The 59,065-nt window shown below is 45.8% G+C and overlaps 1 long non-coding RNA gene across 2 annotated transcripts; it reads right to left on the bottom strand.

The window, feature by feature from the left end:
* Positions 1-19,482: 19,482 nt before the first annotated feature.
* On the bottom strand, positions 19,483-39,726 carry LOC141582226 (uncharacterized). 2 transcript variants are annotated; one of them, XR_012515033.1, is made up of 3 exons: positions 39,298-39,726; positions 29,598-29,659; positions 19,483-20,888 (listed from the first exon to the last, which is right to left on the bottom strand). It is a non-coding gene; the product is annotated as an uncharacterized LOC141582226 (long non-coding RNA). The 2 variants fall into 2 exon arrangements; XR_012515034.1 differs by lacking the exon at positions 39,298-39,726 and adding an exon at positions 31,335-31,981.
* Positions 39,727-59,065: the final 19,339 nt, after the last annotated feature.

Genomic DNA, 59,065 nt, shown 5'->3' with positions numbered 1-59,065 from the left:
TATTTCCTCAATGGGCATTATTAAGATGTCACAGTTTTCTTCACAATATCTCTAACTTTGTCTGAGGGCTGAGGGGGTCGGGGGGGAGCTATTTTGAGGAACATAATATGATGGGGATATATTCCTTAATATTTATGCCATAAGCCAGAGTGTGGTGGGCTTAATGAAAGTCACCTCCTTTCTAACTTTATTAAAAAAGAAGAAAATTCGGTCGGGCACCGTGGCTCAAGCCTGTAATCCCAGCACTTTGGGAGGCCGAGGCGGGTGGATCACGAGGTCAAGAGATCGAGCCCATCCTGGTCAACATGGTGAAACCCCGTCTCTACTAAAAAAAAAAAAGAAAAAAAATTAGCTGGGCATGGTGACACGTGCCTGTAATCCCAGCTACTCAGGAAGCTGAGGCAGGAGAATTGCCTGAACCCAGGAGGTGGAGGTTGCGGTGAGCCGAGATCGCGCCATTGCACTCCAGCCTGGGTAACAAGAGTGAAACTCCGTCTCAAAAAAAAAAAAAAAAAAAAAAAAAAAAAAAAAAAAAAAGAAGAAGAAAATTCATTGTACAACACAAAACCGAATTTCCTCAGTATCTTTTTCTACACTTTTTTTCTCAAAAACATGTTAAGCACAGCAGCTATTACTTCCAACACATTTTAAAAATCTTTCAGTATTCCAGTTCTCCTAGTTCTCTTCTTCCATCACCTCCTCTCTTATCTCTAAACTCCTTCTCTCTTTTACTTAAAATATTTTTCTTTTGCAGCTATTTCAGTGTCCTTTCTCATGGGAATTAATCACCTCATTCTCAGCTTCTAGTTTTCTTCCTATTATTTCAATCATGCCCAGACGCTGAACAGAGCAAAGACTTCTATTTATAAAGAGAAACAGGAGAAAAAGGCTGTATATTTATATTTATATATTTTTCTGAGCACAATGTAGCTGAATTAACAAAGATAAGCATAAAAGATAAAATGCAACCATAGTAGGTCATTTGGAAATAAGTATATTGCTCATGGCATTGAAAAATGGTAGTTTTTTAGAAAAATAATTTCACAATATATGAAAAGATCTGTTCAAAATCTTTCTGATTCAGTAATCCCATTTTAGAAATATACCCCTAAGACGAAAATAAATGTCAAAATCTATCAAGAGGTTTGAAACAGTGTACGTTGACATAAGGTAACAGAGGGTATAATAAACATTACATCTGATTTATAGCCAAGATCATGATGGAAGCTGTACACATAGGATGCAGCCACAGGACTTAAAGAAAAACAAAGTACTGCAAAACTGAGGCAAACCAGATTCCACAAATAACAGAGGGAATGTGCCATGGCCTAGTTCTTCCCAACAGGAGTAACCCATCCAAAAGAACTATTTATAGATTTGTTTTGATAAGTCTTGGTAGCTCCCAATTCCCAACAAGGTGTACAAAGTAATACGGTGGCAATCAGTGAGCTATCATCTTGGAAACTATAATATAAAAGGACTTTGGGTAGGAGTGCAAATTAGTCCAACCATTGTGGAAGACAGTGTGGTGCTTCCTCAAGGACCTAGAAATAGAAATTCCATTTGACCCTGCAATCCCGTGGCTGGGTATATACCCAAAGGATTATAAATCATTCTGTTATAAAGACGCATGGACACTTACATTCATAGCGGCACTGTTTACAATAGCAAAGACCTGGAACCAACCCAAATGCCAGTCGATGATAGACCAGACAGGGAAAATGTGGCACATATACACCATGGAATACTATGCAGCCATAAAAATCAATGAGTTCGAGTCCTTTGTAGGGACACAGATGAACCTGGAAACCAACACTCTCAGCAAACTGACACAAGAACAGAAAATCAAACACCCCATGTTCTCACTCATAGGCGGGTGTTGAACAATGAGAACACATGGACACAGGGAGGGGAGCATCACACACTGGGGTCTGTTGGGGGGACTCGGGGTGACTGGGGGGGTGGGGAGGTTGGGGAGGGATAACATGGGGAGAAATGCCAGATGTAGGTGACGGGGGATGGAGGCAGCAAACCACATTGCCATGTGTGTACCTATGCAACAATCCTGCATGATCTGCACATTTACCCCAGAATCTAAAGTACAATTTAAAAAGAAAAAAAAGAAAAGAAAAAAGGAGAACTTTTAAAAGTAAGATTGACTATTAATGGTTCTCAGCCATTTTTTCTCTCTTAAACTTTTGATGGATATCATCTGCTCCAATCAGGCATCAAAGCTCACTGTCACTAGAGAAGTTTCTCTCAGTTAGTTAGTTGGATGTGGCAAGGATGGGCAAAGGTATACAGCAGGTGGAAGATAAAACTAAGGAGAGCAAATTAGTTTCCCTGAGCTTCCAAGAAGACCAACACATTCCAACATTTTTAAAACCTGCTGCCTCCAGATTCTGATGACCAGCATTGATACGCACCTTCAGGTCACTTAACCCCAACCTGCTTCAGCCTTAGAGAATCTGCCTGCACTCCTGCGCTAGAACCAATAGTTAAACATGTGTCCATGTGTCTTCAATACAATTTGTGGAGGAGAAACAGCCTCTTAGCTGACAAAGGACAAAGTAAAAGAAGTGTGTACTTCCAGTCAGTGCTTCCCAAAGTTTTTCATATCATGATAACTGTTGGGCAATCTGGTATAAAGTGGAGGGGATCCGAAGGCCCCGGGGAGGATTCTGCAGGATGAAATTGATGGTCCAAGGATTTCAGCAGTCTCAGGAAACATCTCAATGAACTAAGTGCCCAGGGAATCAAATCAATATCTCATGTAGATAGATCAATGTGCCACAGTGTAATGAGAGTTAAGAATGTCTGTTTAGGGGACAGGGGACAAAGATCTACCGCAGACCCAGTGGTTTATTTTAAGTCCTTTACTCTGATTCTATGTTTGTTAAACATTCTAGTGTTTGAATTAAACACCCCAACACAGGCTGTGGGAGGAGCAGATAGATTCTCTGGTCTTCCTTGTTCTCATGGAATGCTCTGAGGCATGACTTCATTCCAACCTCTACAGAGAAGATGTGCCAGGTAAGTGGTACACCTGGTTTTGTGCCCTTGCTGCGTTTTTTTCATGTCTTGATATGATCAAGCCCAGCATGACAACGCACCACATCTTCGCTTGTCTTGTTTCCCCTCTTTTTTTTGCCTTTGTTGACTTGAATATTCACATTCCAAATAAAGTGTCAGCAATTTGGTTCCTGCCTTGGGCTCTGATTTCTAGAAAACTCAGATCAAAACAGTCAGTACATTCTCTCTCACCTTTTGTCTTTTTTTACCCTAAGCTAATTTGAGTTTCTGTCACTTGCAGTACAGAATTCTAACCACTACAAGTCCAATATAAGTGTTTGCCCTATTTTATTTGCTTATACACCCTATAAATTTTCTGAGGCACTTATCCCAATTTTTAATATCTTTCTTCCTGTATTAAATCATAAGCTTCATGGAATCAAAGATTATATATTTTTTGTATGTCACTCAAGAGTCAGCCTCTACAATAGAATTCAGCATAAAGTAGGCAATTGATAAATATTCACATTTTAATGAGTAAATAAATAAACTAATTCTATTTTTCAGTTATCTAATTATCTTGGTATTGAGAAAGTGGTATTGTATATAGGTCAACCAAGTGTTCTGAACCTTGAAAGATACATTCAACATATAAAACTTTTAAAAATTGATCTTTAGGCTTATAAATGAGTCTTCTGTGAGTCTAGATAATGAAAATTAATTCAATGGGGTGAATTCAGTCCTGGAACCAGTACAATTGAGTTATTAAACTTAACACAAATAATCTTCAGAAGTTACTAGCTCTGAGATTTGGAATATGTCGTTGAAATTCTCTGATTTGATGTTTTCATTTACCAAATGATAATAATAAGAGTGTTTTATTCTGCCCATCTTATTGGCAGTTTTGAGAATCAGCACTTCAAATGGTATGAATGCTCTTTGTACCTGTGAAGTGCTGGGTGGATGCTATGATGTCACGAGAATGATTACAAAAGGCAAACACCATATAAGGAAGTTCAAGCCTGAAAGACACAGCAATAAAAAAGTGACTTGTAATATTTTTGAAAACTGTTTTTCCATGTTGTTTATAACTTTTTTTATTTTATTACTAAGAAGAACTGTAGCCATTCTTCATCTTACCAGCTACTACCTAGATATAGTGGTAGGATGGGGTGGGGAAGGTGATGACTTCTTTAATATAGGATACACTGAAGTATTTTTCTCTAAAAAAACAACAGTTCTCTTATAATAAATTTTGTTTCTGATACTGATTTTTAAACAGTAATTTCTTCATAGATATGTAAGAGAATCAACTGTAATGCTACTATATAATCTCATTTTGTTTACTTAGCTATTTATCATGTATATCTCTCTACATCAAAAAACATTTACTTCATGTATAACTACATACTACTCCATTCTGTAAACATACAATAATTAATCTAGCTAACTCCCTGACATTGACAGTGTCATATATATATATATATATATATATTAATTACATTGAAAAAATATTTTATGTATACACACACACACACACACACACACACACACACACACACACGAAGAAGTAAAGGAACTGTAGGGTGCCTGTATGTGTATATATATATATATGTGTGTGTGTGTGTGTGTGTGTGTGTGTGTATACATAAAATATTTTTTCAATGTAATTAATACCCCAACAATGAATATTGTTTTACAACCATCTTTGACGGTAAATTTTGGGCATTTTGATTTGGGGTTGAATGTAGGTCACACAGGGTAGCTCAGACTTTAAGTTAGGGATTGAGGGAAGGAAGAAGCCACGTGCTTCATGATGTAACACACTTTATGAGTCATCAAAACTCATTTATTGTTTAATCAATAGTACATGTTGAATTTTTAAAACATCTTCCCAGGGTTATTTTTGTTTCCTTTTAACAATGTGGTAGATTACATTAACATCTCCTCATAATAATTCTTTCAACCCTACCTAGTTGTGATATGTATTAATGACCTGCTGAATTCTCTTTGGTAATGTCTTATTTAAGACTTTACACAGATACTCATAATGAGGATTTGTCTGTAGCTGTTCATTTTTTCTTTGAAAAGCTTTGATATCGATGCCCTATTGGTTTCTTATTATGTTATGAGGTTTCTTTCTGTATGCTTAAAAACAATTTGAATGCTACTAAATTTTATCTTCTCCCTTGAAGATTTTTAAAAAGTTAGTGTGAGACCTGCGAGCAGTGGCTCACGACTGTAATCCCAGCACATCAGGAGGCTGAGGTGGACAGATCACTTGAGGTCAGGCGTTTGAGAGCAGCCTGGGCAACACTGTGAAAACCTGTCTCCACTAAAAATACAAAATTAGCTGGGTGCAGTGGTGGGCGCCTATAATCCCAGCTGCTTGGGAGACTGAGGCAGAAAAATCGCTTGAACCCAGGAGGTGGAGGTTGCAGTGAGCCGAGATCGTGCCACTGCACTCCAGCCTGGGTGACAGAGTGAGACTCCCGTCTCAAATAAAAAGAAAAAAGAAAGTGGGAAACCATCTGCCCTGATATGTTTAGAGGTGTGGCTCCCTAACAGCGTTTCAATTTTTTTTCACGACTATTATTACTTTTTTTAATGAGATACAATTTATTAAGCATAAAAATATGTTGTTTCAAATTCCGAATAATTTAGTAGCTCTTCATTATTTCATATTTATCTGGAAATGGGACAGATATATGTCCTCATCCTGTCACAAAAGGTAGAATTCCAGCATTTGGTACGACGTTCCAAGACAGGGTCAAAGTGACATTCCTGTTCCCCTTGAGACCATTTCCATCATCAAAGAAAAAATATTTTGTTTTCAGGCCAGGCGCGGTGGCTCAAGCCTGTAATCCCAGCACTTCGAGAGGCCGAGGCGGGTGGATCACGAGGTCAAGAGATCGAGACCATCTTGATCAACATGGTGAAATCCCGTCTCCACTAAAAATACAAAAGAAGATTAGCTGGGCATGGTGGTGCGTGCCTGTAATCCCAGCTACTCAGGAGGCTGAGGCAGGAGAATTGCCTGAACCCAGGAGGCGGAGGTTGCGGTGAGCCGAGATCGCGCCATTGCACTCCAGCCTGGGTAACAAGAGCGAAAACTCCATCTCAAAAAAAACAAAAACAAAAACAAAAACAAAAACAAACAAACAAAAAACACAGCTTTATCAAGGTACATTGACAAAAATTGTATATATTTAAGGTGTGCAACTTGGTGTTTTAATATACATGTACATTGTGAAATAATCACCATAAAACAGTAATCAAATTAAACTAATTAACACAGTACATTACCTTACATAGTCTTCATTTGTGTTCTTCTAATTTTTGTGGTTAGAACACGTAAGAGCTACCCTTTTATCAAATTTCAAGTATGCAATACAGTTTGTTAACTAGTCACCAGGCATGCTGTACATTAGATCTCCATCCTGAGCTTCAGGTTTAAAAACTTTCCAGCTACTAGAGATTTCTGTTCCATGGTTACTTCAACTCAATCCCATCTAAAATCAAAAACCTCTTCCTCCACAGAACTAGCTCCCTTCCTCATGTCCTATTTCTGTCATAGATTTCAACATTCTCTCACTTCCCCTTCTTTACCGCCAGTCAGTGAGAACAGCATCTATCATTACCTCCCTACTGTAGGCTCTCACAGTTTCCCTCTGTCACACTTCTCCCTACTTTCCTCTACCATTGTCACTCCTAGGAAAGTGTTCTCACCAACAGGGAGGCTGAAGATCTCTCTTAGGAGATCAGAGAGCCGAGTCTGGCTGTGGTCTCTGATACCTCAGAGCTCCCCTAAATAGAGCTGCCCTCTTCCTGTGCAAAAAGAGAAAGAGAGGCTTTGCTAAACAGATCTTCGCTCCTCCTCATTCTGCAAGCAAACTGCAGCTGAATAGACACCCAAAGGGAAAGCAATATTTTCAGTGCTGGTGGGACAGGGCTAAACCGCCACTGGCATGTTCTGAACTGACTTATCAACCATAAATCCCTTGCAGCAGTTGTTATTAAACCTCTATTATATAATATGCTTGACATAAAGCATAGTGGGAGGAGCAATAGTCAGACGAGTCCTTCACTCTGAAGAAATTGCAGAAATCTGGTATGAGACACATATGTGTGCTCGCTTCAGCAGTACATGTATTAAAATTGGAACGAGACACATATGTACAGTCCTCTTTGAAAAATACATTTACTCTAGCCTCCCCAAAAGGTACATTTTAAATAGAAATCATTATAGATGGTAAGTTTTATTGAAGTTTGCCATAGATTGAATGTTTGTGTTTCCCCTGAATTATTTATATGTTGAAATTCTATTCCCCAAAGTGACAACATCAGGGAATGGGGCCTTTGGAAGGTGTTTAGCTCATGAGGATGGAGCCCCCATGAATGCGGTTAGTAACTTTATAAAGAGATCCCAAAGAGTTCCCTTCTCCTGTCCACCGGGTAAGGACACAGCAAGAAAATGGTTGTCTGTGAACCAGAAAGCAGACCCTCACCAGACACGGTATCTGCTAGCACCTTGATCTTGGACTTCTCAGTCTCGGGAACTGTGAGATATCAATGTTTGTTGTATATAGGCCATCCACGCTCTGGGAGTCTGTTACAGCAGCCTGAACTGACTAAGAAGAGGTTCTACAAAATTACTAAGAATAGCTCTCGTAGGACTTGCTACATGCCCACAGTGAGCTGAGCAACTTTACAAGTATTAGCATATTAATATTTAATCCTCAGAAATACCCTCTAAGGATGATAATGTTCTCTCTCTTTTATAAAGTCAGAAGCAGGAAACCTGCTCAAAGTCTCTCAACCCAAGATGATGGGGCTGGGATTCACACTCGGGCCTGTCCCCCAACTGATAACCACTGCCCTCTCTAGCCTCCCCCAAAGGTACATCTTAAATTGGGCAGTTTAAGTAAAAGTTCAATCTATGGCAGAGAGCAATAGGGTATTACCACTTTGGATGGGCAGGAGAAAAGCCACGGGCCTATGAGACATCACTGTGTGTTTAGAGAAAAACACTAGAATGGCTTGAAAGAGACACTGGAACGTTGGACCTTGACTGTAAAGAGCATTGAAAGCTTCAGGAAGGAGTTATTTTGTTAGTGCCAGGAAGCCACTGAGGTTGCGCGATCTTATTTTCTGCTGATCCTGTTGGTGGGTGTATGAAGGAGAATCTGAAGAGTAGACAAACTGATGAGGGGGTTGGGAACATGGAAGAGAGAGTTCCCACGCTCCATACTTTTCCCATGCCTCGGCCGGAGTCCACAAGCCCCAATCACAGTCTTCATACACCAACCCATGGTAACCCACGTTTCATCTGTGGGAACGAGGCACTGGCACAACACACGCTTGGAAAAGTCCCTGACTTACTGGGCAGTCAGGCATTGGACTCAAACATCAGTGCAGTTTTAGGACAGGGCAGCAAGCAGCGGGCACCACAGTCCCCTTTCCATAACCAAGAAGAGTCAGAAGTCCCAGAGAGTTCATGTTTACATCCTGTATTTAATCAATGCAATTGACGTATCAGGTATATGATAAATCTTTGGAAGAAATTTCCTCTCCAACAAGTTCACGTACATCCATAATGAGTGAAGGGGAGACACCAGGTGTCTTTTCTGTAATGCCAGCACCCGACAAGACCATTTTCCTACCTCATTTTTCTTTTTCTTTTTTTTTTTTTTTTTACACAGATGTCACTGCAGAGCTTTGTTCTGCTTCAGGAGGATGATTCAGAGAGCATTATGGTTTTCAAGTCAGACAAGGATCAAATCAACCAGAAATTCTGAAAACAGCAGCCAGGCTGTCATTGCCCATCCAATGCTTTCTGTGTGCAACTGATTGTTCACTTGTTATTCAGAAGCAGACTGCCAGTCTCACCCGTAGCTGGGCTCTGACAGCCAGGACCCAAGGGTCCTCTCTTGTGCAACTGTCCTCCCCCAGCACCTGTCATTGTGGAAGACCCATATGACCATGAGATCTAGCAACTCACAGCTGCTCCACTGAAATCACCATGCAAGGAACAATTGCGTTTTGACAGAGAAGGAACAAGGGGAATTTTAGACTTGCTAGCGGGTCCAAAAGGAAGAAGTTTTCATGGGCTCTGTATACCGAAGCTGGAAGGAAGCTTAGGGGCTAACTTCGTCAAGGATTACCACCTTTGTAGTGGAAAAACAACACGAACCCAAAAGCATCATGATAGACCGTAAGTCCTACTGATACTGTGAGGAGGGGACAAGAAAGATGTATTGGGGACATCTGAGTCTGTGGAATCTCCCCAAGATGGACCCTTTGAATTGCCAGGTGGATCTGAAGGTACTATTATCACCATGGCTACCAGGCTGCAATGCTACCATCAAGGACCCTTCCCTCTCTAGATGAAGAAACTGAAGGCCAGAGCGATGAGCTGACTGTCCCAAGTTCACACTGTTTTGTGGGAGCAGAGCCAGCACCCACTCTTGTAACATCACGTACTCCTTTCCAGCATTTAGGATACTTTCTAACCAATCAGCTGGATTGTAAGCTCCACACAGGCACTGTCACATCTGCCGCCACCACACCATTCCCAGCGCCTGACAGAGGTCCTGGAATACAGCAGAACGCCTGGTAGATATTTGTTGACTGACCCTCATAGGCACCTCATGGGAAAAGAATAGTAGCCAGCATTAACAAAAACTTGACATGTGCTGGGAAGCGTTCAAGGCACTTTATCTGTGTTAATTTATCTAACCCTCAGAATAATCCTGAGACTGTTTTTATCATCTTTGCCATCTTATAGATGAAGACAGTGCAGATCAGGAAACTGAAGTCAATTGCTCAGGTTCACAGAGAAGGCAGCAGACCCGGGACTCTAGCCCAGGCAGAATATTCCGGGTCACACTCTCTTAATCACCACAAAATACTGCCTCCTCATTCATCTCTTCTGTGTCCCCAGCCCTAGAAGAGTGCTAACGCACTCAGCACTCGATAAATATTCAGAGGATAAATGACAGGCCAACAGACAAGAACCCACGTCTGCTGCTCTTTCAGTGTCTGGCAGCCCTGCCAGCAGCATCGCGTGGGTGGCTGTTGTCCCAGCTCTAAGTAAGGTAGCCTAGACTCCTCTGACTGAGAGGAAGGGGTAATTTGGTTCTTCCTGATTGAGGCTAAGCCTTCCTTCATTAGCCCAGTCTTTCAGAGCAAGCCCAGCCTGTTAGTAAGGAGTGCCCTCTGCTGACACAGACACATTCCTGCTGTCTCGGTCCCTGGTGTAAATGGAGAGAGACCATCAGTGTCGCAGTGTGAGCTGTGAGAAGAATTCAACCAGTCCCCGCCTGCGTCCTCTGGCTAGGAGGGCTTCACCTCCGATTTCTGCAGTCAGATCAATTTTAAGTTCAAACCAGATGGAGATTTGTGGTCACTGACTGATGAGCACCCTTTAGCCCCATGTCCAGTTGCCCATCTACTCTCCAGCTGAGATTCCCCCTCTCCCTCTTCCTATTCCTCCCCGCTCTAAGATCCATATTGAAAGGTCCCATAGACATTTTGTTACGTCATTATCCATGCAGGACCTTTGTTTTCCTGACGACTGAGTTTCTGAGATCCTTCTTCCCAACCCCTTTTCTCCCCAGCTTCTATTCCAGGCTCACTTACTGTATCAGTGAACATCTTTTGTGTTTCTTGCTCTCAGGGCGTCCACTCAGTCTGAGACGGCTCCCTGTTCTCACCCACCCCAGTGGAGCTGCAGCCAGGGTGCAGTAATGATAGTGGTTCCTTCAGAGCTAAACTTCCAGAACTGGACCCAAGGAGGAAGAAGGATGTGAGAAAGGCACCAAGTGGGTGAGGACTGATAGGGTCTGGCACTGCTGAGGTTTGCAGGACGAGAATAAGGAAAAGTGATATTGATGTCATTCATCACGATTACTTTCTGTTTAATAATTTTTAAAATGCTATAAAAAGGAATTAATGAGGCCGGGCGTGGTGGCTCAAGCCTGTAATCCCAGCACTTTGGGAGGCCGAGGAGGGTGGATCACGAGGTCGAGAGATCGAGACCATCCTGGTCAACATGGTGAAACCCCGTCTCTACTAAAAATACAAAAAAATAGCTGGGCATGGTGGCACGTGCCTGTAATCCCAGCTACTCAGGAGGCTGAGGCAGGAGAATTGCCTGAACCCAGGAGGCAGAGTTTGTGGTGAGCCAAGATCATGCCATTGCACTCCAGCCTGGGTAACAAGAGTGAAACTCTGTCTCAAAAAAAAAAAAAAAAAAGGAATTAATGGTGAAAGGAGAGAAGGATTGAAAAATACAGTGGCCAGGCATAGTGGCTCACATCTGTAATCCCAGCACTTTGGGCGACCGAGGAGGGTGGATTACCTGTGGTCAGGAGTTTAAGACCAGCTTGACCAACATGGTGAAACCCCTTCTATACTAAATACAAAAAATTAACCGGGTGTGGTGGTGCATGCTTGTAAATCCCAATGTAATCTCAGCTACTTGGGAAGCTGAGGCATGGGAATCACTTGAACCTGGGAGGCGGAGATTGCAGTGAGCCAAGATGGCACCATTGCACTCCAGCCTGGGCAACAAGAGTGAAACTCTGTCTCAAAAAAAGGAAAAAGAAAAGTGTGGACAAGTGTCTCCCCAACAGCCCTAGTCCAGATACAGCATGCCTAGTCCATGACCTGTAGACAGGAGACCATGTTTCCACACGTAGACTGGTCCAGCTTCGATCATCCGTGTGAGAGAACTGAGGGAAAGAAAAGGGAATGGCCTCATGATGCAGAAGCTGAAAAAGAGGTCAGTGGAAGGAAATCTGATGTGTTCTCTAAATCTCTCTACTGATTTCACCCCATTCTTCTCCATCCACAACCAGGGTGGAGTAGAGACCCAGACACCTGTTCCCTCTGCTCCCTCTGCCCATCACAATACCACCTGCCTAACTTCCACTTTAATGGAAGTCAATGGGACAGATCAGAGGCTAGATCCTGGACCACTCTTCTCTGAGACTTTTCAAGACCCGAAACTCATGCTTTTCATACCTCATTTCCAAAAAGGGAACAGATGAAGTTTGTATGAGGAGCTGTCTCTTCTCTTTTAACCTCCCTTTCCTCTCTGATCCCTAATACTGATCACAAACGCTAGTTGTACTTATCACCATTCTTAGTTTCTTGATATTATTGCTCCATCACTAGACTATAGGCAAATCATGGACAGAAGCTTCCTCTTGTTCTCTCCTGCATCACCTGTAACTAGTACAAGACCTGCCTCGTTGTAGCTATTCAATCATCGTTGATGGAGAGATGAAATGTTTGCTCAAAAAAAAAAAAAAAAAAAAAAAAAAAAAGAAAGAAAGAAAAAGAAAAGAAAAGAAAAAAAAGAAATGTTTGCTAAAAGATAAGTTAACCCTGGCTGGGCTTGGTGGATCATGCTTGTAATCCCAGCACTTTGGGGGGCCAAGGTGGGAGGATCACAAGGTCAGAAGTTCCAGGTCAGCCTGGCCAGTATGGTGAAACCTCTTCTGTACTAAAATAAATAAATAAATAAATAAATAAATAAATAAATAAATAAATAAATAAAAATTAAAATAACTTAGTTAACCCTTTGGCTGGGCTCCATGCTGCTCTGGGAGCCCATTCAAGCAGATATTCAAAAGCACCTGAAGCTAAAGGTCACAACCCTGAGAGATAATCGGCTTAGGGTTGCCCACTCAGCTTTGCCAAAGAGCAGTTACAGGCATCTCCTATGAATGGACCTGCTCAGTTTTCATCCAGCCACAGGAGCTAAGCTTGTGCATCACTTGCTTAAGATGAGTAACATTCTTTGTCCCTCCTGGAGACTGTGGAAGGGGGCTGTGGCAGCCATGAAGGTGCACTACTCAGATCTCCCTTCAAGGAAGACCCTGCTCCAGGAGTACACTGAGTCATCAGCCTCCAGCTGCACCAGGATCTGCAGCAACATTTGAACCAAAGCTAAAGTCTCCCTAGGTGGCGTCAGCCACTGAGCACAGCCGGACAGCCGCGGTACTTTCTGCTCCACATGGCCATTCTCCTAACATAGACTCCACTGGCAACCTGCCCTGGAGCTTCCCACTGGGCTGGAGAGACTTCCTCAGTGCTGCACCAGGGTCAGAGTTTCTTCCTTCCCCTCTCATTTACAGGCATCAGCTGCATCACTATCTGAAGACTTTCCCTGCCTCCTTTTGTTCCCTCTCTCCCATCTTTCAAAATCTCTTGACCTTACAATTTCATCTTTAGTATCTGCTTCCCAGAGGACCTGAACTGACACAAGCCCTCTTTCCATTGTGGCTTTAACACTGTTGCACTCACACCATGGCTTGTGTGCTGAACATGGCTTGTGTGCTGAACCTATGAGCCACATAGAAACATCTTCTACTTAAGGATAATGACAGAGAGAAATCATCCTGTCAGCTGCAGTGATATTCATGTCTCTTCCCAATAGACCATCCAGTGAGTTGGAATACAATTTTTTTAAAGTGAAATAGTCTTAAGACACTACACCACACTCTGAGGTGTCAGAGACCAGAGTCTAGCAACCCTGAATCTAGCAATCGCCATATGTGCTTGTCCTCACCCTTACATGGCACAAAACTCACTTCTCTTTGTAGCTCTGGGCAGCCTTCCCTCTGAAACCAAATGATAACTTTGTGGCAGGTTGATTAAACCTGCTGAATGACGTAGCTAAACTTATGAATGAAAATAGTATCTGGCTAACCACTTCTACCCTAGTCTCTTAAAGCTTCACATGATAGACCTATAAAGTTCCAGGAAAAGACAAATCTAATAGTGACCCTCAAAATGAGGACTTAAAAAAAAAAAAACAACTATTGTGAGAGGCAAAAGGAATTTGCATGAACTTTAAGGCCATTAGAATTGAACTGGAAAGGACCGGGTATAGTGGCTCACACCTGTAATCCAAGCACTTTGGAGGCCAAGGTGGGCGATCACCTGAGGACGGGAGTTCAAGACCAGCCTGACCAACATGGTGAAACCCCGTCTTTAAAAAAAAAGAGGAAAAAAAAAAAAGAATTGAACTGGAAAAATAAACAGAAGAGAGGGATACCTTGGGTATGTTGGAAAAAAACAGAGCAGGTGGCTTATCTGAAAGTTAATAGAAAAGGTCATTTTCCTACCTCCACCTCATATTCCCCTCACCCAGTTAAAAAGTGCTGAACCTATACCAAACAGAGACTTGGACATTCACCTCGACTGTGTGGGAGCTGCCTTTGAGAAGCGACAGTGATGCCCACCCACCACCCAAATCATCCATCTTTTCACTGAAAGACCTCTCCTGAAGGCTGATCAGATTTCTCTACACTTAATTTTTGACGGAAAAGATCTAGAATACTGTGGGGAAAGAGTTACCCCCCACCCAAGAATGTGTACCCAGCCACATTGCTCCCTTTATGTGGCATAGAAAGAAAAAACCACACATCCGAAGTGAAAGGCTTTAGAACATGCTCCCGTCATGCATGGACTCATCTTGAAACAAATCACTTGAACATACTCTCCAGTCCTTAAAGAGAGAAAGTAAAGTTAAAAGAAGAGAATGGAGATGTCATGGAATGAAAGACTGATAGATCTTCCCTTGCTTAAATTAGACTCAGAACCAAGAGAAACAATGAAACAATGTGTTATCAAGTAGCCTTGCCAGCCTGAGGTCAAAGTCTGGCCCTGTATAGTTCCCAAGATTGTCTTCCGCTTTCCTGCAGATGCTATTTTGATTGTGCTTCCTCTTCCCCCTGGGGGCGGAGAAAGCAGTTTACAGATAATCTCTTGCCAATTTGATAAAAGACTACATAAAACACTAACTGGGCCTGTTCCAACTTTGATTAGTATGGCCAAACAATGTGTATGGTTGGGATGCTGAGCCAAGATAGTTATTAAACTAAAAATCGTTATTTCCCCCCCTTTCTTCCATTTCTCCAAGCAGAAGTGTACCAAAGAGCATAATGACTATTTTCATTGCTAAAGAATATTATTAATGACTATCTACATCTTCAAAGCCAATCAGTATAGCCTGCATCATTTTTTAATTAAACAAGACTAATAAACCACCAGGTAGAAAATGCATGTCACGAAAACTTTTGCATAAAATCTGCCAACTAAATTTTATTAGTGGTCCTTTGTTAACTATGATTAAAATTCAAGACACATAGTGTGAGATTATGCGAACAGGTAATTTTTGAGGTTTTATGAAAATATACTGAAATGTAACTAGGTTGTTTCTTGGTGTGGAATTCTAAAATGCTACCGTTTCCTTCTTTGTACTTTGTTCTGTATTTATAGGTGTTTTCGCTATTATGCTTGACTAGTTAGTGTATTCATATATATCAACATGTACAATTTTATGTTTACCACATGAGCACAATTAAATTAAATTAAAATTTGTACAGTAAATAGACTGGTAGGAAATACACTGAAATATTAATTTTGCTTATTTTCAGCTGCTGAGACAAGAGTGCTCTGTTTCCCCTACTTTTCATTATTTCTGTAATTCACATTTATTATTTTTCTATTAGGGAAAAAAATTTATTTTAAAAAATATTATTATGGGGCCAGGTGCAGTGACTCATGCTTGTAATCAGCACTTTGGGAGGCCAAGGCAGGCAGATCACCTGAGGTCAGGAGTTTGAGTCCAGCTTGGCCAACATGGCGAAACTCCGTCTCTACGGAAAACACAGAAATTAGCTATGCGTAGTGGCACATGTCTGTAGTCCCAGCTACTCAGGAAGCTGAGGCAGGAGAATTGCTTGAACCTGGAAGGTGGAGGTTATAGTGAGCCAAGTTTACACCACTGCACTCCAGCCTGCTGGGTGACAAAAAATATATATATATATATATATTTTTTTTTTTTTTTTCAAAATTCTGGGGCCAGGGTCATAGGCAGCCTTGCTCTCCCTAGAGTGATGTCTTCCTAAAGCCTGCTATCAACAGTGGAAAGTGACGTGGTTGTATCATTACAGATCTATATCCCCTTCCCAGCCCACCCCCACCTATGCTGAGTGTTAAGGTAGAGGTAAACACAGCACCTGCGAGAGCCCAGAGATCAGTCATTGTCCTACATGGATATTCAAGATTAGCTTCAGGGTAGATGGCGCCCAAACTGAGTGTGAGTGGAGTTATCCAGGCAGAGATGACACTGACCAGAAGTAGAAAGCAAGAACAACAACACAAGACTCAAAACCGGAGACTTGAGAACTGTTGGTCCTGCCTCTCTTGGGAGGGAGACAGTAACGAATAGTCCCAAGAATTCAGAAATAACGGCACCAATGCCAGACTTTGGAATGCTCACGATCATTGCTTTGGGAGTGTTTCTGATTCTTTCACAGCAGGATTTGGAGAAACAGTCTAATGACAGTGCCTGCCAGAGACACTGAGAAAGATCTGCATTGCAACGTGTGGCAGCCAGGGGAATGCAGCCTTTGCTAATTAGACTCCATGTGTAAAATGATAGGAAATTTTCTCCCCTGTAATTGCCAAAAGTGCCGAAGGTTGTGAGAGAAATGGCAATAGTTTGTGTGGGCAGGGAGGGTGGCCTATACCTCCCAGGGAACAGAGTATAGCCAAAGGAAAAAAAAAGACACAGGTCTAGAGGAGTGTGTGTGTGTGTGTGTGTGTGTGTGTGTGTGTGTGATCAACAACGGAGAGCACCATTCTAGGGAGACGTCTAAAAGGGAGAGACATATGTAGGAGAGCTCAGGGGATGGGGGAAAGGAGAGCTTGTGGAAATTAGAGAAGGAGAGGGAAGGGTTTGTTCTGGGCCTTCTACCTGGCCAAGAAGAGACCTTGAAACTAAGAGGAGTGTCTAAGGTGGAATGCACAATACGAACAAGTATCCCCTGATCAAACATTTGAAATGCTTTCAGTTAGATTTTTCTACTAGCCAACCATTTCCTTAAATGTGACTTGGCTCAGGTATAGCCTCAAAAAGCAATATTCTGATCACATTTTGTACAGCTCCCTCCTCCCTTTACCCTAAGGATTTCTACTCTGGGCCAAGAGTGCTTCATGGGGCTGTGTGCAGTGGCTCACACCTATAATCCCTGTACTTCCGTACACAAAGGCTCAAAATAAAGGGATGGAGGAAGATCTACCAAGCAAATGGAGAGCAAAAAAAAGCAGGAGTTGCAATTCTCATCTCTGATAAAATAGACTTTAAAGCAACAAAGATCAAAAGAGACAAAGAAGGACATTACATAATGGTAAAAGGATCACTGCAACAAGAAGAGCTAATGATCCTAAATATATACGCACCCAATACAGGAGCACCCAGATACATAAGGCAAGTTCTTAATGACTTACAAAGAGACTTAGACTCCCACACAATAATAGTGGGAGACTTTAACACCCCATTGTCAATATTAGACAGATCAACCAGACAGAAAATCAGCAAGGATATCCAGGACCTGAATTCAGACCTGGAACAAGCAAACCTAATAGACATTTACAGAACTCTCCACCCCAAATCCACAGAATATACATTCTTCTCAGCACCACATCACACCTACTCTAAAATTGACCACATAATTGGCAATAAATCACTCCTCAGCAAATGCAAAAGAACAGAAATCATAACAAACAGTCTCGCAGACCACAGTGCAATCGAGTTAGAACTCAGAATTGGGAAACTAACTCAGAACCGCACAGCTTCATGGAAACTGAACAACTTGCTCTTGAATGTTGACTGGATAAACAATGAAATAAAGGCAGAAATAAAGATGTTCTTCGAAACCAATGAGAATGAAGACACAACATACCAGAATCTATGGGACACATTTAAAGCAGTCTCTAGAGGAAAATATATAGCAATGAGTGCCCACATGAGAAGAAAGGAGAGATCTAAAATTGACACCCTATCATCAAAATTGAAAGAGCTAGAGGAGCAAGATCAAAAAAACTCAAAACCTAGAAGAAGACAGGAAATAACTAAGATCAGAGTAGAACTGAAGGAAATAGAGACACAAAAAACTCTTCAAAAAATCAATAAATCCAGGAGCTGGTTTTTTGAAAAGATCAACAAAATAGACAGACCACTAGCCAGATTAATAAAAAAGAAAAGAGAGAATATCCAAATTGACGCAATAAAAAACGATAAAGGTGATATCACCACAGATTCCACAGAAATCCAAACCATCATCAGAGATTATTACAAACAACTCTATGCACATAAACTAGTAAACCTGGAAGAAATGGATAAATTCCTGGACACCTGCATCCTCCCAAGCCTAAACCTGGAAGAAGCCGAAACCCTGAATAGACCAATAACATGGTCTGAAGTCGAGGCAGCAATAAAGAGCCTACCACCCAAAAAAAGCCCAGGTCCAGATGGGTTCACAGCTGAATTCTACCAGACATACAAAGAGGAGTTAGTACCATTCCTTCTTAAACTATTCCAGATAATCCAAAAAGAGGGAATCCTTCCCAAATCATTTTATGATACAAACATCATCCTGATACCAAAAACCAGCAGAGACTCAACAAGAAAAGAAAACTTCAGGCCAATATGCATGATAAACATAGATGCAAAAATCTTCAATAAAATACTGGCAAGCTGATTGCAACAGCACATCAAAAAGCTTATCCACCATGATCAAGTAGGCTTCATCCCAGGGATGCAAGGCAGGTTCAACATACCCAAGTCCATAAACATAATTCCCCACATAAACAGAACCAAAGACAAAAACCACATGATTATCTCAGAACAGACATTTTACAAAAGAAGACATACAGGAGGCCAACAAACATATGAAAAAATGCTCATCATCACTGGTCATCAGAGAAATGCAAATCAAAACCACATTGAGATACCATCTCACACCAGTTAGAATGGCGATCATTAAAAAATCTGGAAACAACAGATGCTGGAGAGGATGTGGAGAAATAGGAAAACTTTTACACTGTTGGTGGGAGTGTAAATTAGTTCAACCATTGTGGAAGACAGTGTGGCGATTCCTCAAGGACTTAAAAATAGAAATCCCATTTGACCCAGCAATCTCATTTCTGGGTATATAGCCAAAGGATTATAAATCATTCTACTACAAGGACACGTGCACACGAATGTTCATTGCAGCACTGTTTACAATAGCAAAGACCTGGAACCAACCCAAATGCCCAACGATGATAGACTGGATAGGGAAAATATGGTACATATACACCATGGAATATTACGCAACCATCAAAAACGATGAGTTCACGTCCTTTGTAGGGACATGGATGAACCTGGAAACCATCATTCTCAGCAAACTGACACAAGAGCAGAAAATCAAACACCATATATTCTCACTCATAGGCGGGTGTTGAACAATGAGAACACATGGACACAGGGAGGGGAGCACTACACACTGGGGTCCGTTTGGGGGAAATGGGGGAGGGGCAGGGGGGTGGGGAGGTGGGAAGAGATAGCATGGGGAGAAATGACAGATACAGGTGAGGGGACGGAAGACAGCAAACCACACTGCCATGTGTGTACCTATGCAACAATCTTGCATGTTCTTCACATGTACCCCAAAACCTGAAATGCAATTAAAAAAAAAAAAAAAAGAAGCAGATGAAATACGTGCAGGCTGAGGTCCTATAGCTCTATGAAAATGTCTCAGGAGTACATCATGTGTCTCAGGAGTACATCATTTACCCTCTCTCTCTGGTAAATCACACAAGAAGACACTGATCTACTGGCCCAAAGGGGAAACAGATAAAGAGACCTCTCAGCTCAAACAGGGCCTGGTTCACTGATGGATTTTCCAGTTAGCTTCTACAGGAATTGACTAGGATAAGCCTGTATTTCAACGTTAAAGTGACATCTCTCTTACTGAGCATGGTAAGGGACACTTGTCACACTGAGCAAAGCTTTGTGCAATATGGATTGCTATTTGTCCACCCTGGCAAATGAGCCATGATATATTTTCACTGACTGATAGCCAGTTTTTTGGTCAGGCTAGTAGCAAGACTTGGAGTGGCATATAAATAAGACCCTTGGTGGAGATGAGACAGTTGTATAAAAATTAGCTCTGCTACTAATAGGTTTCTTTGTTACCAATCTGGACACTCTAATAAATGTTTACACTAACAAAGGGAAAAAAAAAAAGTGAACTCATGGGCCAGAGTGATGGCCCTTTGTGTAGAAATATCTCCAGGTTCTCTAGAGAAAACTATAAATGAGAAGAGTCCCAGTTAGAGGGGCTCATTCAGTCATTACAGAAACATTTATTGAGTGCCTACAATATACTGGGCACTGGGTAAGCATTGATAAACACAACAGTGCCTGTCTTCATAGAGCTTACTGTTTAGCTAGAACGACAAACAAATGAGAATTTGCAATTCATTGTGATAAGTGCTCTCATAGTATATATACAGAATACTCTGAGTTTACAAAGAAGGGCTACTAACTCAGGGTGAGTTAAGTACTACTATTACTTTATAATAGTACTTAAGTACTAGTATTACTTTATAGTAATACTTAAAAATTAAAGGAAAAAGCCATTTTATGTGTTCACTGAAATGTTAAGACTCAATATTGTTTACAACGTAAGTCTGGGGAGTGGGGCTGGATGTTTAAGGGGATTTTCACCTCCTACTTTATAGTTTCCTGCTTTGTTGGAAATTTTAGTGATAAGCATGTGTATTGTTTTTGTACACTGAGACGGACAGGTGGAGAAGGGTGGAAGAGAATTCCAGCAGAAGAAACAGCACATGCAACTCGCACTAGAGGCTGCTACGAAGAAACGCCTGAGATTGGGTAATTTATAAAGAAAAGAGGTTTAATTGACTCACAGTTCCACATTGCTGGGGAGCCGTCAGGAAACTCACAATCACAGCAGAAGACAGAGAAGCAGCAGGCACCTTCTTCACGAGGCAGCAAGATGAAATGGCTGCGAGGAGGGGAAATGCCGGACACTTAGACCACCACCAGATCTCGTGAGACTCACTCATTATCACGAGATCACCGCGGGACAACTGCCCCCATGATACAATTGCCTCCACCTGGTCCTGCCCTTGACACGTGGGGGTTATGTGGATTACAATTAAAGGTGATATTTGAGTGGAGACACAGATTCCAACCATATCAGCTACCACAGACTATTTTTATTACTAATTTAGCTTTGAGACTCACAGTTAAGGTGTCAGAGGTTTCTGAAGTTATGCAGTCACCATTCCCTCCCGAAACCACAGGCAGAGCATCCTTAGTAATGCAGACTAGAGGAGACGGGAGGCTCCGAGGAGTCCAGAACAGGGTGAGTGAAAGGAGAGCCAATGGCAGGCTTGTGGGTGAGACGTTGCCTCATGAAGCAATACTCAAGGAAAACAGCAAGGACAGACGGGGTTAACTAGGAGACAGAAGGAGGCCCCTTGCAAGGCAGGACAGGGGTGATAGGGTGAGATGCTACATTAGGGTCAGGGCATGTGGGCAAATTGACCTTTCTCTCATCCTGAGCACCCAAGCAATCTTACCCACCAACTCCTCTCCAGTTACAGCCTTCTCTTCGTTCCCATGGCCACTCTAGTGCAAGTCTTCACCACACCCTACCCTTTTACTGAGGGTAAATGAAGCTGAGAGATAAGAATCACTTAAACCCGAGAAGCAGAGGTTGCCGTGAGCCGAGATCATGCCACTGCACTCCAGCCTGGGCAACAGAGCAAGACCCTGTCTCAAAAAATGAAATAAATAAATTCCCACCAAAAAAAAAAAAATAATAATAATCCCTGTACTTCTGGAGGCCAAGATGGGAGGATTGCTTGAGTACAGGAGGTTGACATCAGCCTGAGCAACATAGCAAGACCCTTTCTCTACAAAAAGATTAGTCATGCATGGTAGCACATGCCTGTAATTGCAGCTACTCTGGAGGCGGAGGTGAGAGGACTGCTTAAGCCCAGGAGGCTGAGGCTGCAGTGAGCCGTGATCACACCACTGCACTCCAGCCTGGATGACAGAGTGAGCCTCTGTCTCAAAAAAAAAAAAAAAAAAAAAAAAAAACTAGTCCTTCATGGGGTCATATGACTGTCAGGCACAGTGAGCTGTGAAGGCCTAGCTCAGTGAACAGGAGGATGTGGAAAGCAAGCCTGATTTACAAGTTACAACCGAGTCAATCTGAGTTGTAATTAAGTGCGCAACTGTTCCTGGGCTGCCTGCCATTAGAGAAGGATGGCTAATATGCTTCAGGTTAAACAAACATTTATTGAGTACCTGCTGAATGCCCCACACTGGGTCTTGTTCAGGCCTCTGATCAATAGGCCATGGACGCATTCAGAGCCCATTAGGTGCTAACTCTAGAGGAATTCCTGGTAAAAAGGAAGGTTAACAAAGTCCCCATCCTTCAAAGGTCCCTTCTGGGAACTTGTATCCTAATCCTAACCTTTCTCTCTGCATTCTTATTACAAAAGGGGTTTCCGGAAAAGTGTCCTAGGGGAAAGGATCACATCTTTTTTTTTTTGAGACAGAGTCTTGCTTTGTCACCAGGCTGGAGTGCAGTGGAGAAATCTCGGCTCACTGCAACCTCCACCTCCCGAATTCTCCTGCCTCAGCCTCCTGAGTCACTGTGACTACAGGTGCACACTACCACGCCCAGCTAATTTTTGCATTTCTAGTAAAGATGGGGTTTCACCATCTTGGCCAGGATGGTCTCAATCTCTTGACCTTGTGATCCGCCTGCCTCGGCCTCCCAAAGTGCTGGAATTACAGGCATGAGCCAGTGTGCCCGGCCAGGATCACATCTTATAACTTTTGCTTACTTAAAAACCAATGAATTAGTGCACAAGAATATAAGATAGATGTTCAGTATGTTATCTATAATTGGGAAGAATTGAAAACAGTTAAATGTCCATTAACAGGGGGCTAATTCAATAGATCATCACACATGCATGTGATATATTTAGTGGAAATGCTGAACCATTTCGAAAAGTTTGTGCTACTTGAGTAAAAAGATCTACCCCACTGCCAAGGAACACAGGCACACTCAAGTTCCCCAAACTCTCTTAAGATAATCTTTCTTGGCCGGGAGCGGTGGCTCAAGCCTGTAATCCCAGCACTTTGGGAGGCCGAGGCGGGTGGATCACGAGGTCAAGAGATCGAGACCATCCTGGTCAACATGGTGAAACCCCGTCTCTACTAAAAAATCCAAAAAAAATTAGCTGGGCATGGTGGCATGTGTCTGTAATCCCAGCTACTCAGGAGGCTGAGGCAGGGGAGAATTGCCTGAACCCAGGAGATGGAGGTTGTGGTGAGCCGAGATGGCACCATTGCACTCCAGCCTGGGTAACAATCGAAACTCCGTCTCAAAAAAAAAAAAAAAAAAAAAAAAAAAAAATCTTTCTTAAGACACCCAGTGACAATAAGGAAATGCAAAATCATGAAGAGGAAGCACTGCTTGCTGTTCTAGGCAGTTCTAAAATCTCTAGTTTAAGGAATGGGCCGGCTGCAGTGGCTCACACCTGTAATCCCAGCACTTTGGGAGGCCAAGGCGGGTGAATTACCTGAAGTCAGGAGTTCAAGACCAGCCTGGACAAAACAGTGAAACTTCATCTCTACTAAAAATACAAAAATTAGTCGGGCTTCGTGGTACACACCTGTAATCCCAGCTACTCGAGAGGCTGAGGCAGGAGAATCAGTGGAATTCGGGAGGCTGAGCTTGCGGTGAGTCAAGATCGTGCCATTGCACTCCAGCACTCCAGCCTGGGAGACAGAGTAAGACTCTGTCTCAAAAAAGGAGGAGGAGGGGGAGGGGGAGGAGGAAGGAGAAGAAGAAGAAATGGTCATGAACACAAGAGAACAAAAAGAAGTAATATGTCAGGAAAAACAAGATAATCTTTTAAAAAAGAGACACAGGAAGACCTACATACAGTGACAAAGAAATATACCTAAGATCCAGTATTTTGCTTAGAAAGAAAAGCAAATGGTAGAACAATAAGCATATAGTCATCTCATTTGCTTAATACAATTATATGGAGAGACTGTCTTTAAATTTCAGTTCCAATGCCAAAGCTGAAAAGAGTAGATAGTAAATCCCCCGCATTCTAAAGAAAAGTACAAAACACAACTTGTTGAACTTCCGATAAGATGACAAAACCTGCCCTGCAGCCCTTGCGCAGTCCCAAGCCCCGCCTTACAGGGGAGGCTATACATTTCAAGGGACGTTTAGGTTATACATGTGAGTAGGGTGTTGTGAGGGAAAGGGGGAGAAGGGAGTTTGTCCCCATCTCAAACCACAACAGAGGGAAATCCTAAAAGAATCACTGCAGAGACCAGAGGAGCCTACAGGAATGGAGGCTGGCTACTTCCTCCCCGACTGCAGAAACTCACAGCTCGCCTTGGGCGCACGGCTGCACAGCTAGGGGAGAGTTCTGGGCAAGTGACAGCTGCCTACTTACTGTGGCTGGAGCCACTCATGACGGAAGGCGGGAAGAGATGGGGACGGCGGGCAAACTGTATTCCTACTATTTGGTAGGGCAAAGATGCCCAAATTTCCTGAGAGTCAAGTGGCTGTTGGGGAAGCAGCCACACTGCCGAGGCGGGTGGATCATGAGGTCAAGAGATCAAGACCATCCTGGTCAACATGGTGAAACCCCGTCTCTACTAAAAATACAAAACATTAGCTGGGCATGGTGGCACGTGCCTGTAATCCCAGCTACTCAGGAGGCTGAGGCAGGAGAATTGCCTAAACCCAGGAGGCGGAGGTTGCAGTGAGCCGGGATCGCGCCATTGCACTCCAGCCTGGGTAATAAGAGGGAAACTCTGTCAGAAAGAAAGAAAGAAAGAAAGAAAGAAAGAAAGAAAGAAAGAAAGAAAGAAAGAAAGAAAGAAAGAAAGAAAGAAAGAAAGAAAGAAAGAAAGAAAGAAAGAGAGAGAGAGAGAGAGAGAGAGAGAGAGAGAGAGAGAGAGAGAGAGAAGAAAGAAAGAAAGAAAGAAAGAAAGAAAGAAAGAAAGAAAGAAAGAAAGAAAGAAAGAAAGAAAGAAAGAAAGAAAGCTGTTTTGATGAGATTCTACCCAAGAAGTCCGCCTGATTGGAGACGGGACACCACCAGTAAGTGGTTACAGATTATACCTGTAGGGGCAGAACTTGTAAGTGGTCAGCCAGCCAGAAACAGCAATTCGAAGACCCAGGTGAGAGACCACTCAAGAACTTGCTGCCATGCTAGAGGGTGTGTGGCTCCACTGAGCCGGGAGAGAACTGCAGAGGGCAGCTCCTAAATCAAAAGAGTTCTATGTATCTTCCTCTGCTCTAAATGGGAGGAGACAGAAGGAGAATGAGTGACCCCACCCCTTTCCCACTGCAGGTTTCTGGGCCACAGGTCAGGCCTAAGATTGGCGGATGAGAGGAGCATTGAACTGGACGTGAGATTCAAGTTTTACATTGAACTGGACTGAGCTATTTTTCCGATGCTTAGAAATGGACAGAAAGCTATTGTGTCTGCTCGAGCCAGTCCTCGGGGACAAGTCAGAGAGATTCTATGTAACATGTCGCATAGCAGGAGCAGAGGTAAGAGAAAAATCAGGCAGTTTCTTCTTTCAAGTTCAGCCCCATCCAATAAACCAGCAGACATATAAAACAGCTATTTTTCCGTCTCTGCAAAAGAGTTCAATAAAGAAACAGGCCAGGCGCGGTGGCTCAAGCCTGTAATCCCAGCACTTTGGGAGGCCGAGGCAGGTGGATCACGAGGTCAAGAGATCGAGACCATCCTGGTCAATATGGTGAAACCCCGTCTCTACTAAAAATACAAAAAGTTAGCTGGGCATGGTGGCGCGTGCCTGTAATCCCAGCTACTCAGGAGGCTGAGGCAGGAGAATCGCCTGAACCCAGGAGGCGGAGGTTGCGGTGAGCCGAGATCGCGCCATTGCACTCCAGCCTGGGTAACAAGAGCAAAAAACTCCGTCTCAAAAAAAAAAAAGAAAGAAACAAAAAAAAAACGAGTGGGTGGATATCTCTGCCACCAGGAGGGATAAATGGACAGAGACCTTTACTTTTCAGGGTTTTTTTTGTGTGTGTGTTTCCTATATTATTTCAATGTTTCGTAACAAGCTTGCATTACTTTTGTAACTAAAGGAATTAATTTTCTTAAAATGTGGATGTTAACCACATGTCAAGCCCGGAATCCTGGAGTCTTTCCCTTAGCTAGTGAGTTTTAGGAGGCAGTTTGCTCAGTGATGTGCTGGTAAACTCACTGCTGCAGAGTGAGACAGTATCCTGATTTGTAGTGTCCGCTGATATTTCCATGGCATAAAGATTCCCACCACAGTTGATTTCAGGCCACCAACAGTTTAATGACTGGCTCACAAAATTCCTGGATATTCAGCAGCTTAACGACTGGCTTGCCCAATTCCTGGATATGTAACCGGCGGCTTTACTGGCTGTAGCACACCAGAAAAGCAACTAGTGGGAGGCCATGGCCAGAGCCCTTTCTCTGGCAATTCATCTCCAGCCTCCGTTAATTACCAGCTGACTGACAGGCCAGCCTCTGCCCAAAAGGAATGAAGGGATCACCCATTTCAACAGCAGGATGTCAGGGCATTCTGACAGGCCAGCCCTGTGACCCCAGCAAGCTGCTCATCTGGGCCAAGTGGAAGGTTCCCGGAGGGTTGGAACGACAGAAACAGGCAGAAAAATCTGTCAGAAGAGGCAGAGGAGAAAAACAAAACCAAACCTCAGACGTCAGTGACCTTCTGCAGCTGCAGAACCCCTCCCGCAGCAAGAAGAAAAACAACGTGGGAAAGTGACCAAGTCAGATGTTCTTCAGCACACCGCAGTCTCATTATGACGGTAATGACCATAACTACAATGGACTGAATGCTCACTCCGGGCGTGTGTTTGTGCTAAAACATTTTACTTCTCACAGCAATCGCATGAGGTAAACACTTCATTTTTCCACTTTACAGCAGAGACCTAACCAGGTTAAATAACTTACTCCCAGAGCATCCAGCTAGTTCCCGGTGAAACTGTGATTTGACCTGATGTTTTATTCTAAGAAAAAGCTAGATTTCTCTTTTTTTTTTTTTTGAGACGGAGTCTTGCTCTGTCGCCAAGGCTGTAGTGCAGTGGCGTGATCTCAGCTCACAGCATCCTCCACCACCTGGGTTCAAGTGATTCCCCTGCCTCAGACTCCTGAGCAGCTGGGAATACAGACGTGTTCCACCATGCTCAGCTAATTTTTTTTGTATTTTAGTAGAGACAGGGTTTCACCATGTTGGGAGGGATGGTCTCAATCCCCTAACCTCATGATCCGCCCACCTCGGCCTCCCAAAGTGCTGGGATCACAAGTGAGCCACCATGCCTGGCCCTTGATTTCTTTTTCTTTTCTTTCTTTCTTTCTTTTTTTTTTTTTTTTTTAATGGAGTTTCACTCTTACTGCCCAGGCTGGAGTGCAATGGCGCAATCACAGCTCACCTCACCCTCTTCCTCCCTGGTTCAAGCAATTCTCCTGCCTCAGCCTCCTGTAGCTAGGATTACAGGCATGTGCCACCATGCCCAGCTAATTTTGTATTTTTATTAGAGACGAGGTTTCTCCATGTTGGTCAGGCTGGTCTTGAACTCCCAACCTCAGATGATCCAAAGCTCAGACGTCAGTGACCTTCTGAAGCTGCAGAACCCCTCCCACAGCAAGAAGAAAAACAACATGGGAAAATGACCAAGTCAAATAGTCTTCACCTCGGTCTCCCGAAGTGCTGGGATTACAGGCATGAGCCACCGCACTCGGCTGAAAGCGAGATTTCTTTACAGTTTCACTAAGTGAGACAAAGTCAGGAAACTGGGATACACCTGTGGATGTTACAGTCTAAGCTGAAAACATTCAGGTTCACTTGTCACCTCGCTAGCTTCATTTAGAAAAGATGTGTTTGTGGCCGGGCGCGGTGGCTCAAGCCTGTAATCCCAGCACTTTGGGAGGCCAAGGTGGGTGGATCACGAGGTCAAAAGATTGAGACCATCCTGGTCAACATGGTGAAACCCCGTCTCTACTAAAAATACAAAAAATTAGCTGGGCATGGTGGCGCGTGCCTGTAATCCCAGCTACTCAGGAGGCTGAGGCAGGAGAATTGCCTGAACCCAGGAGGCGGAGGTTGCGGTGAGCCGAGATTGCGCCATTGCACTCCAGCCTGGGTAACAAGAGTGAAACTCCGTCTCAAAAAAAAAAAAAAAAAAAGAAAGAAAAGAAAAGATGTGTTTGTTATGGCTGTGGCTGTACCTGCTTGAGGGAGAACAGAGAAGAGGTACTTCCTGAATTGGCTGTATGAGCCTTGGAGATAGCATTTTGTCTCCCCTAGTCTAGCCTCTCACTACAGAAATAGATAACTAAGTCAATAATCTGTAAGAATGATAGACCCACATGTAGACAGACCCGTTTTTTTCTATGAGTCCAAATATCTGGAAAGCCTGGGAAATAAGAAACTTTTTTTTTTTTTTGAGACTGAGTTTCGCTCTTGTTACCCAAGCTGGAGTGCAATAGCATGATCTCGGCTCACCGCAACCTCCGCCTCCTGGGTTCAAGCAATTCTCCTGCCTCAGCCTCCCGAGTAGCTGGGACTACAGGCACGCGCCACCATGCCCAGCTAATTTTTGTATTTTTGGTAGAGACGGGGTTTCACCATGTTGACCAGGATGGTCTCGATCTCTTGACCTTGTGATCCACCCGCCTCGACCTCCCAAAGTGCTGGGATTATAGGCGTGAGCCACCGCACCCGGCCTGAGAAACTTCTTTATGTAACAAATGTGCATTACTAGGTGCCAGCCACTATTCTGAAAGGTATCGGGGATAGAAGTCTTTTTATATAGAAAGTTGAGTTCTGGGCCGGGCGCGGTGGCTCAAGCCTGTAATCCCAGCACTTTGGGAGGCCGAGATGGGTGGATCACGAGGTCAAGAGATCGAGACCATTCTGGTCAACATGGTGAAACCCTGTCTCTACTAAAAATACAAAAAAGTAGCTGGGCATGGTGGCACGTGCCTGTAATCCGAGCTACTCAGGAGGCTGAGGCAGGAGAATCGCCTGAACCCAGGAGGTGGAGGTTGCGGTGAGCCGAGATCGCGCCATTGCACTCCAGCCTGGGTAACAAGAGCGAAACTCCGTCTCAAAAAAAAAAAAAAAAAAAAAAAGAAAAGAAAAGAAAAGAAAGTTGAGTTCTTCAGGAACCAGGAAATGGAAAGAAACCAGTGGAGGAAATTAGCAATCCCACGCATATACTGTGTGCTGGATATTGCACAAAGTCTATGGAAACCACTCAGAAGTCAGACTGCTGCAGCAAGAAAGATAAGGTTGACCAGTGCAATGGCTCCCACCTACAATCCCAGAACTTTGAGAAGTCAGGTCAGCATTGCTTGAGCCCAATGGTTCAAGACCAGTTTGGGCAACATAGTGAGACCTCATCTCTCCAAAAATAAACAAAACTAGCCTGGTGTGGTGGTGTGCACCTGTAGTCCCAGCTGCTTGGGAGGCTGAGATGGAAGGATCACTTAAGCCCGGGAAGTTGAGACTACAGTGAGCAAAGATCACACCACTGCTTTCCAGCCCGGGCACAAAGTGAGACCCTGTTTCAAAAAATAAAATAAAAAGAAGAAAGAAAGAAAAAGAAAGGTAAGTTCAGTAGAATCAGACTGACCTGGGCGGAATCTTGGCTCTGTCACTGTGTGAGTCTGGGCTGGTCATCTCCAAATTGTTTTGCTGTAAGTCAGTAAAAGATATGCTTATTATGAAAAAAATAATGTCCTGCTTTATCAAGATTCCACAGGCACCATTGTTCAGGCATGGGAAGAACCTATCTGGCCACTTCAATGCGGTCAGGAAGTAGTGAAACTCCTGGGAGGAAGTACAAGAGTGGCATTTACAGGACTCAGCAATATCAGTGCATGGCACAGGCCTGGGCACCTAGAGATTCCGGAGCCCCTTTGGAGAAGGAGGATAGAAGAGGATATTACTGTCAGGCTTTCTGGGGCTCCATAGAGAGAAACACATTACAGCCCCTGATGCTCCAGCCAGCTGAACAGGTGGGGAGTCTGCCCTAGATACACCCTTAAGCTTTGAGGATAACAAAGCTAGACAAAACCCAGTGCAACCTCCAAACCGCAGGGCCCTGAGCCTCATGGTTTCCAGGGTTTTCATATTTTATCTACCCTTGTCTAACTTCCACAGGGAAGGCCTAAATTTTTTCAGGGCTTTTCCTGCCCTCTTTATCAAGAGCTACTCGCTGGCTCCTCATCCTTGTTCTCAGGAAAGCAGCACTAGGGAATATATGCTCATCAGGGTGGCATGTGGAAGGATGGTGAGATTTCCCATGCTGCCCCCCACTTAGAGGGTAGAAAGCGTCTCTGGCAGCTGGAAATTCTCATAAGACAGAGTTCTAGACAATGAAAGCAAAGGAGATGCCTGCTAAGGGTCTTCTGGAAAATCTTTTTCTTTCCTGACGTAAGTAACAGGAGCATTTGATGCCAGCTCCTTCCTTCTTTCTGCCTGTAATAGTTATGTGACACCTGAGTTGCAGTAGCTATCTTGTGACCTCAGGTGGCAGTCATGAGGACCAGGAGCCAAGATGCTAAAGACGGTGATGAAGCCTGAGTCCTTGATTGTGCTGTTGAGATGACACGGACTGCCTGCCGCTGTCCAAAATGCTTGTGCACAAACACTAAATGCTCTCTTGTCGAAAGCTAATGTTAGCTGAGGATTCTGTTTCTTGCAACTGAAAAAATTTCCAAGAGGTAAAATTGGGTAGGCTAGCGATGGAAACATGAGAGAAAAAAAGGCTTAGAGACAGGGTAACCAGCTCGTCGTCGTTTGCCCAGGACTTTCCTGGGTTTAGTATTGGAAGTCCCACACCACTACTGTGAGCTTTCCCGGTCTCAGGTAAACGAGAATGGTTTGTCACCCTACTTAGTGATACCCGTCAAAGACAAACTTTCTAAGAATGAAGGAAGAAAAGGGCCTGCCCAGGGTGATACAGGTGGTGATCAAGACTGGACCGTAAGCCAGATTCAAGGCTCTTTAGTCATCTTGCAAAGCCATGGAAATGAGTTGCCCTTCCCAGGACACAAAATTACCAAAATTGGCTGGATGCGGTGGCTGACGCCTGTAATCCCAGCACTTTGGGATGCCGAGGCTGGTGGATCGCCTGAGGTCAGGATTTCAAGGCCAGCCTGCCCAACATGGCAAAACCCCATATCTACTAAAAATACAAAAATTAGCCAGGTGTCATGGCAGGTGCCTGTCATCCCAGCTACTTGGGGGACTGAGGCAGGACAATCACTTGAACCCGGAAGGCGAAGTTTGCAGTGAGCCAAGAACACGCCATGGGCGACAAAAGTGAAACGTCATCTCAGGAAAAAAAAAAAATTATCAAAATTACCCCCTTCCAGTTGAAGGCCGGTGACTCCCTGTGGCTCCTCGGAATCTGCTCCATTCTGGCACACAGGACGTGGCTTCTGCGATACTGATCCATTTAGAGAAATGTGGCAAAGCCCATGCCTGTGAAGAGCAAAGCTGGAGGGAGCAAGACCGCCTCCCGGCTTCTGGAATGCTGGGACTGGCTCAGAGCCTTCATTCAGGAGGTGCTGTGTGCATGTGATGAGTGGCTGCCAGGATCTTCACGTGGATATAGGTCAGCAGTTCCAGGAGATGAGGGGACGATGAATCGGTCTTCTCCCTTTCATGGTTTCAGATTCAACATACACTAGGGCTGACTGTGAGTTGAACACTGGGGCTGGTGGTTTCACTCATGTTACTTCACTTAATTTTTTTTTTTTTTTTTTTTGAGACGGAGTTTTGCTCTTGTTACCCAGGCTGGAGTGCAATGGCGGGATCTCGGCTCACCACAACCTCCGCCTCCCGGGTTCAGGCAATTCTCCTGCCTCAGCCTCCTGAGTAGCTGGGATTACAGGCATGCACCACCATGCCCAGCTAATTTTTTGTATTTTTAGTAGAGACGGAGTTTCACCATGTTGACCAGGATGGTCTCGATCTCTTGACCTCATGATCCACCCGCCTCGGCCTCCCAAAGTGCTGGGATTGCAAGCTTGCGCCACCGCGCCTGGCCCGGCACGACTGTATTATGTCCACTTTACAGATGAAGAATTCCCTGAAGACACACAACTTGGTAAGTGCAAACTCAAAGTCCTCTGATCTTTGTGTTATATGTCTACTTTTTTCCTTCTGTATGACTTGCCCTTCTTTTCTGCTCAGTCCCCTTGGACATTCTTCCTCTCTGCACCTTTCTGGCTCCCATCCACCAACCTGCTTCTCCTGCCTTGAGCCTTGGTGACACAGGAGAGCAGAAGCCAGCTGCTGATTGTGGCCGCACCTGTAATATCTGCCTTTTAGCCCTATGAACTAGACTCTGCGTGACCTCACAGAGAGACACTGAAGCTAGGGTTTGTGTGGAGAGAGAAAGTGAGATCCCGCCTAAGCACTGACTTTGATATTTCACACGCTGGCATGAGATGACTCGGAGCTTTCAGATGCCCTTGAAGTACATTCCGCTTCCACAGCCACACCCTCAAAGTATGATGTCATTCATTCATCCGCAGTAATCCGTGGATTGATAAACCACTCTGAGACTCCGTTTCCAAATCTGTCAAGTGAGGTGGGATTGTTTACCGCACATGTCACTATGGGAGGGTGCCTAACAGAAACCAGTCAGTAAGATCACCCTCATTCTCTGGAATAAAGGGACCATATGCTGGGCTTGGTGACACATGCCTACAGTCCCAGCACTTTGGGAGGCTGAGGCAGGAGGATCACCTTAGCCCAGTAGTTCAAGACCAGCCTAGGTAACATAGTGAAATGCAATCTCTTAAAAAAAAAAAAAAAAATTAATTAGCCATGCATGACACCTGTAGTCCCAGCTACTCAGGGGGCGAAGGCAGGATAACGGGGCATGCGCCCAGGAGGTCGAGGCTGCAGCGAGCTGTGATCGTGCCACTGCACTCCAACCTGGGTAACGTGCTGTCTCAGAGATAGATAGATGACAGACAGATAGTATTTTATTCTCTGTAGAGTCTTCCTTCGGGCTTTCCAGGAGCTCTTGCACCTCCGCAGGACATGCAGGGAGCCTTTCGGTGCTCCTGTTTGTGGTCAGGGGGGCCAAAGGGCACCATGCCCGCTGCCTCAGACCTCCCCCTCTCTCTAACCTAGGCTGGAAGGGTCTGGTTTGATACTCTGCAGGGAATTCACCCCTTGGGAATCAATCATCTTTCCCCTTTTATAATCCACTTCCTTCTCAAACTCAAGAGTTCTCTGTCCCCGCTTCCTTTTATTTTATTTTCCCTCCCTATCATATTAGCCACCTGCCTACAGGAAAGAGTGCAAGGGATTGGATTCAGGAGGGAGAGGTGGATGGTATGTGGAAATAAGAGAGAGACATAGTAAAGAAAATCCTGGCCGGGCATGGTGGCTCACGCCTGTAATCCAAGCACTTTGGAGGCCAAGGCAGTCAGATCACCTGAGGTTGAGAGTTCAAGACCAGCCTGACCAACATGGTGAAATCTCATCTTAAAAAAAAAAAAAAAAAAGAAAGAAAAGAAAAGAAAATCCTAGGCTGGGCTCAGTGGCTCACCCCTGTAATCGCAGCACTTTGGGAAGCTGAGGCGGGTGATCTCGTGAGCTCAGGAGTTCGAGACCAGCCTGGCCAACATGGTAAAACCCTGTCTCTACTAAAATTACAAAAATTATCCGAGTGTGGTGGCAGGCACCTGTGGTCCCAGCTACACAGGAGGCTGAGGTTGGAGAATTGCTTGAACCCAGGAGGCAGAGGTTGCAGTGAGCCGAGATTGTGCCACTGCACTCCAGCCTGGGCAACAGAGGGAGACTTTGTCTCAAAAAGAAAAGAAGAAAGAAGGAGGGAGGGAAGGAAGGAACGAAGGAGGGGAGAAAGAAAGAAAGAAAGAAAGAGAAAGAAAGAAAAAAGAGGGAGGAGGGAGGGAGGGAGGGAAGGAGGGAGGGAGAGAGGGAAGGAAAAAAAGGAAGAGAATCCCACCCTGGCTGTTAGAGCAGCTGGTGCCTTCTGCCAGCAGATGGCAGCACCACACCACAGAACCTGCTGAGCACCCAGCGGACCGAAGGGGAGGAGCGACCCAAAGTGAAGTATGTTTGGAGTGGAAGCGCAGAGTTGGGGGAGAAGCTGTAACCTGAACCCACAGCCGGACAGCCGGCAGGGAGACTGCCAGATGCAGGGTCTAGACTGCGGAGTTCCATCCTGGGATGGAGTCTGCAGGATCTGGTCCATCCACGCTTGCATCTAGTCCTCATTTCAAATCCTGCCACCCGGTATTTGGATGACTTTGGTCACGTCATTGCTCTGCTCTGAGCCTGAATTGTCCTCACCCGCAAAAGGAAGCCGTCTCGTTAGCTCAGGCTGCAGTAACAGAACTCCAAAGGCCAGGTGGCTTAAACAGAGGAAACTGATTTCCTTATAGTTCTGGAGGCTGGAAGTCCAAGATTAGGGTACTAGCATGGTTACTTTCTGGTTTCCCTCTTCCTGGGTTGCAGGCAGCTACCTTCTTGCTGTGTCTTCACATGGCCTTTCATTTGTGTGCATGAGAAGCAAAAGGAGAGACAGAGAGATCTGGTGTCTCTTCTCATAAGGACACCAGTCCTGTATGATTAAGGCTGTACCCCTATGGGCCCCGATCACCTTAATTAACTCTCTAAAGGCTCTGTCTCCAAATGGTCAAACTGGGAGTTAAGACTTCAACATATAGATTCAGCTCCTTATCTTGAAAGGTAAAAATATATATCTTGGCCGGGCACGGTGGCTCAAGCCTATAATCCCAGCACTTTGGGAGGCCGAGGCAAGTGGATCACGAGGTCAAGAGATCGAGACCATCCTGGTCAACATGGTGAAACCCCGTCTCTACTAAAAATACAAAAATTAGCTGGGCATGGTGGTGCGTGCCTGTAGTCCCAGCTACTCGGGAGGCTGAGGCAGAAGAATTGCCTGAACCCGGGAGGCGGAGGTTGCAGTGAGCCGAGATTGCGCCATTGCACTCCAGCCTGGGTAACAAGAGCAAAACTCCATCTCAAAAAAATGTAGATAGATAGATAGATAGATAGATAAATAGATAGATAGATAGAGATAGAGAGATAAATATAGAGATACAGATTCAGGGAGTACACAATTCAGTCCATAATACAAGCTCACAAGAATACCTACTTGACATGGTTGTTATGGGGGTACATAAAAATATATGAATATGGTAACTAACTGTATGGTTCTGGCCACTCTAGACAGTGATTAGAAACTTGTTTAAAATTCCCTAAGACCCAGGGAAGAACAGAGCACTGTGCTTAGGAACGACTCTGCTTCTATCTTTTCCCATCTCCCAGCTCATCTCAGGCAAGCCCAGGCTTTCCCTTCCTGGAATACAAGTCGCCTAATGCCCTGTGCCTCGTCTTCACCATTACGGCAAAACTGCCTGAGACCAGACTTGAAGAAGGACTTCCTGCTGGGCAAGAAGCACTGGGCAGAAGGTGGGAGATAGTAAATTGTCTCCTGTGACTTCCCACTGGAGATCTAAAAACTCCAGTGGGACGAGGAAGCCATCTCGCGAAATCTTTCTGCCATCTGGGCAACAATTGGTATGAATACAAAGGGAGAAGACCTTATTTAACTGGCTTCAACCTCAAGAAGTCAAGCTAATCTTTTTAAACTAGAGCTCTGGGAAACACATTTTGAATCTGATGGGGTCTTCCTGGAAGGTTATGGGCAAGACAGGTGTGGCTTGGGACGGATCAGTAAGAGGGTAGAGCTGGGGGCTTGCACATGGATTTCCTTCCTCCACAACTTGACTCCTCTCTGGTGGACATGCCCAAATGCAGTCCTCCTCCATCTCAACGTAAGTGCCTCTCTCGACTTATGGTATCAGTTAGAATCTCAAAGAACCGGGTGGGCACGGTGACTCACACCTGTAATCTCAGCAGTTTGGGAGGCCGAGGCGGGTGGATCACGAGGTCAAGAGATCGAGACTATGATGAAAACCACACGAGGTCAAGAGATCGAGACTATGATGAAAACCCGTCTCTACTAAAAAATACAAAAATTAGCTGGGTGTGGTGGTACGCGCCTGTAGTCCCAGCTACTTGGGAGGCTGAGGCAGGAGAATTGCTTGAACCGGGGAGGCAGAGGTTGCACTGAGCCGAGATTGCACCACTGCACTCCAGCCTGGCGCCTGGCAACAGAGCAAAAGTCTGTCTAAAAAAAAAAAAAAAGAATCTCGAAGAACCTTAGAGATGTGACCACTTGCTTCCACTGTCTTTGGGGCCTGGGGAACATGTGGGACAGAAAAGAGAGGCTGTGATGAGATGCTGAGGAAGTCGGCCCGACAACCATCTTCATTAGCATCCTCATATTATCATCATCAACAACAACGGTCCATGTTTATTTAATTCACTGCGGGACAGGCTCTGGGCTGGCTCTCGTGGGACCATGTTCACTGGGGTCTGAGTCCTGGCACTGAAGGAACACTTAGCCTAGCCAGGCGAGCAGGATAATCAATGGCAGGTGTAATGCGTTTCATGTGCGCACGGCACCTTGCAAGTTTTGAAGAACTTCCGGGAGGTGGCGAATGCAGCTGTGTAGTGTAAGACGGCTTCGTGCAGGGGATGCGCTTTGAGCTGAAAGCTGAATTTTTTTTTTTTTTTTTTTTTTTTTTTTTTTGAGACGGAGTTTCGCTCTTGTTACCCAGGCGGGAGTGCAATGGCGCGATCTCAGCTCACCGCAACCTCCACCTCCTGGGTTCAGGCAATTCTCCTGCCTCAGCCTCCTGAGTAGCTGGGATTACAGGCACGTGCCACCATGCCCAGCTATTTTTTTGTATTTTTTTTAGTAGAGACAGGGTTTCACCATGTTGACCAGGATGGCCTCGATCTCTTGACCTCGTGATCCACCCACCTTGGCCTCCCCAAAGTGCTGGGATTATAGGCGTGAGCCACCGCACCCCGGCCAGAAAGCTGAATATTAAGTAGCAGACAATAAGAAGAGAAGGGCAGGCAGGTAGGAGGAATGCCAGGAGTAAATGCTTGGGGAGAGATTCACTTGGGGAGACATGCTAGATCTCAGCCCCTGTGGCTGTTGCTGAGATTAAGTAATGAGTGATAAGACCGGGAAGGAATGGAGACAGTTCTTAGAGGATCTTGAATGTCAGGCAGGGGTATTCAGATTTCCCCACTAGGCCCTGGAGAGCTAGTAAAGCTGGAGTCTGTCCGCGCTCTGCCTGAAGCTAAGACCTAGCATTTTCAGACCAGTCTTTTAACACCTATTTCCTCCCCTCACTGTCTCCCCAAAGGTTAGACCGGGACTAAAATCCTCCTGTGACTTAGAGCAGACGGCCCTTCGACTGGGGCCCGCATCCAGAGGCCTCCACTTCCCCCTCCCCTCCCCGGCCTTCACATTCCACTTCCCCAGCTGCAAACTCATGTGAGATCATAAGTCACAGTACCATAAACCACTCCAGAGTGTGTAATAAGTGAATTATTTACCAATGACCCTGGCTAAATGTTCACAGGGATAAATGATTAAGCCGCAGATCTGTCAAAAAGTTCCCATAAATAAGTAATTCTGTGCCGCCTTAATGGGCTGTGTAAATTACTCATTCATGGCACTGCTGGGTCACTCTCTGGGGTAAATTCCTCACACCTGATGATTTACGGCTGCGGTCTGCACAGGGTGATACAAATTCTGCTAGCCAGCTGGGCAGACTCCCCAGATGCCAGGCCACCTGGCTAAGCCCCCAGGGATGAGGATACCAGAAACGGTGAGTATCCTGCATCATCTGACAAAAATGTGGGGTCAGAGGTGGGCTGACCTTTGGGGCCACTTGGAGTCTGTCCTACAGGGCAACGTGGCAGAACCAGAATCCTTTTTTTCACAGGCCTCCATTCAGTGAGCATGTACCACGTCCAGTGTCCCAGGCTCTGTGTTAGATGCCCAGATACCAAAGACACAGAAGTGTGCCCCAGTGGGCTTGGTCACATGAAGGAAAGAAGGCTGGGCATGCAATGTAACTGATGCCATGCCAGAGTGCTAGTTGAGCCCACTGGGGGGAATATCTAGCTCAGATGGAGAAATTGAGGGGATGGTAAAGTATGAGGTTTGAGTTTCATTCTGCGCTAGAAAATCCTCGCTCCAATTCAGTCCAAATGGGATGGGCCCTGTTGCTATGATAGTGAACAGCCCTGCGATTTCTGTGGCTTACAACCACAAAGGCTTATTTCTCAACTATGCAATTTTGAGGGTCCGTTGAGGGCTCTGCTTCACCCCATCCTCCTCCTCCCCCAGGACCTGGGCTGATGGCACAATGTCATCTAGGTTATTGCTAGTCTCTGTGACCAAGAGTAAAGAGAATATGGCAGAGCATAACTTGGTTCCTAGAACTTCTGGCCAGAAGTGACACTTCCACTCACATTTTATGGGCCAAAAAAAGACCCATAGTCATGCTTTAATTAAACTGAGACAGGAATTCTAACCTAGGGAAAAAGAGAGAAAAAAAAAAAGGATTTGTGAACAACCCTAATGATGACCCCACATGCAAATTCTGGTCCTGTGAATTTAGGAACTGCTGTGGACTGAATGCACGCATTCCCTACCATTTTATTTGCTGAAGCCCTAATCTCCAATGCAATGGCATTTAGAGGTGGGGCCTTTGGGAGGTGATTAGGTCATGAGGGTGCATCCCTCACGAATGGGATTAGTGCCCTAAAATACATAAAAGAGATTATCTCTATCTGTCTCTCTCCACCATGTGAGGACACAGCAAGAGGTTCAGCAAGAAGCTCTGAGCCCATCTGCTGAAGCTCAGAAGGGCCCAGGACCCCACCTGCCGAAGCTCAGAGGAGCTGCCCAGGACCCCATCTGCCTAAGCTCAGAGGGGCCCAGGACCCCATCTGCCGAAGCTCAGAAGAGGGGCCCAGGACCCCATCTGCTGGCACTGTGATCTTGGACTTTCAGCCTCCAGATCCGTGAGAGATACATTTCTGTTGTTTAAGCCGCCCTGTCCATGGCATTTGCTATAGCAACCCAGTCTAAGCAAGACTACATCTGTGAGCAGGTTCCTAAACTTGCCTTTCACTTTCTTCGGCTATGAAATGGGTGAAGAATAGTAAGGACTACCTCCTAGAGGATTAAATGTGATCATCCGTGTCATGCACTGAACGCCATGCCTGGCGCATGGTAAATTCACCATCACTCCGTTAGCCTTTGTTATTACCATCGGAATGATCCTTCGGCGTGACGGCAGCAGCAGTACCCTGTAGAAGCGGACCTCTGAAGTTGAATATCCAAGAGCAGGTCCCACCCACCAACACATGTGCACACTCACCTTTACTGGTTAACTTGGTCTGAGGTGACAACATCCTCTCCAATATCCTCTCTCCACGGCCACCACCAATATCATCAGTCAGAAGCAGGTGGCAGTGACGGGCGTTGCAGCAGACCTGAGCTGCCACCATCTTCTGTCTTTTCTACCCACTTGAAGCATTTGCCTTGCTCAGGTCACTCCCCCGCCCCAGGCCTCGGTTACTTCATTACAAAACCAGAGCAATAACACTATTTAATAACCCGAGGGCTGGGCCGGGAGAATCCTTCGACTTTCGCTTTCTTGCCGACACCTTTGATTCTTTTCTCTAACTGTCCTCACCCCCACGCCTTGGAGCCTTCCTGGACGGTATCTCTGCACTAGTCGGTCATGACTCATGGCCTGGGTTCCAGGTGGCCCGGAAAGCAGAGGAGGAGCTTTAGATGCGGCCTGGGTTTCCTCTGCCTTCCCAGAGGCCAAAGAGACATCTGTTCCTGTGGCTACCACGTCAGCACAAAATGTGTGCCAAGGGAACAGCAGGAAGGAGAGTGTGTAAATCAGCTGGTTTTCTGTGAGTGTTTCAAACTGCCTCGTAGAAGCACAGAGCTGTTGTTGGGAGGAGATCCCCGAACTGTTGCTGACCACTGAGGCTCCCAGCTTCCTTCATCAGCTTGCACAGGGGACCGTGAGGCTTAATGAGCTGATTGTCATTTAGATGATCAAGGGTCCAATTCTCGGCCCACAGGCCCGCAGCCCTGCCTGCTCCATCTGAGCAAGCCTGAGGAGGCTGGGAAGCTTTATGTTCCACTCTAGAAAAGAAGACATGATTTCCCATCTTTCATAATCAAACCAACTCACACTTATTCACAGCTTGGCAGGCTTTCAGCACTGCGTGGGCATCAGTCAACTCTTCATTCTGTTCATTCCATGGCAAGCCTCTGGCCCGAGCAAGAGGCAGGTACTACAGTTTGCTGTGCAGTTTGTGCCTTCTAGAAATGTACAGACTCTTAGGGGAGATGAGACAGAGGTGTTGCAAAATGATTGTGGAAAACAATAGGCGTTGAATGTGGTGAGGGTCAATTGAAAACAGCTCTCTGATCAGCCGGGTGTAGTGGCTCACGCCTGTAATCCAGGCACTTTGGAGGCCAAGGCGGGCGGATCACCTGAGGTCAGGAGTTCAAGACCAGCCTGACTAACATGGTGAAACCTGTCTTAAAAACAAAAAACAAAACAAAACAAAACAAAAAACCAGAAAACAGCTCTCTGATGACAATGAGCGACAAAGAAAAGATTTGTGACATCAGCTTTTTGTACCCACTTTCCAGCCTGGTGGGTGTGGTCCTAGCCTTAGATATGGCAGACGCTTTAGGGAGAGGTCAGGGTTCTGACCACCGGGTCCGGGCGAGCTGGACAGCTATGGAGGTGAGGAGAGCGCAGCAGGAGAGAGTGACGACCGCGCTCACCGTGCTGGTCTGTGAGCCAGTTCAGCTGTTTCCAGCACATTTATAGAAGCAAGGAGAGCTGGCCTGGAGGGACAGGGCATAAAGATGGGGAAACTGAGAGGCTTTTTGCTCCTCTCATGTAAGACTTCTGATATTAAGATCAAAACAAATATTTGTTGCGAACCTATTTATATGTGTCACGTGCTGGATTAGGGACTTTCATTCTGTTATTTAATTTACAACTCAATCATTCTGTTATTTAATTTACAACACAGCCCTTTGGATGTGTTTTACAATTCCGACTTCCCAGATTATTAAATTGAGGCTCCAAGAAGGAAATGACTCACGCACTGGCAAGTGTTGAGCCAGATTGTATAGTCCTGTCTTCTAAATCCTGCCTCCAAATTCACCCCCCATGACCATCCTCCACTAGGGGGCCATAGTGAGCCACTTAAAACACCATATACCGTTATATTGTTAGCCTACAGTACAGCAGTAGCTCTCAGCATCCCCAGGACAAAGTCAAAACCCTGGGTATGGCATACAAGACCTTCTCCTTCTGGCTAATTACATTTTCAATCTCGTATTCCATCTAATCCCTGCCTCACTGTCTGCACTCGGTGATAAGAAACGCTGTCATTTATTGAGCATCTACGACGTGCCAGACGCTGTTCCAAGCACTTCACATGAATTGATTTCTTTCCTTCTCCTGACAACCCTATGAGGCAAACACTATGATATTCTCCGCTTTATGATTGAGAAAACTGATTCACATCGTGGTTTAGTAATGTGCCCAAGGTCACGTATCTTGCAGAGAGTCTCGGAGTCACACCCAGGCAGTTCAGTTCTAGAAGAGAAATGCTATATTCTCTGCGATTTCCACACACAACAAGCTGTTTCAGGCTTCATGATTTGATTTATATTCTCCCTCCTACCTGAAATACCATTCCCTTCTTTCTTCCCCTGGATAAAAATCACTTATCTTTCAAGACTTGGTTTAGGACTTATCTTTTCAAAGTATTTGCGTTAGTCCATTTCACACGGCTATAAAGGAATGCCTGGAGCTGGGTAATTTATAAAGAAAAGAGGCGGTGGCTCACGCCTGTAATCCCAGCACTTGGGAGCCCGAGGCGGGCAGATCACAAGGTCAGGAGTTTGAGACCAGCCTGGCCAACATGGTGAAACCCCATCTCTACTAAAAATACAAAAATTAGCTGGCTGTGGTGGCACGTGCCTGTAGTCCCAGTGACTCGAGAGGCTGAGGCAGGAGAATCGCTTGAACCCGGGAGGCAGAGGTTGCAGTGAGCCAAGATCGTGCCACTACACGCCAGCTTGGTGACAGAGTGAGACTCTGTATCAAAAAAGAAAAAAAAAAGAAAGAAAGAAAGAAAAAAAAAGAAAAGATGTATATTTTGTCTCAGCAGGCTGTATAAGAAGCATGGTGCTGCCGGGCGAGGTGGCGTGTGCCTGTAGTCCCAGCTACTGGGGAGGCTGAGGTGGGAGGATCGCTTGAGCCCAGGAGTTCTGGGCTGTAGTGCGCTATGCCGATCGGGTGTCCGCAGTAAGTTCGGCAACAATATGGTGACCTCCCAGGAGCAGGGGACCACCAGGTTGCCTAAGGAGGGGCAACCAGCCCAGGTCAGAAACAGAGCAGGTCAAAACTCCTGTGCTGATCAGTAGTGGGATCGCGCCTGTGAATAGCCACTGCATTCCTGCCTGGGCAACATAGCGAGACCCGGTCTCTAAAAAAAAAAATTAAAAAAAAAAAGAAGCAGGGTGATGGCATCTGCTCCTGGTAAGACCTCAGAACCTTCCAATTATGGTGGAAAACAAAAGAGAAGTCAGTGTATCACATGGCTAGAGAAGGAGCAAGAGAGAAAGAGAGAGGAGGTGCCGGGCTCTTTTAAACAACCAAGCCTCATGTGAACTCATAGACTGAGAACTCACTCATTACCACAAGGGTAGTCCCATGCCATTTATGAAGGATCTGCCTCCATTACTGAAACACCTCCCACCAGACCCACCTCCAACATTGTAAGTCACATTTCACTGTGAGATTTGGAGGGTACAAAACATCCAAACCATATCATTCGGCCCCTGGCTCCCCAGGTTTCGTGTTTTTCTCACATTGCAAAATACAATCATCCGTTCCCAATAGTCCCCAAAAGTCATAGCTCCTTCCAGCCTCAACTCAATCAAAAGTCCAAAGTCTCATCTGAGATTCAAGGCAGGTTCCTTCTCCTTATGAGTCTGTAAAATCAAAAACAAGCTATTTACTTCCAAGATACACCAGTGATATGGGTGATACCGGTATTGGGTAAGCATTCCGCTCTAAAAGGGAGATGCCAGCCAAAAGAAAGGGACGACAGGGCCCACAGGAGTCTGAAACCAGCAGGGCAATCATTACCTCTTAAGGCTCCAAAACAGTCTTTGACTCCACATGCTGCATCCTGGGCACATTGATGCAAGAGTTGGATTCTCAAGGCCTTGGACAGCTCCACCCCTGTGGCTCTGCAAGGTGCACCCCCGTGGCTGCTCTCACAGGTTGGAGTTAAGTGTCTGTGGCTTTTTCAGATTCAGGAGCATGCTGCCAGTGGCTCTACCATTCGTGAGTCTGGAGGACAGCAGCCTCTTTTCCACAGCTCTACTAGGCAGTGCCCTAATGGGGACTCTGTGTGGAAGCTCCAATCCCACATTTCCTCTGGGCACTGCCCTAGTAAGGTCTCTCTGTGGGTGTTCTTCCCCTGCGACAGGCTTCTGCCTGGGCATCCAGGCTTTCCAGGACATCCTCTGGAATCTAGGTGGGAGATGCCAAGGCTCCTTCATTCTTGCAATTTTGCACACCTGCAGGCTTAACACCATGTGGAAGCTACCAGGTCTTTTTTTTTTTTTTTTTTTTTTTTTTTTGAGACGGAGTTTCGCTCTTGTTACCAGGCTGGAGTGCAGTGGAGCGATCTCGGCTCACTGCAACCTCCGCCTCCCGGGTTCAGGCAATTCTCCTGCCTCAGCCTCCTGAGTAGCTGGGATTACAGGCACGTGCCACCATGCCCAGCTAATTTTTTGTACTTTTAGTAGAGACGCAGTTTCACTATGTTGACCAGGATGGTCTCGATCTCTTGACCTCGTGATCCCCCCACCTCAGCCTCCCAAAGTGCTGGGATTACAGGCGTGAGCCACTGCGCCCGGCCAGCTACCAGGTCTTATAGTGGCACTCTCCAAAGCGAAAGCCTGAGCTGTATCTTGGCCTCTTTGAGCCAAGGCTGGAGGTTGAGTGACCAGGACGTGGGAGCGGTATGCTGAGGCCACACAGAGCAGCAGGGCCCTGTGCCTGGTCCCCAGAATTAGTCTTTCCTCCTAAGCCACTGGGCCTGTGATGGGAGGGGCTGCCTTGAAGATTTTGGAAATGTCTTTGAGGCCTTTTTCCCATTGTCTTGGAATTAGCGCGGGATTCCCTTTTAGTCAAGCTAATCCCTCTAGCACGTGGTTACTCCTCAGCCTGCTTGTATTCCTCTTCTGAAAATGTCCTTTCCCTCTCTACCATCCAGCCAGGTTGTACATTTTCAGAAGCTTTACGGTCTGCTTCCCTTTTAATTATAACTTCCTATTTTAAGTCATTATTTTGTTCATACATCTGACAATAGGCTGTTAGAAGCAGCCACGTGCATCTTGAACGCTTTGCCGCTTAGAAATTCTACCAGGTACCCTAGGTCATGACTGTTTTTTTTTTTTTTTTTTTTGAGACGGAGTCTTGCTCTGTCATCCAGGCTGGAGTGCAGTGGCCCATTCTCGGCTCACTGCAACCTTCGACTCCCTGGTTCAAGTGATTCTCCTGCCTCAGCCTCCCGAGTAGCTGGGATTACAGGCACACACCACCATACCCAGCTAATTTTTGTATTTTGAGTAGAGACAGGGTTTCACCATGTTGGCCAGGATGGTCTCGATCTCCTGACCTCGTGATCCGCCCACCTCGGCTTCCCAAGGTGCTGGGATTACAGGCTCAAGCCACCGCGCCCGGCCGGTCATCACTCTTAAATTCAGCCTTCCACAGCTGCAGAGCCCAGACACAATGCACCAAGTTTTCTATTAAGGCATTTAACAAGGGTGACCTTTGCTCTCTCGTAAGTTCCTTATCCCCATGAGACCTCATCAGCCTGGCCTTCACTGTTCATATTTCCAGCCGCATTTTGGTCAAAACCACCTGATAACTCTCTAAGAAGTTCCCAACTTCCTCTCCTAGTCTTCTTCTGAGTCCTCCAAACTCTTCCAACGTCTGCCTGTTACCCAGTTCCAAAACCACTTCCACATTTTCAGGTATCTTTACAGCAATGCTCTGCTTCTTGGTACCAATTTTTTTTGTTCGTCCATTTTGCATTGCTATCGAGAAATAACCTGAGGCTGGGTAATTCATAAAAGAAAAATAAAAAGAGAGATTTCTTTTGGCTCACAGTTCTGTAGACTGCATAAGCAGCATGGCGGCGGCACCTGTTCCCGGTAAGCCCTCAAGAAGCTTCCAATCATGGTGGTAGGCAAGTGGGAGCCAGTATATTACATGGTAAGAAAGGGAGCAAGATAGAAGGGAGGAGGTGCTGGGTTCTTTGAGACGACCAGATGTCATGTAAACTCAGAATGAGATCTCGCTCATTACTGCAAGGACAACACTAAGCCTTTCCTCAGGGATCCACTCCCATGACTCAGACACCTCGCACTAGGACCACCTCCAACATTTCAACACAAGATTTCGATGGGGAGAAACATCCAAATTAGGTTAGAGTTTAAATTCTCCAAATTAGCCTAGGGTACCGAGGTACGGACCCCTGTAAACAGCTCCATGCCATTTCTTCTGCCTATGTGTTCGTCTCCCCCTAGACTTACGGCAACTTGAGGGCAGGCCATACTATATTCATCTTTGTTTCAACAATCTTAAAGAAAGAATCTTGGGCCGGGCGCGGTGGCTCACGCCTATAATCCCAGCACTTTGGGAGGCCAAAGCGGGTGGATCACGAGGTCAAGAGATCGAGACCATCCTGGTCAACAAGGTGAAACCCCGTCTCTATTAAAAATACAAAAATTAGCCGGGCATGGTGGCGCTTGCCTGTAATCCCAGCTACTCTGGAGGCTGAGGCAGGAGAATTGCCTGAACCCAGGAGGCGGAGGTTGCGGTGAGCCGAGATCGTGCCATTGCACTCCAGCCTGGGTAACAAGAGCGAAACTCCGTCTCAAAAAAAAAAAAAAAAAAAAAAAAAAGAATCTTGGCCTCGCTTCCCTCTGTAGTTACCACCCACTTCTTCCCTTCTTTATACAGCATGATGTCTAAACCCTTGTCCATACTCATTGTTTCTCACTTCTTTCCTTGCATTCTTTCTTGACCCCACTTCCAGCAGGACTTAGGCCCCCATTACCCCACCAGGAAGGTAGCAGCTTTTTTTTTTTTTTGAGACGGAGTTTCGCTCTTGTTACCCAGGCTGGAGTGCAATGGCGCGATCTCGGCTCACCGCAACCTCCGCCTCCTGGGTTCAGGCAATTCTCCCGCCTCAGCCTCCTGAGTAGCTGGGATTACAGGCACGCGCCACCATGCCCAGCTCATTTTTGTATTTTTAGTAGAGACGGGGTTTCACCATGTTGACCAGGATGGTCTCGATCTCTCGACCTCGTGATCCACCCTCCTCGGCCTCCCAAAGTGCTGGGATTACAGGCGTGAGCAGCTTTTGACACAGCTGACCACCCTTTCCTCCTTGCAATTTTTTCTCCCCTCGGTTTCCAGGACACCACACTCCTCTGATTTTCTTCCCACTGTCCTTCAGAGTCTCCTTGGCTGGTGCCTTCTCGTCTCCCTGACCTCCAAAGATTGGAGCGCCCCCAATTTCAATCCCTGGACCTCCTCTCTTTTCTTATCCACACTCAGTCACATCTTAGGTAATCGCATTCAGTCTCGTGGCTTTAAATACCATCTATATGCTAATGACTCCCAAATTTATAACTCCTGCTCGAAATATTCTTTCCTGAATTCTACATCCTGTTATCCAACTGCATAGTGGCTATCTCCACTTGGGTGTCTAACAGATACCTCAAACTTAACATGTCCCAAACCAGTTCCTGTTCTTTCCTCATGCCCCTCACCTGCTCCTACGACTCTCTTTCCTGTCTCAACAGATGGCAGTGCCTTCACCCTTCCAACTGTGTGGGCCGGGATCCCAGGCACCATCCTTGACTCCGTTCTTCACATACCTTACGTCTAATCATCGATAAATCATGTCCACACTGTCTTCAAGAGAAATCCAGACCCCAGCTCTCATCTTAACCCAAGCCACCCTTCCCAGAAGGTTGAGCAGTCCCCCCATGGCTCTTTCCCTTTGCCCTCTATCCTTGACACAGCAGCCAACAAGTTCCTGTTAAACCGTAAGTCAGGCCACACTGTGATCATTCCTCTGCTCAACCTTCCATTGGTAGCACATCTGATTGATATTAAAAGCCCAGAGTTGGCCAGGCATGGTGGCTCATGCCTGTAATCCCAGCACTTTGGGAGGCCAAGGCGGGTTGATGACCTGAGGTCAGGAGTTCAAGACCAGCCTGGCCAACATGGTGAAACTCCCTGTCTACTAAATACACAAAAATTAGTCAGATGTGGTGCCATGCACCTTTAATCCCAGCTATATGGGAGGTTGATGCATGAGAATCGCTTGCACCCAGGAGGCGGAGGTTGCAGTGAGATGGCGCCACTGCACTCCAACATGGGCGACAGAGCGAGGCTTCGTCTTTTTTTTTTTTTTTTTGAGACGGAGTTGCGCTCTTGTTACCCAGGCTGGAGTGCAATGGCACGATCTCGGCTCGCCGCAACTTCCGCCTCCTGGGTTCAGGCAATTCTCCTGCCTCACCCTCCTGAGTAGCTGGGATTACAGGTAAGCGCCACCATGCCCAGCTAATTTTTTGTATTTTTAGTAGAGACGGGGTTTCACCATGTTGACCAGGATGGTCTCGATCTCTTGACCTCGTGATCCACCCGCCTCGGCCTCCCAAAGTGCTGGGATTATAGGCTTGAGCCACGCGCCCGCCCTGAGACTTCGTCTTGTGTCTCTTGTGTCTACAGACGAAGCCCAGAGTCTCTACAGTGACCTCTACGGCCACTAACTGCCTTTCTAGCCACTGCCTTTCTGATGACTTATGATTCTCCTCACCCTCTGGGCTTGAGTTACACCCCCTCGTCTCTGCTGTTCCTCCAACACGTTAAATGCGCTCCTACCTCACAGCCTTCACATTTGCTGTGGCCTCTCTAGAATACTTTCCCCAGATTTCTGGATGTCTAATTCCCTCACCTCCTTTAAGTTGTTATTAAATGTCACCTCTTCAGTGAGTCTTTTCTGGTAAAACCTTCCCACCTCCCAATATGTTCTTTCTACACTTTCTTCTTTGCCCCCTTAGCACTTATCATTACTTAACATACTATGCATTTTACTTATTTATAATATCAACTATTTATTTCCCCTTCATAAAGGCAGAGATTTGGGGGATTCTGCTTTTATCACTGCTGTTTCTTCAGTGCCTAGTACAATACTTTGCATGTAGTAAGCACTCAATAAATACTGGTTGAATGAATGAATGAATGAGTGAATGATTCTTTGTAGTTTTAGCACTTACATCCTTTGTAAGCATTCACTGAACTGAGCAAGTTCTCCAAAGTCGACCACAGAGTGGTGTTTCTTTATTGGCAGCAAGAACTGCAAATTTTCCAAGCATCAGACGCTACTCCATTCACATGTAAATACAGAAACATAGCCCAGAGCCAGAGAGAAATTACTTCTGTGTTCTCTCTTATATGTTGATTGCCTAGGCCTCTGTCCCATCCATCAGAGAAGAACAGACAGTTGACTGGAATGCAGTTCACTTACCAATAGAAGAAATGACTTGAAAACCAGCTACTTGATGAGCAAAAAAACCAGCTACTCGGGAAAACACTCTCTTCAGAAGAAGAGAGGCAGTTTCTTGCTCACCTGGGAGGAAATTTCTGGTTTATTGTGTTTTTCTCCAAAGTTATGGCTTTCCAATCCTGCCAGAAGCCACCAAGGGAGCACTGCCTTTCAGAATGGGGCTTCCAATTCTGAAAAATTGATTTTAAATAGAGACACATTACACCTCCCCACAGAACACTTAGCAAGAAAGTGCTACTTAGACTCTGCTTGGCTGCCAAGTCTGCTCAGGCTGGGGTACTGATGGTGGGTGGCTCTCTGTCCCCCAGCCCATCCCCATAGACCCAGCCCTGGCCTGGCTCCCAGCTCCTCCTCCCTTTCTGAATCTAGACACACAGTCTTGTCTTCTCTTTTGCTCCTCTTCAGCAATTTCAATTCCACAAATATTTATTAAATGTCTGCTTTTTTTTTTTTTTTTTTTTGCCTTGCCCTGTGCTAGGTACAGGGAAAGGGTACAAAGACAGAATGAATGTTTCCTCATTCCATTCATTAGCACTGAAAAAGGTACATTTTAGAGGCCGGACACGGTGGCTCATGCCTGTAATCCCAGCACATTGTGAGGCCAAGGCGGGAGGATTACTTGAGGTCAGGGGTTCAAAATAAGCCTTGCCAAGATGGTGAAACTCTGTCTTTACTAAAAATACAAAAGTCAGCTGTAGGTGGTAGTGAGCACCTATAGTCCCAGCTACTTGGGAGGCTGAGTGAGACAGGAGAATTGCTTGAACCGGGGAGGTTGAGGTTGCAGTGAGCCAATGTGGTGCCACACTTCTTTCTCCCTACATTGTGAGTTCTAGATCACCAGGCTGCTTACTGCCTAACTCCCCTCTCCCAATTACCATATCCCAGGTACCATGTCTTTCTTTCTGCCCAAATTTTTGCCCTACAAAACTGTGAGCAAGTAAATGTGTATTGTTTTCAGTGGCTATATTTGTGACATTTTGTTACACGGCAGTGATAACTGATACAAACAGGAAAAAAAATTGACCTTTAAGGTTTACTTCTAATCTTAGCCCTTTTACTCAGTGATATCACCAGTCCCAGAGGTCTTGTACCAGAAAAGCAGTAACCAAGAAATGTGCCTGGTCTGAGTTTCTGTAGGATCTTTTTATTTTTTTGAGACAGAGTCTCACTCTTACTGCCTGGGCTGGAATGCAATGGTGCAATCTTGGCTCATCACAACTTCCACCTCCTGGGTTCAAGTGATTCTCCTGCCTCAGCCTCCCAGGCACCAGCTACCAGTCCCAGCTAATTTTTTGTATTTTTAGTAGAGACAGGGTTTCACTATGTTGGTCAGGCTAGTCTCGAACTCTTGACCTCTGGCAATCCACTGCTTCCCAAAGTGCTGGGATTACAGGCATGAGCCACCACTCCCGGCCTTCGTAGGATCTTTTTCATACAGGAGACTCCTCAGAGCTGAGCAGCCATGTCTCTCCCGTTAGTCTGAAACACGCCCAATGCCAGAGACCACATCTCCTGTACTTTTGGCTCCTCTGTTGTCCCTTCTGCCTTCCCTCCAGGCCCTGATATTCCCCCGTGGTTAGGAAACCTTGGTGGATTAAAGTTTTCAAGACACTCCTCTTAAGAGGACAGGCATAGGAAACAACGCAAGTGTCTGTCTATAGGGGATTGGTTAAATAAATCATTTTACATCCACATAATGAAATACTATTCAGTTATTACAGAAAAAAAAGTGAAGCCATCTGTACAGATATGGGGAAATCTCCTGGATATATGGTTAGGTGAAAAAAGTAAAGGGTAAATCAGTGAATACTACCATTTGCATAAGAAAGGAGGAATAGACGCCTATGCATCTGCCTGGGCTTCTCTTTGCATAAACGATGGGAAGACACACCAGAAGCTAATTAAACCGACTCCCTGTAAGTGGTGGGGTAGGGGAAGAAACAGGGTAGGTGGAGGTGGGAGGAAGAAGACTCCTCGATGTATTCAGTTTTGTGTCATTTTTTGGAAACTTTGAGCTAGTCAACATGTATTATTTAAAGGCACTGAAACATTGGGAGCAGGAGGGAAGGTGGGAATTGATTTCCATTTTTTTTTTTTTTTTTCCCGAGACAGAGTTTCACTCTCGTTACCCAGGCTGGAGTGCAATGGCATGATCTCGGCTCACCGCAACCTCCGCCTCCTGGGTTCAGGCAATTCTCCTGCCTCAGCCTCCTGAGTAGCTGGGATTACAGGCACGCGCCACCATGCCCAACTAATTTTTTGTATTTTTAATAGAGACGGGGTTTCATCATGTTGACCAGGATGGTCTCGATCTCTCGACCTCGTGATCCCCCCGCCTCGGCCTCCCAAAGTGCTGGGATTACAGGCTTGAGCCACCGCACCCAGCCTGGGAATTGATTTCTAAGGGACCAAAGAAACTGAAGAGCTATGATTCGACGGTAGACAGCCCCCAAATCACGGAGAAAGAAGACAGAGGCCAGCTTTGCTCTCAGGACCAGGAGGTTGATAACCCTGTGTACTAGGTTACATTTGCCAGGTTACTTGGGCCTGTGTGGCCAGGTAGCTCTGAAAGGGCCCGGACGTGGAGGGAAAAGCAGGAGGGTGTTACGGTGTGTTGGTGCATGTCACAGCATCCAGTCTAAGGTAATCTTGCGACCTGCAGGATTTGGTGGCAGACCGTCTAGACATGTAAGGTGTTACAGGCTGATTTGGGTCTCTTAGAATTCATCTGTTGACGTCCTAACCCTAGTAACTCACAATTGACTATATTTGGGGATAGAGTCTTTAAGTTAAAATGAGGTCATTAAAGTGGGTCCTAATCGGACTGATGTTCTTATAGGAAGAGGAAATTAGGACACAGGTATGCAGAGACGGAAGACCATGTGAGGACACAGAGATAAGAGGCCGCCTACAGGTCAAGGACGCCTCAGAAAGAACTAGCCCTCCCAACACCTTGACTTGGAACTTCTAGCCTCCAGAGCTAGGAGAAAAGAAACTATTGTTATTTTATTTTATTTTATTTATTTTTGAAACAGGATCTTGCTCTTTAAACCAGGCTGGAGTGCAATGGCATGATCTCAGCTCACTGCAACTTCCATCTCTGGGTTTAAGGGATTCTCCTGCCTCAGACACCCAAGTAGCTGGGATTACAGGCACCCGCCACCACCCCTGGCTAATTTTTTGTATTTTTGGTAGAGACGGGGTTTCACCATGTCGACTGGGCTGGTCTTGAACTCCTGACCTCAGGCGAACCACCTGCCTCGGCCTCCCAAAGTGCTGGGATTACAGACGTGAGCCACCACGCCCAACCACTATTGTCATTTAAGCTACCCAGTCTGTGCTACCTTGTTATCGTAGGTCTAGAAAATTAACACCGAAGGAGACTGCAGGGCAGTGGGAATCGCTTTGCTAGGAAAGGGGTGCGCTTGGAGGACAGAGGTGGGTGGTATGGGGTGGCACTGGGGAAGCACAGCTCAGGGGGATCCTGTGACAAAGTGAAAACGGTGGGTGCTTTCAAAACAGGAACAAGCAACTTTGTGTGGAGGGGGGATTGCAGAAGACAGAAAGTCTCACTTCTCTCTCTTAAAATCCCATTTTCTCCTGGGCCAGGCCATTTCCCCCACGGCCACGCTCTCAATGTGCCTCTGTTCTATTCAGGGAGCAGAAGGTTTGTCTCCCAGGAGGGGACGGTGCAGGGCAGCCCCAGTCCCTCCCCGCCATCTGACGGCCCATTGTGTCCACAGAGCTGGTGGAGTGATTCCGAGGGAAAACATGCCCTCCTGCTCCGGGAAGTCCTCTGGCCCCCCGGGTCCTCGGTGCAAACTGGGGCAGGGGGTGGGCGGCTCTGAGGGTGGGGAGGGGCTGCTGCGCCAGGCTGCGCCCCCTCCGCTGCTTTCCGCCACCCGGCACCTCGCCCCTCGCCCCTCGACCCCGCGGCAGCTGGGCTCGGGGCCTCCCCTTCCCCCAGCCCTTTGTGGCTCGAGTTTATTTTCCAGTTAATGAAATGGGGGGAGGCCGAGTCCCTGCGGCTGCCCCTGGAGACGCCGGAGTTCTGAAGGCATCTCCTCCGCGAGACTCCAGCCTGCGTCCCGGTCTCCTTCCCCCGCCCCAGGCCGCCGTTGGTCACACCTGCCGAACATCCCCCCCACCCGGGCCTCAGTCTGCCTGCAGGGAGCGACTGCGATCGGGCCTGGGCCAGGCCGGGGTTCGCTGGTGTGGGAGGGAGAGCCCTGCGGCCTGGAGGTCTAGTGCGGCCATATGTCCGCTGTGCAACGTCCGGCAAGTCACTCGACCCCTCTGAGCCTTTGCTGCACCCTCTGTAAGACATGCCTTAGTAAGTGCGACATTGCTCTTTCCTCTGGAGTCAGGGAAGGTGAGGGAAGAAACAAGAGGAAACAAGCTTTGCAGCCTCGCAGCTGCCTAACCGTGGGCAGGTTACCTAACATTTCTGGGACTTCAGTTCCTTCACCTGCAAAATGGAGACGACGTAGTCACAGAGGAGTAAATGAGAGAACTCATGTAAAGCCTTGGGGGCGGTGGTGACACATAATAACTGTCAGGAAAGGTGGTGTTGTAGTTATTTTTATTATTATTATTATTATTCAGCACTACCTTAATAAAATACCAGAGCGGGACAGAGGTGAATGCAATTTTTAAATTATTATTATTATTTTTGAGACAGAGTCTCGTGCTGTCGCCAGGCGCCAGGCTGGAGTGCCGTGGCGCAATCTCAGCTTGCTGCAACCTCTGCCTCCCGGGTTCAAGCAATTCTCCTGCCTCAGCCTCCCGAGTAGCTGGGATTACAGACGCAGGCCACCACACCCAGCTGATTTTTTATATTTTAGTAGAGACGGGGTTTCACTATGTTGGCCAGGATGGTCTTGATCTCTTGACTTCGTGATCCGCCTGCCTCGGCCTCCCAAAGTGCTGGGACTACAGGCATGAGCCACCGCACCCAGCCTAAATTATTATTTTTATTTCTGAGATGGAGTTTTGCTTTTGTTGGCCAAGCTGGAGTGCAATGGCACGATCTTGGCTCACCACAACCTCCGTCTTCCAGGTTCAAGTGATTCTCCTGCCTCAGTCTCCGGAGTAGCTGGGATTACAGACATGTGCCACCACTTCCGGCTAATTTTGTATTTGTAGGAGAGACAGGGTTTCTCCATGTTGGTCAGGCTGGTCTCGAACTCCTGACATTAGGTGATCCGTCCGCCCTGGCCTCCCAGAGTGCTGGGATTACAGGCATGAGCCATCTCGCCTGGCAGTGAATCCAATTTTATGCGGCATGAAGCTTACACCAGCTGGAGGCAGGGTCTCCAACCGGTGTAAGCTTCAGGCCCCATGCAATTTCTGCCAGAAAAAAAGATGAAAGTATAAATACAAAATTAGATACATACTTGAAAATTTATTTTTAAAATGAGAAGAGGAATCATAACAAGTTGCAAATTAAAGAGTTGGGAAATAAAAAATCATTTAAAATCCAGAAAAATAACATAGTAATTTATATTAATTAACTGCCTTGCACACTTATATAATATTTTTTTAGTTTTTCTGGAAGCATGCTCTTTGACTGATTCTTCATAGTGATTTTGTCTTTTTTTTTTTTTTAGAGAGAGAGCAGAAAGATAATTCAGTTTTCCTTTGGCATGGTTGATAAAAATTTGTTTTTTTTAATTGTAGATAGTATTTAAAAGTGTGTTTCAACTTTAAATTTTTGTGAGGCCGGCTGTGATGGCTCACGCCGGTAATCCCAGCACTTTAAGAGAACGAGGTGGGTGGATCACGAGGTCAGGAGTTCGAGACCAGTCTGGCCAACATGGTGAAACCTGGTCTCTACAAAAAATACAAAAAATTGGCCGGGCGCGGTGGCTCACGCCTGTAATCCCAGCACTTTGGGAGGCCAAGGCGGGTGGATCACGAGGTCAAGAGATCGAGACCATCCTGGTCAACATGGTGAAACCCCGTCTCTACTAAAAATACAAAAAATTAGCTGGGCATGGTGGTGTGTGCCTGTAATCCCAGCTACTCAGGAGGCTGAGGCAGGAGAATTGCTTGAACCTAGGAGGTGGAGGTTGCAGTGAGCCGAGATGGCGCCATTGCACTCCAGCCTGGGTAACAAGAGCGAAACTTCGTCTCAAAAAAAAAAAAAAAAAGAATAAAAGGAATGAGGATTATCAAATTTGAAAACGAAAGCTATGCAAAATTTTTTCATAATTTAGCTGTTAGATTTTGGGACAGTTCAGGATTTCTTATGTAGTAACTAATCTTAAATACTTGTTATAAAGGATGATAGTCAGTAACCACTTTGTCCTAGATGTAGTGATCTATTACGAATTTTATAAATGTTATTTTTATCAAACCACCAAGGCCGGGCACAGTGGCTCAAGTCTGTAATCCTAGCACTTTGGGAGGCTGAGGCGGGTGGATCACGAGGTCGAGAGATCGAGACCATCCTGGTCAACATGGCGAAACCCCGCCTCTACTAAAAATACAAAACATTAGCTGGGCGTGGTGGCACGTGCCTGTAATCCCAGCTACTCAGGAGGCTGAGGCAGGAGAATTGCCTGAACCCAGGAAGTGGAGGTTGCGGTGAGCCGAGATCGCGCCATTGCACTCCAGCCTGGGTAACAAGAGCAAAACTCCATCTCAAAAAAAAAAAAAAAAAAAAAAAAAACACCAAGAAATTAGAACTTTTTGCAATGTATCCATATGAATTGCTCCTCTTCATTAATTGAATTATTAAATAATCCAAGATCCTGTTAGAAATCTGTCTCTTCCTCTTACTGCAGTATCTCTTTGAGGATAATCTGAGTTTTATGTTACAATTCACTTCTTAATGTCAGAATAATTTCTATTTAACAATTTTATATAAAATTCAATGGGAGCTGGGCACGGTGGCTCACACCTGTAATCCCAGCACTTTGGGAGGCCAAGGCGGGTGGATTGCGAGGTCAAGAGATCGAGACCATCCTGGCCAACATGCTGAAACCCAGTCTCTACTAAAAATACAAAAAATTAGCTGGGTATTGTGGCAGTGCCTGTAATCCCATGTACTTGGGAGGCTGAGGCAGCAGAATTGCTTGAACCCAGGAGATAGAGGTTGCAGTGAGCCTAAATTGTACCATGGCACTCCAATCTGGGCAACAAGAGTGAAACTCCATCTCAAAACAACAACAACAACAACAACAGCAAACAAACAAACAAAAAACCATAAATGTATTTTCTTTTTCTTTTTTTTTTTTTTTTTCAGACAGAGTTTCGCTCTTGTTACCCAGGCTGGAGTGCAATGGCGCGATCTCAGCTCACCGCAACCTCCACCTCCTGGGTTCAGGCAATTCTCCTGCCTCAGCCTCCTGAGTAGCTTGGATTACAGGCATATGCCACCATGCCCAGCTACTTTTTTTGGTATTTTTAGTAGAGACGGGGTTTCACCATGTTGACCAGGATGGTCTCGATCTCTTGACCTTGTGATCCACCCCCCTCGGCCTCCCAAAGTGCTGGGATTACAGGCTTGAGCCACCGCGCCCGGCCCATAAATGTATTTTCAACTCAATTTCCACTTAGCCAAGTCCTCAAAATACCCATGACTCCTTTACCACCTAACATGAGGGGAGGTGAGGCAGAGAGGAAATTATAATGGAAAGAGACATCAGACTTAATGAATTGTAGTTACAATATCTTACTCTTGAATCTTTTATGCAGAACCACATGAACATTCTAGCAGCGTGCCTCCCAGGGCCTTAGGAGGGCCCTGAACAAGTGAGCTTCATTAACTTTACGATAAGTCTGCCCCCGGTTGCAGACTCTGTAATTTCAGGGGGCTGTAGAAGGTCTCTCTAGTATACCTCCAAAATGCCTCCTTATCAAGCAGAAGGGTGTCTATAATTACACTGTCAGAAATATATTCCCTTGGTTACAGTACTGTGCCAATGCTTGCTCTCTTTTAAAATACGCTTTGGTAGGGGGTAAGAGGGGAGGCAGGATATGGAGTCCCTCACATTTTAGTATGAATGATTCACCAGGGGAAGTTTAGAACTGTAGGAGAATTCTCACAGTTGTAGAATAAAGAAGAAAGAAAGACCGTATCACCAAAAGTGAACTTTCTTTTTTTTTTTGTCGTTTAAAGATGGAGTTTCATCATGTTTGTCAGGCTAGTCTTGAACTCCCGACCTCGGGTGATCCTCCCGCCTTGGCTTCCAAAGTGCTTGGATTACAGGCGTGAGCCACCACACCTGGCCAGGCGAACTTTCTTCACTTCACATTTTGTGTGTAAAGTGACGTGCTGTGTCCTGCAGCCAAATCTGGGGTCCCAAGTGGCCTGTGTGAGCAGGTAGAGTCAAGGGGAACCCCTCTAGCATCCAGCATTTTTTTTAGTCACTTTTTAAGTATGAGCAATAATAGAAAGTAATTGCTAATAGTATTAATTGCAATTTCTCAACAAAATCACGTTGCTTGGTAAGTATTTTGGATGGTACTGAGTGTGTTAAGCCACATTTTGGTGACTTAGTTCAGGCCGAATTGGAGAGACATGATTTTTCTAACTTCCTCTGGCTTGCTTCCCCTGCTGCCCTCTGTGCCCACTGCCCAACCTCAGCTTGTAAGAGATACTAACTCAGGAACCAGCCTAGCCGAACTCTACCAACACCTACCCGATCCACCTTGGGTGATTTCCAGACCGCACTTTCCATGAGCTGAGCCCTTGGTGATGTGTTCGTGAAAAGGAGATTCTCAGTCCACCTTGCTTCGCTCTCCATTTAGACTCTAAACAAAGGTGATGGTAAAATCACCTGAGAAAATCCAGGAGCAGAAGAGCAGAGACTGAAGGGGAAAGCCCGTGTCGTGAGGAGCGAATGGCTGGCAGGTGAGCGTTTCTCTCTCTCTGAGCTGGCTCCGAGCTTTTTTATGCCCATGTAAATGAAGCAAGGGGGGAGAAGTCCCCCAGATCATAGACAGGGCCTGGGCTGCTTTTTTCATAGCAGCCATTCTCTGAAGAGTTTCTTCAAAAAACTCCACTTCGATAACCCCAGTGCCTGAGCGAGCCACATTGGAACTCGCTGTGAAGAGGCAGACTATCAGCTGGCTGTGTGCAATGTCTTTGAGAAGAGACTACATACCCTGGGATATTGGATAGAAATGAGGCTACGGAACACACAGCCCAAGGTCTCCAGGAAGAGAAGAAACACGGTGGAGTTTGACACACTAGCTGAGCATCCTGTGGTCACATGCACATAAGGTGTGCCTTTGGGCAAGCTACTTAACCTCTGTCTGCCACAATTCCCCTACACAGAAGTGGGAGTGATAATGCCTATCTTGTCATTATGAACATTGAAACTAATGCCCGCCGGGCGCAGTGACTCAAGCCTGTAATCCCAGCACTTTGGGAGGCCGAAGCGGGTGGATCACGAGGTCAAGAGATCGAGACCATCCTGGTCAACATGGTGAAACCCCGTCTCTACTAAAAATACAAAAAATTAGCTGGGCATGATGTCGCGTGCCTGTAGTCCCAGCTATTCAGGAGGCTGAGGCAGGAGAATTGCCTGAACCCAGGAGGCGGAGGTTGCGGTGAGCCGAGATCACGCCATTGCACTCCAGCCTGGGTAACAAGAGCGAAACTCCATCTCAAAAAAAAAAAAAAAAAAAAAAAAAAAAAGAGATCGAAACCAGCCCGGCCAACATGGTGAAACCCTGTCTCTACTAAAAATACAAAAATTAGCTGGGTGTGGTGGCAGGCACCTGTGGTCCCAGCTACTCGGGAGGCTGAGGCGGAAGAATCGCTTGAACCCAGGAGGCGGAGGTTGCAGTGAGCTGAGATTGCACCATTGCACTCTGGCCTGGCGACTGAGCAAGACGCCGTCTCAAACAACAACAACAACAACAACAACAACAACAACAACAAAACACCTGAAGACTTCAGAGAAGCACTAATAGGTTGGAGATTAGCGTCAATGTGACATACATGAATAAAGCTGGAAAGTAACAAAGCTGTCCATGAAGCTAGAAGGTAAGTTAAGGCCAGAGGGTTTTCGTGCCTTGAAGGTGCAGCTTAAAGGGGTCAGAATTCTCCAAGAAGCAAAGAACCATTGCATGTTTTTGAATACACATTTTGGAGAGACAGCTCCACTTTTCAGAGCAGCCAAATACCCCCAGAGCAGGTGCCTGGCCCAGCCATCCTGTTTCATCAGAAGAACAAGGAATGTGGACCTCACTGAACAGGGAAACCAGGGAGGGCAGGCAGGCAGGGAGAAGTACTAGTGAGTTACACCGTTATAAATACACTTTAGGGCCGTGTGACTTGGCCATAAATTGCCGCACTGTGCTCAGGTGATGTCACGCGACGCTCAGCTGTATTTATAGCTTTGTTCACTGTTCTCTGGGATTTTTTTTCTTGGCACATTTGCGGTAATAAGCGTCTCCCCCCACACACTCATC

Source organism: Saimiri boliviensis, chromosome 19, assembly GCF_048565385.1.
Source record: "Saimiri boliviensis isolate mSaiBol1 chromosome 19, mSaiBol1.pri, whole genome shotgun sequence".
Lineage (NCBI taxonomy): Eukaryota > Metazoa > Chordata > Mammalia > Primates > Cebidae > Saimiri > Saimiri boliviensis.
Note: the sequence above shows the minus strand (reverse complement) of the source record. Positions and strands in the feature narration are given on the sequence as shown.